At 44.7% G+C, this 72089-nt stretch overlaps 1 protein-coding gene across 1 annotated transcript; it reads right to left on the reverse strand.

The window, feature by feature from the left end:
• Window positions 1-1085: 1085 nt before the first annotated feature.
• Window positions 1086-57149, reverse strand: CAPN13 (calpain 13). Its single transcript, XM_039238434.1, has 20 exons — window positions 56952-57149; window positions 45532-45610; window positions 44639-44754; window positions 37130-37266; window positions 31819-31993; window positions 30803-30877; window positions 26161-26246; window positions 22449-22523; window positions 21253-21413; window positions 19477-19628; window positions 13593-13792; window positions 12557-12593; window positions 12151-12207; window positions 8741-8798; window positions 8572-8630; window positions 6958-7026; window positions 5041-5116; window positions 2736-2864; window positions 1681-1736; window positions 1086-1112 (listed from the first exon to the last, which is right to left on the reverse strand). Exons 1-20 carry the CDS (start codon window positions 57147-57149, stop codon window positions 1086-1088), a joined length of 2022 nt encoding a protein of 673 aa, XP_039094365.1.
• Between the last annotated feature and the right edge of the window lie 14940 nt (window positions 57150-72089).

The raw sequence follows: 72089 nt of genomic DNA on the forward strand, positions 1-72089 counted from the left end.
GATGTGGAGAAAATGGAACACTTGTGCCCTGTTGGTGGGAATATAAATTGGTGCAGCCACTGTGAAAAACAGTATGGAATTTCCCCCCAAAATTGACAGTAGAACTACCATGATCCAGCAACTGCTTTTGGATATTTATCTGAAGGAAACAAAAACACTAACTCAAAAAGATATTTGCACCATATGTTCATTGCAGCATTATTTATAACAGCCAAGACATGGAAACAACCTAAATGGTTAACAATAGATGGACGGATAAAGAAAAGGTGTTTTATATACAAAGGAATATTAGTCACGGAAAAGAAGGAAATCTTGCCATCTGTGACAACATGGATGCGCCTTGAGGGCATTATACTAAGTGAAATAAGTCCGAGAAAGACAAATACTGTATGATCTTACTTATATGTGGAATCTAGAAACAAAACTCAAAGATACAGAGATTAATGGTTGCCAGAAGTGGGGGTGGTAGGCAAAATGGATGAAGGTGACCCAAAGGTAGAAAGTTCCAGTTATAAGACAAAGAAGTCCTGGGGATGTAACACACAGCACTGTGACTACAGTGAACAACACTGTTTGCATATGTACTTGAAAGTTGTTAAGAGAGTAAATCATAAAAGTTTTCATCACAAGGAAGATGAGTTTTAATTATGTGTAGTGATGGATGTTAACTAGTTGTGGTAATCACTTCATAATATATATATATTTCAAATCATTGTATTGCACACCTAAAACTAATATGTTGTTAAATGTCAATTATATCTCAATAAAAAAGAAATGAATAACAAATAAAAATTCTAAATCCCTCACTCATGACTTTCAGGCCACATGCTTTCATGAATGTCCACTACTCATTCCAACCATGGCTTGGATGAAACCTGCAGCATTGGCCTTGAAATTCAGGGGCCCTGTGCATTTGAGCCCTGGCCCACACAGATAAGGGCTCTGTAATCTCTGGGGAGGTTGCTCCCAGGAAGAGAGTCTTGTGTACAGTTCCTGGAGGAAAAGAGGAACTGTGCTCTTAGAAGGAAATGATTCTAAACCTGCCATGTCTTACCTGGACTCTGGAGTCTGCTCTACTTCTTGCTTCAGTTGTACATGACCAGGTTCATCCACTGAGAAATAAGCATCATTATTATGACTTATCTTTACATTTGTCAGCTTAATACAGAACAGGACAAATGGTACCCTCTTCCCTCGAAAGATCTCAGTCTAGTCTCATCAAACCTTTCCAGCTAATTTGAACCCCTCAGGAGGCCTCAACCTGCCCATCACAGTATATCTTTTGCTACTCTCTGAGTAGCTAAGCAGTGAGAGGGATGGCTGAGGTCGACCAGCTGGCTGGGCCAGGAGGCTCTTTCTAAAGCTCAATGGGCGTAACTTTAATGTACAGTGAGCTCAGCAGGTGTTCTTCAGTTCCCTCTTGGATTTATGACTCCCACATAATCCTCTGCTTTATTAAGCTATTGGAAAAAAAATAAAATCTGTCTGCCAAGATCCTAAAGCAGCCTTGGCAGCCGGCAATATATAAAGGGAGTAATTGGAGGCAGGGGGGCAGGGTGCAGCTTGGCTGGTCTTTGACAAACTATCCAATATCCTCAGGGAGAAAAATGCCCCCTGGAATCAGGAGAGGAGGGGTGACCTGGGGCTGTGTCCTGTGTCTAGGAGGAGAAGGTACCTCACCTCCATTTTTGTCAGGTAGAGTCCTTTTCCATCATTGGAGAGGTTCTGGAAAGTCTCTAAAAAGGAGGAGAGGAATCAATACAGGCCAAGGGAGATAAAAGCAAATATGGTGATTCCAAGTATTCTTTCACTCTCTGCAGTATGCCTAGCCTCCCTCCTGGTCTCTTCCCAGGAAACCTCACACTGTGGGTCAGCCCAGAGCTCACCTCCTCAGAAGAGCTATCACTGCTCTGGCCCACACTCACCTCTTGCTCTTACAGTGCCCTTTCACCTTGCACTCTTCTACACATGGCCAAGGGGATGTGTGGGCCCATCTTATAAAATATTACACAGGCATAGTTTGTGGAACTTCTCTTGTCCAACTGAGAATTCTCTGGAGGTTTATGCCTCAGCCTTATTTTCTGTGCTCCCAGAGCTCTATTCCCTCAGTCTTTATTAACCACCTAGCTCAGAGCTGGGGGGTTAGAGGGATGCCTCATGCCAGGGATGGGGTAAGGATTAAGATGAGGCCAGACCCCACAAGTCTTGAGCTATAGTATGGCTTGGGATTTCACATAGGATTATATTATGAAAAAGGAGTAGTCTGCTAAAGTGTCCAAATGTCTGACCTACACAGTCAAATTTCTAGAGCCTTGGGAATGCCCTCCTGCCCCCACTTATTCACCTGTGTGTGAATACTTTCAGCAGAGACCCCAGTCATTCACTGCAAGATTATAGAGTAGGTTTAATTACTCTCATGGAGAAGGGACACAGTGAGTTAAATGAACCTGGTTCCTGAAAAAGGCACTAAATAGGGAATTGAGGAAATGAGAGACCTAAGATGGAGGAATGTCCTGGACAGAAAGGGTACAGGATGTAGGCACCCAAGCCGATTACACCATTCCACAGACTAATGTTGTTTCTGCCTCTGGGAGCACAGGGTCCTCACGCAAGACACCAGCCCATCCTGCTCCTGAGGCCTTCCCTGAACCTGGGACAAGAGTGCATTCCTGGTCCTCTCCTGTGTTTTTTGGTCGTTGTGAAGGTTTACAGGATATCCCCCAGGTGACACTTACTTGCCATGGCTTCAAGTCGCAACAGGAAGCAGACCAGGCTGGGGAAGCTGACCCTGCCACTGTGGTCACTGTACCGGAGGGTCATGAGATCCAGCAGCTCATTGCTAATGGAGGTTCCTGCAAGGAAGTCTGGGCCATGGGATGAGCTAGTGAGTGGGAGGAGGCTGAAGTAGGTCTGGTCCTCTCATGTGCAAAGTCTGAGAAACCTGCTCAGAGTGGTGGCCTTCCACCACTGTTTCCTACTAAGCCTGGCTCAGGGGTCATTTCATTCCACTTTGTATTTTCTTAAATTTTTTTTTTTTTTTGTGAAAGAGAGACAGAGGCAGAGTGCAAGTGGGGGAGGAGCAGAGAGAGAGACACACACAGAATCTGAAGCAGGTTCCTGGGTCCAAGCTATCAAAACAGAGCCTGACACAGGGCTTGAACTCCTGAATCATGAGACCATGACCTGAGCCTAAGTCAGACACTCAACCAACTGAGCCACCTAGATGCTTCATTCCACTTTGTGTTTTTATGGTTCTCTAGTTGCTGCCTTCTTGCTGGCTGCTGGGCCCCAATGACATTGTTACAGAGTTTGGCCAGATATCAACTAAAGATACTCAAGACACGAACTGGGCTGGGGACAATTATCTGATAATTCCGGTGTGAGATGGGAGCTTCCAGAACACCTGGGATTTACTTCTAAGCCCTGCTTCTGCCATCCATCTCTCTGTTGGTGACCATGTAATACAATCTTGTTCCCCAACCCTATGACTGTGTGTGGATCTTACAGTGTGAGCAAGTGTGGTTCCTGGAAGTGAGAGGTTCAGTCCCAAGTTGCTTGACCAGGAAAGAGGCTGGTCCTCAGAGGGGAGAACACAGTCAGAAGACAGCCATGGGTGGGCACGACAGAGGTGCCTTGCTCTCTTTGGGCCTTCTTGTCCTGCATGTTTAGTTATGAGCTCTGGAAGGTGTCAACTGCATAGCAAACAGCAGACTAGCAAATGGCCATGTCTGCAAGCTTCGGTGGACCAACAGAACCTTGCAAGCCCAACTATCCATCAGGGGAATGAGCCTGGTGGCCTGTGGGCCCCATGCACCAGAGACATTTGGTTTCTCCAGCAGAATTTAAAAAATGTGAATTTGAATGCCTTTAGATAGGATATGTAATCTCCACCTTGCCACATTCAGAATCGCCCTCTTTTCTTGGGGTTAGCTCCATTAACCTTTTCAGTTATCTGCTTGGTCCTTGAAGACTTTTTAGTTGGATTCCAACTATTCTCTATCTTTCTCCCTTTTATTATTCTGGAGTTGTTAGTGTGATTTCATTTTTCTGTAGCTATTCAAGGATTCTTGAAGTGTGGTCCCCAGATCAAGAGCATCAGTCTCACCTAGGAACCTCCCAGAAATATAAATTCTTCAGCCCCACCCAAGCTCTCCTGAATCAGAAACTTTGGGTGAGGGATAAGGCTAATCCATCTGTGCTTTAACAAGCTTCCAGAAGCTTCCAGGTTTGAGAAGCTCTCTACCATCTGTGGACAGATGCTAAGGCAAAAAGATGCTTCTCCCTGTCTCCAGGCTGGGAGCCACCAGGGAAAGAACCACAGAGCCCCTCTTTCCCCAGAATTTACCTGGGGGGAATCTGATCTTACATTTTCCCAAGGAAGGTGGCAGTTTCTGGACTTAACTTTTGGTGATCCATTTCCCCCACTGGTACAAGGCAGATAATGACTCCTGATCACAGAATAGTTGAGACAATCAAATGTGATGACAGGAGTACAGGTTCTCCCTGAACTCTGAAGTTCTTAGGTGCCCTAGGGTATGCTTATCATCATCCCAGGACTTGCATTCTTGAAGCAGACAGATGTCATTTGATTTCATTTAGCTCCAAACTCTCTGTGAGGACAGTACATCCACCTGCTCATGAGTGATTAACCCTGACAGCCAGATGTTGACATAGAAGTGTCTCTAAGGCAACCTTGAATTCTGGTAGGGTATCAATCACGTGGGGTTATTTTCCCACAGTTAGAGCTGTTCAGGGACAAAAGGCAGTTGGGAAAGTTGACTGGCACATGGAAACTCAGGTTGGGGAGGATGGAGACTAAGTCCTGAGCCTGGAGGCCCACAGATACCGGTGTAAACCAGGACATGGAAGTTGCCACTCTGTTTTCTCCTGACTGGGCACTGCTGCACCAGCCTTGCCTACAGCAGGCTAGGAGTGTGCATCTCTCTCTCTCTCTCTCTCTCTCTCCCACACACACACAAGCGTACCCCCCCCTCATCACCTGCCTCAGTCATGACAGCCCCCAAGGGGTCCCTGCTTTACCTGTATCCTTTATAGCCTTCCACAAATCCAAACTCAGGAAAACCCCAGAGCACTTCTGGATGTTCTGGAAAACACTCTGATTTGGGAAAAGAAGCAAGAAGTCCATGTGAGTGCCACTGCCCACCTTAAAGAGGATGTCCTGGGCAGAGAGAGTTCTCAGAAACCCCTTTTGCATCCCTGCTTCCATAAACCTTGAGTAGATCCAGCTCAGAGGTGGCTCAGATAAGGTGGGGGAGAGGCAGGAGTGGGCTCTGCTCAGTGATGCCGATCACCCTGGCCGCCAGCTGTGGGGCCATGGGTTTCCCTACCAGGCCTGTGCCTTCCTCTCTTCTGACCTCCTGTCTTTCCTTCCTCACCTCCTAGACTAGCCTCCTGACACATGGCAGCTTGCTGCATTTGGGAGGCATAGAGCTCTCTAAAGACTTTGCATAGGGTGGTGGTTAAGAGCGCAGACTTGGCAACCAAACATCTGGGTTTAAATCCTATTTGACTTGACTATTTACCAGCTGTGTAACCCTGGGCAAGTTACTTAATCTTTCCAGGCCTGTTTCCCCACCTGGAGCACAGTGATAATAACAGCACCAGCCTCCTAGGACTGTTGCTCAGGGTCAGTAAACAAGTCTGTATAGAGTTCCTAGGAGAGCGCCTTGCACAGTAGTGAGCGCTATGTGGCCGGCAGGCAAGGACTCTAGTTTGTATCCTAGTGCAGCTGCAGGAGGGAGTGACTCTAACAGCTCAGCTTTGTAGGGGCGGCTCTCCATGCACCTGGGACTCTTCTGCCTCTCTCTAATTCTCCCAGAGCCCTGAGCAGCACTGCACTTCCCAGGTGAGGAAACAGGCACTTGGGCGGGTGACTTTCTGGGAGTCGGCATGCAAGTGCCACGCGACTAAACTTGAGCTCCCTGTCTGGGCCTGTGCCCAGCTGCCCCACAGCAGCTGACCTGAGGCAAAATACCCCCAGCCCGTGTGCGTCCTCCAGGCGACTGGAGGAAGAATTACTGTGAAATAGCAGCCCTTCTTTGACTTTTGGGGAGTATAAAAAAACTCTCAGTTGGGATTCACTTGCTCATTTGGTCATTAGTCTGGTCATTGGTTCAGCAGTTTTGAGAGCCTATGGTGGACTAGACACTAAGAAAGGCATTGATGGAAGCAGATGACAATGAGGAAGTCCTAGCCTGCAATCTAATTGGGGGACATATCAGCCATTCCAGTGCCCTGAGGGAAACCAAATGAACCCAAGCCAGGGATGAGGTGACACACCCCGGTATAGCCACATGAGAGTGCTTCACCTTATTATTCTGGATTCAGGTGTTAGGACCTAAGGGAGAAGCACCCAGGCCTAGAGGTGGCAGTCAAGGCCTCACAGGGAAGTGTTTCTTGCAGCTGGACAATCAGTGGGGTAAGCACTGGCCAGGCTCTATGTCACACAGCCAGGGTTTGAAAAAAGTGAGTGGGATGAGTACGAGGGCTTCTCCTGGGCCTCAAAATAGGGTCTCAGCTCAAAAGGCTTGTATACAGCTCTGATGAGTTCAGACCTCATCCTGAGAATGACGGTGAGGCCGCAGGCCATATCTGTGATTTTGTCATATCTGGCAGGTAGACGGAAAGGGAATGAGATGAACTAGCATACTGGGGGAATGTCTCTGGGGCCCAGGGAGGACTGAGAAGGGCAAAGCGGGCTGGTGGCTTTCCTATAGTCCACGGTGACCCTTCTTTCCTCCAACCTCCTAGAACATTCTTCACCCCACCACTTGCTCGCTCATTGCCTTGTGTCTTCTAGTGGTGCGTGTACGTCTCCCTGAAATGTGGCTCCTTGAGGGCAGGCCTGGTGGGTTCCTCTTTCCTGCCCCTCAATCCCGTGCAGTTCAGGCCTCAAACATATTTGCTAAACTGGACAAAAAGAGAACATGTCGGTACCTGGCACTGGGCAAGACGGCTCCACAGCCTTGAAAACTCCTCTTGCTCAAGCCTCCCATTTGCTTTCAGCTGGTGGGGAGTTAAGAGTTAACCATGCAGCGTGCAGGGAGCAGAGGCCCTGCCGACAGAGCCAGGAGCTGTTCCATCCATCAACCAGTCTAGTGTCACCTGGACATGGCCCCACAGCAGCGGGCTACCACTGTGTCTGAAAGGGACCTGGCTTAGCTTTAATTTACAAAGGAAAATGGACAATTAGAGGGAGAAAGAAGCCCTGAGAAAAGGAGGCCAACATCACTTGCATCCAGGGGAAGAGAGAGCCCCAAACACAGCCTGCACCGGGAGGGGTGAGGCCCCTGGCAGGGGGGAATGAGGAGGAGCATGAGCGGTCATTGCAGTCCCCACAGCAGCATGAAAGACGAGTGTGCACAGGCATGAATGGCATCAGAGCCAGCCCTGATCACCCCGTAAGATGGGTTTAGTGAGGAAAAGAATCTATCTCTGAGGGGAGTGGTGGGTGGGTAGAAGGAAGAGTAGAACAGATGTGTCTGCTTTGCAGGGGTAAGGCAGACCCAATCTCCCCCAGGGCCACCTGCCCCAGTCTGTGAGGTGCTATGGGCCACTTTTATTCATCGGTGGGGGGTTGGGCAGTGTCTCCAAGTAAGTCCAAACCACAGCCAGCAGAGACAGGGCCTGATTTATGACTTCATCAAGAAGCTCTCTTGTTCGACAATGGCCAGCCTCCCATTCCCAATCGGGCCTTGTTAACAGTGAAGGAACAGAGGTCTGTCTCACTCCAGAGAGGCTGCATACACAGAGGGACAAGCCTCAGAGCAGCAGCTGGGGTGCATGGCAGTCTCTCCTACCCGTTCAGAGATGGGACGGCAGGGGAGAAATGGCTCATCAGAGGAAGAAGTCAGGGCAGGAATCAGGAGACCTGGATGTTAGTCCCAACCCAGCCACTGGTGTCTGTGGAGCCCGGGCATGTCACTGGACTACTCTAGCCCCAGCCTCCACAGCTGCAGTCTGGTAGCAATCATGGAGCACGGCTGCTGTGTAAAGCATTTTCTCCAAGTTTCAGTGGTTGTTATCTTTACTTAATGGGGGCTTGGTGAATAAGGAACTTAATGAAGACTCAACCAATGGCAAAGGGAGGGGTAGAAGAAAAATATCGCCCACTGGTGCTACAAGGAGGTAGTGTAGAATGATGTAGGACATGGACTGTGGAGGTTGAAAAGTCTTCAAACCCAGGCACAGACGGGCTGTGTGATTACTTAACAAATTACTTAACCTCTCTGAACTCCTTCTCTTTACTTCGTATATCATGGGGGTTTTTGCAATAACTACAAGGAAAAGTCTATATGCCTGTACTATTCTTGGTATGCCATAGATACTTGATAGATGGTAACTATTGTCACTGTTGCAGTGGTTGTTCCGGAGGGTCTGGAATCCACAGGCACCCAGGCTCTCTGGTGAGCCCTTAGAACTGAAGAAGAGAGAACACTGAAAGTAAAAAGAGTTCCTAACATCCTAGTTAGACCCTTGGGGAAGCCCACAGAGCAGATGGGCTCTTATGGCTGCAAGAGGAGTCAGGGTGTGGGGGACTGCAAAAGATACATCCATCAGGGCCACGATGCTCCGGCACTCATCCAGAGAGAACATGTCCCCTGGCGTTCCTGGGGGCAGAGAACAGGAAGGATGGAAATGTCAGGGATGGGGGTGACACTAGACTGGCTCAGCAGTGGGGATGAGGTTGGGGCCAGTAATCATGTGGGTCTGACCTTACCTCTCAGGAGCTCTTGGTTGAGAAGGCTCTGAAGCTGAGTGGCATCAATGTCCAGCCCCTGATACAAATAAGAGAGGAACGTAGGAATCCTATCAGTGCTCAGGAGCCAAAGGGCATACTGCCTTACTCTGTAAAAGCACTCAGACTTCTAAGCCCTTGCTTCCTACCCAGGCCCCATCTAGCCTTTGCCACGAAGCCTTTCTCAATGGTCCCAAACATGGTGATACCCCTCCCCTGAACATCTGTAATTCTCATCACTCCAGACACTGGATACCATGTGTGGGTCACCTTGCATTTATCTCTTCATTTATTATGGGGCTGACAGCAGTAGTTCCTTCCTCCCCACCTTACCTGGCATTTAGGAGCCCCTCAGGAGAAGTGTTGTTGAATGAATCAACTCAGCCCTGTAGGTGTGTTTCCCCATCTGCTTCCCAGAAGGTATATAGAGAAAACGTAACTATTGAATGTGTAAGCATGAGTGTAAGTGTGTGTGTGTGTGTGTGTGTGTGTGTGTGTGTGTGTGTGTGGCAAGAAGAGATGAAAGTGCCAAGAATCTAGGCTAAGGAAAGCCTTAGCCTAATTGAGCACATTACTTAGCATTAGTCTTCCTAGCTACTGAAGCAAAAAGGAAGACATGGTTTTTCTTGGATTAAAAACAGGAAACAGTGGAGGTTGAGGGGAGGGAAACTTTTCCCAGGCTGAACTTCTGAAGTTGTTAACTGTATTCGATTTTCTCCTAGGGACATTAAGCAGCTTTATGGGCGGTGTCTTCCATGATGATTCTATAGAGAAGCAGAGCTGTGCTGTTCATGGCCATTTCTTAAATGTAGGCTGGTAAAAGCTGAAGGGGTGATGTCATATCACAACAGCACCCTGGGAAAGCTTTACATGGGGAAGGGAGCCAGAGTGAGGTCCCTCATCAGGTGGCGTTGCAGAGTGTTACTGTGTCAGGTAGTAGAAGGTGTCTCATTGGGTTCTTCCAAGGACGAGAATCCCATAGGTGACAGGCACGTTGTCTCCAGGGATGGCCTCACCACTCAACTGAAGGCAAAAGCATCCCCATAGTCTGTCCTCATGGGAGAATCCCTCATCATGCCCCCAAGGAAAACATCCTAACAGTGTTTGAAACTGGCTCTCAGGTCATCCCTCCAACATCTCATTGACTGGGTTATATTAGGAAAATCAGAATTGTGTGCCCACTAGCAACAGAGATTTTTTTCCTTAAAAGAATCGTGGCACCCAACTTGCAGAGCAATTGGTAAAGAACTCTAACTTACAGGGAAAATAAGTTACCAACTAGAATATAAGTGGCTTTGGGACATGGACAGTGTTTCCTCCCTCCTCCATGTCTCTCTATCCTAGGACAGCTGCTGACTTGAACCCTGCACCCATGAACCACCAAAATGTTTGAGGAGATGAGGAATAGAGATGAAGGCTGCCTTAAACAAATTCCAAAATAATTGCACATTTGTCTCTACCACCCCAATGTAGGATTCCTAAAGGAACTGATGCCAAAACTTTGTGTGGTACTTGGAATGTCCTAGGTATTTTGTGTATGTTTGCCAGCTGAATATATGGTGGACAGATGGACATGACCTGACTCAGAGGCTGAGTAGGTCATTCCTTTCTGCCAGGCAGACTCAGGTTACACTACCATCACCACTATCATGGCTGATGAAGGTAGCTCATGGTAGTGGTAGTGGTAGTAGGAATCACTGTGTTCGCTTGAGGCTAGTTAAACAGATACAAGAGATCAGGAGGGAAAGTTGCTTTCAACTTTCCTTTGAGGATACAGCCTCTGAGGACTGTTTACAAGCTATGCAGAATTATCCCAGGCTGGCCCTGTTCAGGGGTAGCCAGCCAAGGTCTGAAAAGGGGCTGCAGTCCCATTTGTTTCACTTCCAAGCTGTGCACCTTGGCACAAAGCTGCATGTGTCTTTTACTTTAATTCTTACAAAGGCCCCATATGGGCTTCCAGTTATCCTGTGAGGAGACATTTGGTTGTTATTTGGAAAAACCCTGATTAGGGAATCTGTACCATTTGTCATGTGACAAATTACATTTTTTATTTCAGATGTGCAGGTGCATGAACCATGTTGAGGATTTTGCCATCTGCCCCTGAAGGAAGATAGGTCTCAGGTCTCCTAATTAGGTCCTGTTTGTTGCCTTGGGGCGGTAAACTTAGTTTGGACATCTGCTCTGGAGAAGCTAATCTGTCTTAATTCAATGTAGATTGACTGAGCACCTTCTCTGTGCCAAGGACAGTGATAGGTACTGGGGACAAAGAATGCATATGATGCCATCCCTTCCTCCAAGAGCTCGCAGACTGAGGATTATCATCTGGGCAAACCCTGTCTTGCATCAAGTGAAGCGCCTTCTAAATCAGCCAGATGTGGACCTAAATCCTGGGCCATCATTGATTTTAAGGAGGTCCATATTGAGCGGCTCCTCGTAACACTTTCCCCTCATGACAGCCACATTCTTCATCTCTCCTTGTTTTTTCCTCTGGGCCCAGGATGCCTGAATAATTTCCCTTTCAGCAGCCTCCTAGTTACCCCATTAGCCCTCTGAATACCTGGCATCTTTCCTGTCCTTGGCCTCTGCCTGGCCTAAGGCCAACACGGGACACATGATATCTATCCATCACTTTGTACTTCCCAAACCAACATGACTATTAATGGCAAAAAGCCCATTGTACAGAGCCGTTGGCAGATGTTTTTATCCTGGCAAGTCAAGGAGTTCTTTATAACGGTTTATTAAACCATTAAGAAAATCCTCTGTGCACCTATGTGGCTTGGCAGGAAAAACATCATTGGTGCCTTCAATGAAGCTGGCTAGCTCCCGTGAAGAATGATGTCAAGGTGGGAGTGGGAGGCAGAGGAGGAGAAGGAAAGATTTCAGGGGGCATTGCCAATTATTGTTTAAAGATTTAACCTCAGGGCGCCTGGGTGGCTTAGTGGGTTAAGCGTCCGACTTTCGCTTAGGTCATGATCTCGCGGTTCGTGGGTTCAAGCCCCGTGTTGGGCTCTGTGCTGACTGCCAGCCCAGAGCCTGGAGCCTGTTTCAGAGTCTGTGACTCCCTCTCTCTCTGACCCCCGCCCTGCTCACGCTCTCTCTCTCCTAGAAATAAATAAAACATTAAAAAAAATTAATAAAAAAAATAAAAAATAAAAAAAATAAAGATTTAACCTCATCCCATAATTAGCCCCATCCTTACCAAGCTGCACATTCCATCTCAGATGTTACCTAGCTCCAGTTTGGTATTCTATCAGTTCTGGAGACATACAGGGAGAGAGGCTGATAAAATGACCAACTAACTCACTTTTTTTCTCTGTATCTTGATAAGGGCCTGGGAGAGGTTTCCTTTCCTCTAGTCCCACCATCACTCGTCCCCGTGCTAAAGACTGTACCTGGTGAGCATATTTGTGGAAGATGCTTTCTTGGGAGTCATTTTCCAGAAGACTTGCCTGGATCAAAGGGAAAATAGCCAACATCAAATTTCTGGGGAAGGAGGCTACCTGTCTGGTACAGCGAAGGCACAAGAACCACTCCCTACACCTAGATCTGAGACAGAGGTTTTATCTAACAATTGAATAAAATGTGTAGGGGAATGAAGTTTGTGGAGGAGGACTGGTTCCAGTATGACCATGCAGACTTGGTCTTTCCCCACTGCCCTGCCCCTCTGAGCCATCACTGGCCCATTATGGTGTCTCTGTTCTCACTGGTCAGTGCTTTAAGGGAAGAGAGGAGACAGAAGCTCTTGGGGATGGGATGTGTCCAAGGAAGCTTGCCAATCAAACCTTGCCACATACCTACCTCTAGTGTTGTAAGGCTGAAATTGCTGCTCAGGTTCCTAGAAAACCAGGGAAACAGTGTGACAAAGGATGAACAGCTCACTATTTAAAGGAGGCTTGCACATGGAGGACAACAAGGTGGCATTGGACATTTAAACCAAGGATCTGAGTGGAGAGGCCTCAGCACAGTAGGATGTGAAGTGGGCAGCCTTGCCAGTCAGCAGACAGATAAGCACCATAACCATCTGTCTCATCTTTTGATTGGGCATCATCTGGTCTTCAAATTATTTAGCAATTTGTTCCATTCACAACCAGATACACATGCACACTGACCCCCATTGCCAAGATGGCAGATAAGCTTTCTCTTACATTCCAACTCTGGTGGTACAGTGGCTATCTGGCATACTGGACTGAGGTCTCATCCAAGCTCGACTGTAAAGATGGCCATGATGATAGCAATGCCTGCCTTGCGTTCAACCTGGGATAAGGTGCCCAACAGGGGTATGTACTTGCTGATCCCAGTTTTGACCACTGACTTAGCACTAAAGACACTCCATGATTGGACTCTGTCTCTCAGACCCATATTTCACTGTCTCCCTGATGTACCCCACCTTCTGGTCACATTTCAGATAACTGCTTGCCATGCCATGAGCCACCTTCCTGTGCATATGGCTGACATCACTTATATTTCAGTAGGCTCTATGCTCACCCACTTCCCTAATTCTGCTCATCCTTCTTTATTTAACCTGCACCACCTTTTCCTTTAAACATTAGATTATGTTTCCCATCAACAAATAGCAAAATGCCTTCCTCAATCCCTCTTGCCAGAGGTAGGTCCTGTTACCCTGTCCTCACATGTTACTCTGCACTTCCACTGAGCAATGGCCACATCCTGCTCAATAATCTACTTATTGGTACACATTCTCTTGCCATCCTTTGTAGTGGGCTTCTTGCAAGTAAGCCCATGTCCCAACACAGTACATGATGCACAGGATGACACACTGTGTTCTTATAAATTTAAGTGAAATAAAACATTTCGAAACCCGGAGTTTCTGTACCTGTCACCATCTGGCATTTTCAGGAAGATCCGGAGCAAAAACTCAACTTCTCTGTATGCGGAGATGACCACCACGTAGGTCCCAGGGCTCAGACTAAAGTACTTTGTGAGGTTACACTTGGTTTTAGAAACTATGCCCTTGACGGCATTTCTGAACTGAGAAAAGAAGGTGGGTGGCAAGCTCTTCCAAAAGGACTGGAACTGGAGGAAACATGAAGATGGTCAGAAAGCCCCTTGCGTGCACGGGCCCAGAAGAGCCCACCACCTTCCAGACGCTGCACTGTTCACCAAAACAGCATTACAGGCTACGAAAAGGGAGGCAGTGCTTATCTGGACTTTCAAAATGCAACAGAGTTCAGATTGTCATTTAATAGAGAAACTGACACCACAGTGAACATTAAAAAATTACAGCACACAGTTTCACCTCATTAAACCCACAGTAGCCTGGATTTTGGCATTTATGCCTCTGCTTATATATAAAGACTAGTGAAGCTGGTCCAACACTGAATGACTTTTGGAGCCCCTGAAGCCCCTTCCCTCCAGAACCTTCTGCAACACACTTTGGATTGTATATAGCACAGGAGACTTGGACTCCTTTATTCTCTCCATTTCATTCCCAGCAGAGCCCTAGAATTCCTTCTCATTGGAGAATAATAGGCCCTGATCATTTTCCTTTTATTTCAATATTTTCTTAGAGATAAAACAATAAATATAATGCAGTTCCCATTACCAGATGTCACATACATATTACATAATAAAAACCCCTTACTAAGTAAATTTTCCCCCATACAGTCAAGCATGGGGATTCCATCTAGAATGGTTATGTGGCGTGAAATGATTATTTGTGAGCTCTGCCTTGGGGAAAAACAGGGAGAAAGGGAGAGTTTCTTTTCAAGGGGTGGGGACAGGGCTGAGATCTCTCGTAAGACGAGATGGGGGATAGGTCACTGTCCCAGGTGGGCAGAAAGAGCTGTGTGAAACCTCTAGTGACTTTGCTTACACTTAACAGTGGCCCCAGCAGGTTTGGAGCCTCACTTGCTTGAGCCTTTCTGGAAAAAGCAATGGTGAGAACCATTCTTCTCCAGAAAGCCAGTACTGTCTTGTGGCTCTGGGTGTGTGTGTGTGTGTGTGTGAGTGCATGTGTTTGTACAGAAGTGGGTATGCCTCCTGTAGTCCAAAATTTCCCTGCTTCCCTGCTCTCCTTCCTAGACCGGACTCTTGCAGTCTTTTCCAGGCTGTCTATATTTCAGAGCAGATATGCTCAGTGGCAGCAAGAAGCGTGAGTATGTGGCAAGATGGTCTAGCTCTCAGAGAACCCAGCATCAAATTAACACAGGCCTAACCCTGTAGTTCTAGGGGTGGAGCTTATGCATTTTCCTGGGTTGAGTCCCCATTCCTTTCTCCATTTCTGGGAATTAAAACACTGATCTGTTCCTTGTACCCGAGTGCTTCCCTTTGAAGCCCTTCCAGAAGCTCCACTTCCGCGAACATGGTGGCTGAAAACAAAATCGGATCCTAAACCCAGCTCTGGGGCTGGACCACTGGTGTCAGGGGCCTCCTTGCTGCCCACTTTCTGCCTGGCCTTCTGACTATCGCCTGCTTGGAGACACCCTGTCCTGGCCTCTGTTTACCTATTGGGGAGCTCCTGGAAGGCCTGAGGAGCTTCCCTGGACCTACCAGCATGCTACAGGGACTACCCATTGGCTGTGACTTTATCCTGCTCCTTCTCTGCCATTCTTGGTCCCGTATCTGCCCCGGCAGCAATAGTCCCACAGAGCCCACATCCGTTTCAGAAGTCTGAATGCCTATAACTCCAGCTGTCCTTCTCCATCCTTACTCTTAACTCACCCTGCACTAGCACTAAGCCTGCTTAGGAGAGAGCGCAAATTTGGCTGTAAAAGGAGCTAGATAAGTCCCCGAAGGTGAATTTGCAGAGTGGGCATCCTGTTTGTGGTGGATTTGGGGGCTGACAAAGACTCTGAGGCTAAAGTTCCCCTAAGGTGCCCTTAGTTCTATTTCTTGTCTTAAATGGGAAAGAAAGGGCTGCATCAGTCTTATCTATCGGAGGTTGCAGCCCCTCTTTGATGTCAAACCAGAGAATAGCTCAAGGGGTCCAACCTTCAAACAGGACACATGCCCTGCACTGTTGACCTGTTTGGAGATTCTAAGTTTGTCTCTGTCAGAAGATATAACAAGACTGAATTTGCAGCCACTGAAAAGCAAGAGATGTGCCAAAGTTACGGTGTTGGAAGAGGTGTGATGCTTTACCGATGCACAGCAACAGAGGCAGGAGAAGGGGCTGAACCGTACCTGAGGGCCAATCTGTGGGGGAGAAAAAAAAGAAAGCACGTTCAGGGATGTAAACCAAAACTCAGAGGCAATCAGATCCTAGCAGCCCAGCTCAGGGCCCTGTGTTCCTTCTTCCTGGGCAGCCAGCCTGTTTCCTGTACCCCCCAGGGGACAGGACCATTACTCATTCCCTGTGCGGAGATGTGAAAGGAAACCTGACCCACTGTAGGTTGTAGGGAGCTTGAGGGGGAAGGAAACCGAGGAGGAGATTCCAATCTTTGCCTCCTCTACTCTTCACAGCAAGGATGATAAAACCAAGGGAAGAGGGAGATGTTGACAGGGTCAGAGGTGAGACAGAACCTAGATCAGATGTCAGTTTCTCAACATCAGGAGTTCCAGTGTGAAGAAACTTCTCTTATTTCATCATACCACTGTAAGATATGGTGGGAATTTGTTCTAGGCCCCCCAGTGTTTATAAGGAATGTCTGTGTGCATCTGAATTGGGAAATACCTACCTTTAATCTTGAACTGAATGTTGCACTGAGGACATAGCCCTATTTTTAAGTCACTCTGTTCTCTGCAAGGTACTTCTGTGTAATGTGTTGGATTGTCACAGTGACCCTGAAAGCAGACACTGGGACCCTGTTTTATGGATGTGGAAATAGTCCCAGCAGTCTAAGTAGCAGAGATGGGAATAAAACAAGCTACTTTGCTTCCTTGGTGATTAAGACTCACCACCCGGAACTGTCTTCTACAGTTGGTGTGGGTTTCAGTTCTTTACCCTTGTTGATCCTGCCCCCCACGCCAACCATGTGTACAGACCACGAGATTTACCCAGGCAGACTTTTCTGGAGCCGAGGAATGAACTGGAAGTTCCCAGCGTGAGAGAGGAGCTGTGGGGTGAAGATAAAATGACCTGTCCACCCTTGTCCTTTTTCTCTGTTCTGTCATCTATTTCCATACCACCTGTGTTTGTTCTGATGGAAGGCAGAGCAGTGCTTCCATAGGAGTTGGGAGTCATGGACCACACCAGGGTGGGAGCACCATATACAGCAGTCATGCAAGCAGCACTACCTGCAAACACGGTCAGAGCCCTGCAGACTTCTGGAGGTCTGCTTACTGGCATGCACATAGCTGGTTTCTCAGCTGAACCATGAAAGGAACTCAAGTGTCTTGAGCTGCCAAAATCTAGATGGTTCTTGGTGTTCAACTCAATCAGGATCCTGCAGGATCCACTGGGACCTCTAGGGAGCCTGAGGAGACCTCAGGTTTGAGTGCCTTTTAAGCAAAGTATACAGCTGAGAAATGCATCTCTGGCTGAAAAGTAGATAAATGGGCTCGGCAGTGCTTAAAACCAGATAGGATTATGATCTTGCCAGGGCTCCTGAACTATAAACTTTGGGCTGCTGTGATGCCTGGTTCTGGGGCACCAGGCTCACAGATGGCAATGTGAACAGCATCTCCAGTTGTGCACTGAGGCAGCCCTGTTTCCCTCTCTGGGCTTCTGTCGCTTATCAGGAGAGGGTTGTAGTCCTGTCTAGGGCTCTGAACTACCAATCATGGCTAGGTAGGCCAGATGTCTCAATTCCTTCCCCACCCCTTTTTTTGTTCTTCTCAGAAATAAGAGTTGGGGGGACTCTGAGGATGAGAGTCCTCTCATAAGGCACCTGAATCACTTGGGAATCTTGGCTAGAAGCAAGAGATACCAACCAGGGTGGGGTGAGCAGAAAGCCATTTACGGGAAATCTAGAGGATGTAGTTGAGAAAGTGGGTGGGAAGGAGGTGAGACAGCTATGCAGCTGGACACCAGCTCAAGATCTGCCTACACTGCTTCTGCTGGGCCCCAGCATTTGCTGTACATAATCCCTCAGCTGGCCCTATTTCTTTTAATGATTTTCTCAAGAGTCTAAACCCAGAGTGACCAAAAGTGTGTGGGGGTGGGTGGGTGGGGACAGGCATGAGAAGAGCATCTAATTGGACAAGTCTGGCTCATACACCTATACCACTGCAGTCAGGGGCTGAGGAGACGGAGTATTTGGTCTCTTTGGTTGCTGCAGTGGGGAATTAGGCCCTGCCTTCTACCAAATGAAAGAGCGTTCAGGTATCTGGTGATGAGGAAGATGACAATTGTCCATTATTACATCCTTAGATGTTCTCTGCCAGCCTCAACAGGTTTCAGGCACCTCAGAAATACTATGCCAAACCCCAACAATTTCTTTTCCATTGATTTCATACAACTGGGAAGCAGAAATGGGCTCAGAACAGGAATCTAAAGTGCTCTCCTCCTCCTAGAGCCAGGATCATTGTTTTCCTCCAAGATGTGAGCATCACCCAGAAAGCAAGTGCCTATGCCTCACTAAGAGACCCAGACCTGGGACCAGGAGCTCTGGTATCAAGTACCTTCCCATCACCTCCTAGCTGGACCTCGGGCAGCTCACTCCTGCTCTCTCAGCTTTGGCTTTCACAGCTATCTAAGTGGTTTTTGAAGTAATAAATGTGAATACACTTTGAGCTCTGAAGTACACTATCTCTATGAAGCCTTCTCATTAGAGTGAACTACAGCCAGGACTCAGGACAGCCCCACCATGAGCAGAGTACCCAGGAGCCCTCCCTGTCTACATGGGTTGATCCATGGTTCTGACTATTGCCTTAGTCTCAGTGAAGAGGAATGAAGATTATTCCTAGGGATGCTATAATCAGAGACCCAGTCACAGAGGTGATGGGTATGTTTAACTGAAGGCTTGGGGGACATCTGGTGCCCAATCCCCAGCTCTGCCATTGACTCTGACCATGTCACTTCACCTTGCTGGGCCTCAGTTCCTTCAACTCCACTATAAGGACAGGGGATCCCAGCATTTGATGGGTGTGGTATCTTATCCAAGTCAGTGCATAGGGTGTGGAGTATATGATTTAAGAACCATACACTCTATCTTTGGGATGCATTAATTTGGTGGGGTACCTGGGTGGCTCAGTCGGTTAAGCAACCAACTTCAGTTCAGGTCATGATCTCACAGTTTGTGAGTTTGGGCCCTGCATCAGGCTCTGCACTGACAGCTCAGATCCTGGAGCCTGCTTCAGATTCTGTCTCCCTCTGTCTGCCCCTCCCCTGTATGTGCTCTCTCTTTCTCAATAATAAATAAGTAAACAATAAAAATTAAAATTATTTGGTAAAGGGGGGTGGGAGCAGATGTATCAGATTTTCTTTAGTAACAATTTTAAGTAGTATTAAAAAAACTGAATTCATTGATTAGCTCCTCCCAGTGTGGTGTGTGAGGGCTGGTGGGTGGAAGGATGGTCCCTCAGGAGCTGCAAAGCTAGTTGGGAGGGCCATAGGGGCGGGGAGAGGAGTCTGGGTAGAGAGGAAAACCTGGCCTTGGATGAGTGGCCAAGCAGATGCTTGCAAGCTGACCACCAAGACTGGATTTTAGTCTAAATATAAGAGAAAAACATACCTCCTGGTTTTAGATCCAGGATTGTTTTTCCCCTTAAACTCCTCCCAAAGTTTAGCCAATTGTAGTTCAGTGAAATCTCCCAGCCTGGTCAGCTTCTCTCTCTGAAAGGAATATACAAATATCTGAAAGGGAAAGCCCTGAAGCAGGCTGCCTTACCTTGAAAACCTTGAAGTTTAGCGGAAATTTATTGTCTTTTGCCTTTAAGTTTTGTGGCATGATGTTGAAGGACATGATGACACTGTTGTCTTCCATGCTCTCCGGCACAGAGAAGATATACTGCGTGTCCCTCAGAAGTCCTTCTGCACAAGAAAGAGCTGTCACTAGAGCTCAGCTCAGTTCCTACAACTCCCAGATGGGGCCATGTTGGTTCAGAAAGCTCTGGTGGGTTGTACTAGACACTCTGGATCTGGAGACTAAGGCGCAGGCACCAGGCCTCACAGTTACTACTTATAGCACAATCTTCTTTGTTTTGTGAGCCTCTGTCTCTTCCTCTTAAAAATAAGAAGGGGAAGAATATTCCCCACTTGGTGAAAATGCTTCTTAAACTATAAAGTTGGGGGCTATTTTTAATAACGATAAGTGGAATTTCAGCATCCTCAGGTATGTATGAGCTTATACATTGGTTATAACCATCAGAGCCTAGAAATGATGTCAGTCTGCAAGCACCAGTGGAGACAGAGGAAAATAGGCAGAGAGATAGCAAGTCCTAACACTGCACCACCCAAGTGTGCTCCTCAGAGCCAGGCCAGGACACAGAAGGACGGTGAGAACCTTTAGATTCAGATACATGGAAGAATGAGAAGTGAAGATAGAGGTGAATAAATACACATCAGCAGATTCGGGTCACAACCGGGAAGCTCTGAGATGAGAACGTGGAGATACAGAGGCTTCCTGTGAGGGTTGGACAACATGACACATTCAAGTGTACTTAGCAGTGCAGGGCAGGTGCTCATGCCCTGGCTCCCTTCTCTCTTTCCCTTGCAAAGAGTCACTAAGAATAGTCCCAATATATTACTTTGGCTAGTTCATTGCACTACATGCAGGGAAGGAGACTTTGGCCCCACAGTCAGATAGATGAGGCTCTAGAGGTGAATGAGTAAATTTGCTGCCCAAGTATGACTTCAGAATTTCTTAGAGTCCATCCATGACCACCAGAAGTGTGAAGATCCTGGAGGCTGAAAAGAGGGGCACTCTGGGGTCATTCAAGCAAACCAGTCTCAACAGGTAGGTGCCTGGGAGAGGGAATGCCTCTTATGTAGGTGCAAACACACCGACATGCACACTCACATACATGCAGACTTGTATATGGAGATTCTCGTATCGAGGATGTGTAAGCATGCTCATGTTCAGGTTTAGAAGAAGCTATTTCACTCATCTGTGCTGCAAATGGGGAGCAGGAGGTGGGCAGCGAGAATATGTGATCCTCCCAAGGTCACACTCAACAAGACTCATCTCAGTGGAGCCCAAAGACAGGTTCTGAGGTGCCCACCTCTGGGATCTCAGTACGCTGCTGCAGGATGAACCAACCAACATGGGGCAGGATTATTCTCCCTTATGTTTGGATGGTGCTTCATGGGGCAAAGTGATGGTTTAACCCAGGCCCTGACTTTTGCCCAGTGTTGTTTCTATAGCTTCCCACCACCTTGGGTAGTAACTAAAGAGCAGTCAGTCTGTTTTCCTGGAAGGCAGGTGAGAGTCAGTAGAACAGTGGGAGAGCCTGAGAGGGCAGGGGAGGCACACCTGAGATTCTCCCACCCAGACTACCAGCAATTGTTTCCCTTAGAAAAGCACAGCTGTTCCTTTAGGATGACAGATTCCTTTCCTTTCAAGTTCAGGCTGATGGTCCAGAATCAAAAGCCACTGAGACATGAAGCTAGCACAGGGCTAGGGCTGGCAGCTTCCATCTGGCAGAATCATTACCAATGTCATCATTACCTGTGGTGTTTCCTGGAACTGCACGATTCCTAAACATCATTTGGGACCATCTTTCAGGAGGCAAGTTTCCACGGTTTAGACTGACTGGAAATTGGTTACATATGTACAGGCAGGAAAAGTTGTCTTGGAAATCTCGACGTGACATCCTGTTATAAACAGATACACATCATTTCACTGGTTTTGTCTCTAGGGTGGGGGTTCTCATCTCCCCACTGTACCATTGTCAGTTCTAATCTCCATGGACTTAACACTGTCCTATCCAAAGACCAGAGCCTCATTCTGGCTCATTCACTGTCAAGTACCCTTCTGTTCCCTCCAGGGGTTGAGAAGATAGGACAGAATAAAATTCTGAGTCCTGCATGTCCCTCTCATGGCCAGAAGGATGGCTCTTTTCTCTCTGTGCTCTGGGTCCTACACATTAAGAAAATTGCCTTTCCCTTGGTTCCTTTGCCAAATTCATTAAGTCAAAATAAAATGGGTTCAACACCTAAACACACCACCCCATACTGTGATTACAGTGGAGATATTGGAAATATTTTTTCCTTTCTAATTAACATTTGTCTCTCTGCTTCTTAATTACTTAGACTCAGCCTCCTCTTCACAAATGCTAAATTTCATTTAAATATGTTATTAAGTAAACCACACAATCTCTCAGGAAAATGTCCATATTATCCTTTAAGATGTGAACACGTGGTAGAGAATAGGTTCTTAAAATACCTAGTCCTACATAGGTGCTGGGTGAGGACATGGATGTCTCACTCAGAACTCTAGAGTCAGGGCTTGGAGATTAATACTGAATTGCTCTTTTGGAAGACTCTGGAGCTCCAGGGTGAGACTGTAGGTCCTAATGACATGGCACAGAAGAAGCAGACATGATAACCAGGCATCCTGGTTTTCAGGAAACTGTGGATTTCAAAGGTTTGGTGTCAATATTCCCTTTTACCATCAATATTTCCTGAAAGTTCCAATATTTCAGAACTGAAATACCTTTCACCCAAAGAGAAAGCACACAAATAATTTCCCATCCAAAGCTTTCATGTCTTTGTGGAAAAAACAGTCTCCTTCTACATAGGTCTCTGCAAAGCTAATCTCTAGTCTCACAAAAGTGTAGGGAAAGGGGGAGGGATTGAGGGTGTGGCCAAGAGTCAAAGATTTAAACTATAACTTTAAACAAAAAATACCAAAACTCGCCATCGTCCTTATTCTCATACAGCAGTCTTTTCCATTGGCCATGGATTTCTTGCCATTCTGGCGACCTGCGCACACGGAGACAGACCACAGAGTGACATCCTCCAAAGCATTTCATCTCAGCAAAACATGCTCCAGCAGAAGCCCTGTCTTCCATTCATTCTGGGCATGCAGGTGGAGGGGTCATTCTACCTAGTGACAGGATTCAGTCATTCTCTGTATGCTGGTGGCTTCCAAATTGTCCCCAAGCATGATCCTTTTTCCTGTGTGTTAGATAGATACATGCTATGGGCCAAGGCACATCTCCACCAGAGCCCACAGTGATCTGGAAACCAAACTATCCCAAAACACACTGGACCTCTGTCTCCTCCCAATGCCCAAGTGGGAACTCGAGAAGCCATTTCCTCGTGCCCTCCACATCCGAGCAATCACCAGATAGTGACAATTTATGATTGTACTTCTGAAACCCCACTCAAACCCATCCACTTACTTCCCTCCCTCCTGCTGCCTTCCTAGTTTAGAAGCCCTCATCTCCTTGTTGGACTTTCCACCTCCCTCTCCATTCTGCCATTAAAATGATCTTTCTAGAACAGAAGTCAGATTCTGCCATCTTCTTGCTTAAAACACCTTTTCCTCTCAGGATGAGGTTCAAGCTCTCAGATCAGAACCTTGGCCTCTGCCTACTTCTTCAGCTCTACCTGAGCAGCTCCCTACTTCCCTACAGACCCCACCCTTGCATTTTATACCCAAAACATGTTCTCATCCCTTTAGAAATAACTGTCCTGCCCCCACCCTGGCCTTCACTATGAGGCTCCCTCTGCCTGGGAGACTCCTCATTTGTTCAGTCCTTTAACCCAAGGCCACTCCTCTGTCCTCCTAAAAGGCAGCTCTGCTGGGAACCCTAATTGTCCCCTTGTGGTGTCTCCGCTTCACCTCCAGGGTCAGTGTCCCTCCTTGGAACCCACACAGCAGCCTTTACCACTCCTGTCTCAGGACTTAGTGCTCTGTGTTTCCAGTGCTTGTGTATTTCTCACTGTCCCTCACTGGACTCTGAGTTCCAGGACCCCAATGAGCCACTGTCACTATTACCTGATCACAAGGGTTGGCAAAGGCCTTGGCCCACAGGCATGTAGTTTTCTGCTTGCTTAATATAGTTGTCCTGTTCACTGGGATCATGTATTCCAGAAGCTAGTCCTAGGGTCTGTGGGGAAGGAGGAGGCCCTCACAGGCAGAAGGGAGCAGCTGTCCCTTCCTTAGGCCCCTCCTTGTGGTAGAGACATGCACATAAGCAACAGGCCCCAGAGACACAAACATATAATGTATTTATCTCTAGGAGTGGCTTGCACCGAGGGTCAGCTCTGTGCTGGGAAAGCAAGGCAGGGACCACTACTCAGGCTTTGGGCTTTTGGGCCGAGCCAGTCAGATGTGTTATTGTAAAATAGCAATTTTATAATTAAGTGATGATTTCATTTTCTGCAGTGTGTAAGGGAAAATAAATGTAGTATAAATCAATATACTATCGATTCACGCAAGTTTGCCTTCAAGTGTGTGCGTCTGAAATTTCAATTATGGCGGAGATTAGACCATCCGGCTCTTTCTATCCATCTCCACTCCTTAAAAAGTAGGGGGGAAATCAACCACCTGCATGGAGACGTGGTGATGCGGTCCTGTTGCCTTTCTCCCGCCCTGTTTCTGGTGGGAGATGGTGAGCCTAAGCATAGCCTGGTGTGTGATCCTTGTTAGTGTGGCCAGGTGCACTTCCCGTTCCCTGCTCTGTACACGTCTCTCTTGCGGAAAGGCCTTTACAAATCCTGTGCCCGTAGCGCATAAATCCAAATTTCTAAGGTGGCATTGGGCTCTCTGGCCCCAGCCCCCAGTACTTCTTTTCCAGGTTCCTCTGCCACAGGCCAGTTTGTCGGCCCCAAACACACTGTAAGTGATCCCGGCTTGGCACAGAGATCTATATTCCCTTCCTTCCTGGTGATCTCTTCCCAGGTGAGTTATACTTTTTTTTTTTCCTGCTTGAGCTCAAGTTCGACTCTATCTGTGAAGATTGCCCAGAACATACCAGCCCAGGGGAAGCTTCTATTCCCTAATCTCTGGTGCCTTTGCTGCTTTCGCCACTCATGTGATATTTAGCATAAGGGATGTGGGCAAATTATCAACTCAGTTACATCTGTTGCCTCTTCTCCTACACAAGGCACATGTGTTATTGGGAGGGGGGTCTTCCTTCACTTCAACCCCAACAGACAACGCAGAATCAGGAATTCTACTAATCACAACACCCCTGGGCCATATTGGCAGCTTGGGTTAATGACTGAGAAGAACTGGCAAAGGCCAGAGGTTAAGATTTACTTTGGGAGGGGCAAAGGATACCAGAGGGAAAGAGGCAGGAATAGAGGCAAGATCAAAGGAGAAAGGGGAACAGGGAATAAAAACACAACACTCCCCAGTGATTCCTGCTGAAGTTCACCCCCTTCTGTGGAGGGGGTTCAGCGGCCCTGTCCTCTCTCCAGGAGGCATCAGAAACCCACCAGGTTCATTCTGTCAATCCATGTTGCTTATTTCCTCCCTCTCTCCTGCCCCTGCTTTACTACCCTCCACCCCAATGGACATTCATCTTATGTTTGCCTTGTGCCCACGTGAGCAAGCACATGCCAGCTGTTGGGGCTCAAGGAGGATCAGAGTGGCCCCTGCCATAGCCAGCCTGTGGCATCATGCCTGGCTCTGGGCAGCCGAGAAGCAGGGAAGGGACAGTAGCCAACCCTGTGTTTGCCTTCCAGAACACACTTCTCACTGTATTGATTTTTACTGCTCATTAGGTCCTGTTCTCCTGTTTGTCTGAATGCTTTCCATTTCCTTTTAAGTCTCCCTCTCTTTCCCACCATCTCCCTTCCCCTTGCCCCTTGTCGGCTGCCAGGGGAGCAGGTAAACTGTCACTGGGTAACCGATCACTGGCCCTCCCGGCACTGCCATCTTATTCTTAATCAGCAAGGAGGTGGGGACCAGGGATCGGTCTTCCTGGCAGCTGGGAAATGCTAGCCTAGCTCCAGGGAACAACTGGCCACAGAGCTGGTCCCCACTGGCCAGCCAGGTCAAGAGAGAAGCTGCCTGGGACAGAGCCAACAGGCATCTGACACCTATTTCCATTCACTTCTATGAGCAAGGTGTGAGTCCAGACACCACGTGGGAGTCCAGGTCAGTAGGGAGGATGACAGCCCAGGTGGCATATCTTCAGCTCTCCAACTACCCTCAAAATGAAGTCTTTTCCTGATGGTGTCATCAGGATCAGAATTCCAGGAGATTCCTTTATGGGATGAGACTTTTCCTCTCTATCTCTCTCTGCCAAGTAGAACTTGGCTTCTTTCCTACTCCCTCTTCAACCCTTAAAAAAAAACCCACCTTAATTCTGGGTATGTGGGTTCACAGCACTGAAATGTAGCCTTCTAGGGGATAGATACTGGGTCTTATCATCTGTACATTTCCCACAGTACCACCTAACACAGTGCACTTAGTGCAGAGAACATACAGTCAGTGTCTAATAGATGCCTGGTGAATGGCATCATGGGAACATGAGTTGGGCTAACGGCCGCACACAGGTGTGAGATCCACAGCAGGTGAGATAGAGGCCACCCTTCAGGGGCAGGGTGTTCTCTGCACACCAGGTCTTCTGAAAGGGTAGAAAGAGGTTTTCAGAAGCCATACCCATCCCCCCAGCGCCCTCTCCATTCTGTTTTGCCCCAGGGGTTCCACAGGCGGATAAGATCCTCCCAGCTCCTCCGGTACTGAATCTGCGAAGAACAGAAAAAGAAACTGTCAGTGCTCTCCAGCAAAAGTCAGCAGAAAGAGGGGATATGAATGCAGCTGCTTTTTACCTCCAAGAACTAATTTAACTTCTGACCTCATTTGGCTGCAGCCAGAAAAAAAAATTGAAAGGAAAAAACAAATCAATGTGTCTCTGCTGCCTGCATGGGGTTGGAATGAGGGAGGGGAAAATGGCCCGCTCTCTGCTCAGCACCACCTCGAAGGGTGGGCACAACCTCATCATTCCGTGCTAGTGCCTCCCGGAATGTGGGCTGAGACATCACAGCAGGTAAACAGTGTGTGGTGTTCCTGTGGGCTGCCAAGGGGACATCTTGACAAGTCCCCGGCCTCCTGCAAGCCCTGTCCCCACCGGCATCTCCATTCTACAGACATGGCTGCCTTCCCTTCCCACAGCTATGGGGAGCTGTGCCGGGGTCCCCATGGTGCAGCCCTTAGCAAGGACATGGAGGCTGAATTGAACAGGAGTGGGATGGCCTGGGGGTCAGGAGAGCCCCTCATAGCCCTTCTCAACCTGCACCCCAGCACTGCCCCACACTCCCATCACCTAGCCTCTGCCCACAAGCAGACACCTCAAAAGGCTGGATTTCTCTTCCTCCCCCAGGCACCTCATCACCAGCTCCCAGAATCAGAGGCTGGCACATTTGCTCCTTTGAGGCCACAGAGGCCAGAAGGAAGGACCGTTGACAAGTTACAACAGAACCAGAGCAATCACAACCCTTTGACCCTCCATTCCCAGATCCAGAAGCCCTCGGCCTGGTGGGAGGAATTGAAGCATTCTTGTGCTGTGGCTGTGACACTGATCTGTGCTAAGGTCATTTGTGGAGGCCAAGGCCTACAGGGGCGAGGGGAGGACCTCACTGCTCAGTGGCTGCAGGTCAGAGGCGACGGAGAAAACCTGAGTGCAATATCACCATATAGAAAAGAAACCTGTGTGTGGAGACAGGCTGGGAGCCAGGCACCGGCTGGGCGCATCACATCCTTTATCCCCCACCCTCACCTCTGCAGTAGATGTTTATAGAACCCTTGTCTTGCATGGGAGGAAACTGAACACCAGAGAGGTTAAGCAACTTTCTCCAGGCCACAGATTAAGTAGCAGAAGAATTCTCATCCCAGCCACTGTCAGTCTCCTAAGCTCAGGCTCTTGATTTGGGGATGGGAGTGGATAAGGGCTTAAGCTCTCCAGGGACAGCCTACTCTCTGGTGTGGCCACAACCCTGACCTCGCATCTCAGCCCTAGGCCACCTGGCCACAGCCCACGTCAGTCATCACCAGCAGGGCAGTGCCATGAAGGAACAGCACAGTGAGACAAGGGCCAAAGAACTTGGCATGGAGAAGGTTCTTTTCCATCTACTTCTATCTGGCTGGCACTCTAGGGGAAGGTGCTTTGGCTTTTAATGCTACATGTGAGAGGGGAGGCTCCCGGCACATGCCTGGGTTTCCCACCCCTATCTGCCCCACCCCTGGGCACTCCGGGCCTTGCACACAGTAGATATATTAACTGACAGTGCCTGATGGAGCAAGAGCATGAGAAATGGTTGCCTGGTGGTCCAGAAATCTTAATGAGCCACCCTCAGTGCCTAACATAGTCAGAGCTCAGTTGGGCACAGGGGAGACGAACGGCCAGCAAGTGGAAGGTGCCGCAAGCAGGGCTAAATGAGGCATGCAGATAAACACTCACCCCCTTGCCCAGGGGAGGCAGCGCTGAGCTAGGTGCATAATAAAATATGCCAATTTCATTTATCTTCCTGTCTGTGTCCCGCCCGGAGGAGGATGAATAGATTAAAAAACATGTTGCATTTATGGGCTGGTTTAATCTTAGCACTCGTGGTCAGTTATAACCTCCTCTTTCTGGAGGAGAAATCTTTAACCAAGTCAAGTTCCTGGGTCTTGGCAGGGAGGCTCAGGAGTCACACTCAAGGCCAAGGTCACAATCGCCTCTGAGAATGAACACTTGTTTCACTCTCATGGCTACTCACTATACCCATGGTCCTGGTTAGCTCCCTCAGAAAGAGTACCCCTGAGCAAGAGGTGACCCACATTATCTAGTCTCATATGTATTCTCTTAAATGCTAGTTCTGCAGGCTGTTAATAATTCTTCTAAGAAGTGGTTTCATGATTAGTGGAAGATTAAGACCAAGCTGTACCTGTATCGTCAGTACTGGCCTTTTCAGAGGCTTTAACATGCTAATGTCCACTGTGAATCTCCAAGAAGGGATTATAGTGAGCAGCATTTTCCAAGTGTATTTGGAAAGCTGCTTTAATGGAGGATCTCACCAGGCAGGACTCCTTATAGCACATGCTGGGAAGTGTCAGCAGGCCCCAAGTGGCAGGAGAGGCAGGAAGTGACCACCTATGACATGCAGTTTTGACAGCCAACATTATAGGAAAGGTGTCCTATTTAGACCACTCACCGTGTTATAAGAACAACTCATAGTGTGTGCTGTGGGGGAAGCAAACATTCAGACAATGAGTAGATTCATCAGGAGCCCAAACCCTGACTCCTGTATTCACCTGTATGGCCTTGACCCTAGGTGTTCACATGATCGCTCTATAACCTGGTAGTCACTGTTATCCCCATGCCCAGCCTCTGTGGGGATGCACATTCCACAGCCATCTGGACCTCCTAATTCACAAGCCCCTTCTCCCCTGTGTTGAGAGGAGAGGCAAAGATCATCTCTATGTATAAAGAGCCTTTTCCAGGAGCGGCAGAGACAGCAGGCAGGTCCCATGGCCCCTTCATTCCATGCCCAGCACAGACATCATTCTTCGATCACAGCCTTTTCACCAAATCTGGAAGTGGCACCAAAGTCTTGCTCACACATAATCCAAGCAGCATTGCCAATGGATCAAGGTTGGCCCACAAGAAGACGGATTTGCTATCCCTAGCCTAGACTTTCCACACCTGGGGCTAGGAGTCATGGCAAGCAGAGTATCTGTATGCAGCCTGGTGTGACGATGGTACTGGGGGCCCCCACTGAGAAATCTGAGATGGGCTTGGGAGAATCCAGGGGAGGAGAACCTGGGGCTGCTGCGTCTAGGATCTCTCCTGGCCGAGGTTAATCAAGACAACCTCCTCTTTGCTGGTGGGAAATGTATTTTGAGCTCCTCGTATAAGTTCTATGACAGAGGTGGAGGCTCAGTTATGTCATCTTCACAGACCAAAGACATGCATTCACTCACTCATGCAAGTGTACTGATCCATTAATCCAACGAGCATTTATTAGGTACCTACCGTCTCCCAGGTGCTGTGCAGTGGGAGCATTTCGCTATGGATCTCCTTAAGGAGAAGAGAGTAAGGCAGAAGATACTATTTATTTTGTGGAACATTTATGAAAACACAAAATGATGGAGCGACTGGCCTTAGGTCATGGGACAGGAGGCGGATTGATACAAGGAGAAAGAAAGCAACTGTTAGAAAGAATGCCAGAAACAGGACCTGACACCTTACCTTTTGTGGCTCATAAATACCTGTGAAAAATGTACCCTGGAGCTTGGAAAACGTTATTAGGCTTCACGAGGTGCGGGAAATACAGAGATGGGGAACGTGTGTGGGAAATCAGCACGAGGCCAGAAAGCACTGTGACCACACAGCTGTGTGATAAGCACAGAGGAACTGAGGGGACATGGTGTCTAGGCCCAGCCATTTCAAGTAGCTGTGTTAACCCTGACCTTCTCCTCTCAGACCTCAGCTTCTCAATTATAAATGGAGGAAGCTGGACTTGAGTAGTGTTTTTCAGACCAAATGATTCTGCACACAGCAATCACATACACTTTTGTCCACCCCTGTATCAATTGTCCACCCCAGTTCCTGCATCAATGGGCAGCACTGTCCTCCTATAGCTGCCACGCCCCCCTTCCTTGGGAATAAAGTCTAGCTGGGCATATGGCAGCCTCACTAGAGGGTATGTTTCCCAGACTCCCTTGGGTCTTGGTGTAGAACTTGGTTGAGTTCGGACTAATGGGATCTGAGAGGAAATGGTGTGTGTGTGTTCTCTGATGCGTGTCTTCTATATGGATATATGTGTCCCCTGGCCTTTCTTTCTTTCCCTGGCTGGGAGATGAGGGACTTGGAGCAGCTGCCCTGGGCTCACAGGTAGAGGCCCCATGTTGCAGGTGACAGAGCCACCTATCAGCTCTGGATTTGCCCACTTACCTGAGAGAGAAATGAACTGTATCTTGTTTGAGCCCCTGTATTTTGGAGTGTCTTTGCAGTAGACATTTAGTCGGTACATAACAAATAAAACCCTTTCAGGGCAAAACTTGCCACAGTCAATTGGGTGGCTCATTCTGCTTTCTTTTGAGGCTAATCCCACAGTCCAGCTAGACACTCAGCCTGCCTGAGATCAGTTCAAGAATGGCAAGATCATAGGTAGGCATCTGGGGATGAAGATACTGGGTACCAAAATTTCTGGATGAATGGAAGGAATATTGAGGCCGTCCATGTTGAGCTTGCTGAAGGCATGTGATGCTGACCCTTGTTTAGAGGAGCAAGAAAACTGGGCTCAGCCCACGGTACCCTTACCCGCTCAGCTCCAGTCACTGTGTAGGCATGCTGACTCACCAGCCCGTTCTCCATTCTCCTGGCCTCACCTGTCGGCTTCAAAGGAGGAAAGCAGACCAAGCGTTAAGCATTCACAGGCTCTTCAGAAAAACAGAAAAGCACAATTCAATCAGCAGCTAAGCTGTGCCGGGATGAAAAGCATCCCATTGACTCACACTAGAATGGCATATGTTCTTGGAACTCTTTTCTAGAGAGTCAGAGTTTGAAGGCTGCTGGGTGGTTGAGGCCTCAGGCATTTCATACCTTAGGAGACTGCCCCATTACTGATAGAACCCCACTGAGTCCTGAGGCTGACCCGGATTGCCTGCCTCTCCAATCACTGGTCATCAATGACACAGAGCACAAAACATGTCTATGGGGCATTTTGTGGGAACCAGGAATACCCACCAGCCCCATGCTATGGATAATTGGAGTGTAAAGTGCATATTAGTTTTGAGGTAGCATTTCAGATTAGGTGTGCTGGACTAAAAGCTCACGTGTTTACAAGGCAAAGGAAACATCCTCATGGATAGGGGGCTGGCTGTCTCAGAATAGACTTCAAAATAATTTGGAGGGTCATCCACGCTTTTCATAAATGAGACACACTGACCTTGGAATACTGCCTTTGGAACCAGTGTGAATCAAAAGAGTGGCCAGTCACTCCAGACCCTGCTATCCCTGGTCACATTAAAGTACTAGATAAAGGCTTTGGAGTCAGGCAGCAGTATCTGAATGCTGCTCAGCCACTTGCTGGCTATGTGATGGTGAGCATTTTACTTAGTTTCTCTGAGGCCATTTTACTCTTCTGTAAGTGAATTCTGCAACCTTTCTCTCAGAGGGAGGGCCTGCTGTGAGGATTCAATCAAGCAACCCCAGTGAAACATGGCCTCCTTGCTCTGTGACATCTGCCTGGCCATGCCCCTGACTGGCTGAATGGGTTGGTGGCTAGACATCCCTGGGTGAGGAAAGGCTCTACCCAGTCTAAGGAGTCTACTCACTGAGGCCGGGGTGCCACAGGTCATCAGGGAGCCTGTCTTGGCTGCTGTCTTCACCATCATTACCAGGTCAGAAGGAAAGGAGTGCAGGTCGATGCCAGTGACCACCCCTCCTGTGAGGTCCACCAGGGCATCAGGAAGGAAGCCGTAGTGCAAGTTGAGATAGGATCCATGAAACCTAGGAGGAGGACAGTCACAACCACCCCTGTAGTGCCTTTGGTGAGATGCCCCAGACAGAGAGATTGCCCACCTGACATATGCATATTGCCCAGAGGACTACCTGATCTGTGCCTGGACTATAGCCACTTGCCTTCCATTTACCAAGATGGCATTTCCAGCAAAGCGCCGCTGTCCTTCCCCTGCTTGGCCAGGGTTGGGCAGCCTCACAAGCAGCAGTGTTGTGCAGAGGTCAGAAGTGCAAGGCTGGAGCCACAGGGGAGAGGCTGAATCCCAACGTTTCCATATATTTAGCTGCTTAATCTTGGACAAGTTACTTAACCTGGTACATGGCAAGCCCTCAGTAAACACTGGATATTCTGGTGATAAATGTCCACTGTTTCCTATTCAGTTTAATGATAGTGCTAAGTACTCATGTGAGGGGTAACCATGCTAAGCATGGGCTGTTCAAAGATGGGCAACCCCCTGTCCCTGCCCTCTAAGAGCTCAACCAATGACCCCAATGCCTGCTGTGGCCACATGCAGTCTCTGTTCTCATGCAGTACAAAGCATGGTACAGAATTCCTACTCTTAGGACTAACCCACTTGTTTCAGGATCATCAGGGATGTTAGTCGACTTGAGTGAAGGTAACACAGGTGAGGATGCGTCCTACATCACATGACCTCAAAGCAAGGCATGTGGAAGCCTCATATGTATTCTCTAAAACACTTCTTTCCACTATTATGTGGGATTTCTGCCATTGCCTGGGCCTATCACCCCATTTCACCTCCTCCTCATTCTCCTCCAAACCTGCGCAGCACCAGTCACTCACTAGAGAGGCTGATAGATTCCAGATTCAAGAGCCAAACCACTGAGGTTCAACTCCCAGCTTCTCCCTCTCATGAGCTCCCAATCCTGGGCAGGTAGCTGAAATTTTCCCAGGCTCCCTTTGCTCAGCTGGGGAATGGGTGTGTTAACAGCCCCCACCTCAATGGCCTGTCATGCCCAATCTGCCAGTTCTTGCATGGATGGCATGTAGAAAGCTGGCTTGCAGAGTGTGTACCTGCTGCTGTCACCATCAGCACAGCAAAGGCCACACTCCCTCTGCTTCTACCTCCACACCTGTCACTTCATGCAACAGCCTTCTGCCATAGGGACACTTTCCTTAGAATGTCTACTTTTGGCCCTTGAGGTATCTTTGCTATGAGAACCAGTGGATCATCTTGGAACAGAGAAGAAACACCTGAGGGCCCAAGGCGAGCTCAGGGAGGGGCACACCTCTGAGTTTATCCAGGTAAGGACAGTGGGATGAGCCTTCCAGGGAGGAAGAAGCCCCAGAATCTGAAGAGCATGGAAGGGGGCCAATGATGGTGCCCCTGGGAGACAGTCTGGATTGACCACTGAGGCAGGGCAAGATAAGAGCTGATTTGTTTTGGGAACTCAAGTTCCTGTTAATGGGGTCAACTGGAAAGGCTGCCATAGAACCCTCAAATATAGGCAATGCAAACCCACAAAGGACATGGAGCTGAGGCCAGGCAGGGAGTGGGGTGAGGACCCTGCCTCTTGGCCTCAAAGCTGTTCAGTGGGAGACTTCCTCACCATTGCCCCTGTCACTCAGGCTTCTTACCAGGGACTTTCCCTACTGTCCCTGATGGATAAGCCAAGGCCAAGCCCCTCACAAGCTGGTGGCAGTGTGGGGAATCTCTGACCATGACTTTCTTTCTGGTCCTGTGAATCAGAGATGGGGTTCAGGTCTGAGATCTTCCCTTCTGCCCCTCTAGGGGGCCTGCAGCCCTCCCTTCCTAGTCCTTCACCTGGAAAGAGTGAGGTTGACTGGGTAGGCTTGTGGGGTCCCCCAGACCCTCCTATCTCACTATATCCCCACCTCTGTGACTGGGCATCAACCAGAATTAATGTAAGTTCACTTCAGCAAATATATGTCAAGCAGCCAATCAAAGCAGGACAATGTCCCAGGCACAAATGCCATAGAGGGCTTAAAAGTCTTTTTATAAAAGAAAACTCAGGATACACAGAAGGTCCATTCCAGGGAAACTGCCATGTGACAGACTGATCTCAACTTGTTAAAACTTGTTCTTAATCTTATCTTCCTGTCTCCTTCTCCTTGACCCAGGGTTATGCCTGGTACTAGACTCTTGTCTCTGGAGTATTTACTTAGTCAAATGCAAAGCCTGCTTTTAATAATGGTCATGCCTAGTTGGGGCAGAATGCCCAACTCTTGATTCTCCACATGTATTCTGGCCCATGTCCTAGATTAGGAGGGGCTTTGCTGAGGGTACTGGAAGTTAACAAAGACTGGGGTTCTGGAACCTATTCTAGATCCCACCTGCATGACCTCCCACACTGCAACAGCCCCTTTTTGATGATGTCCTCAAGGGCCCTCTCTGGCTTTAAACAGGGCTGCACCAGAGCCATTCCAGAAAAGCAGCCCGGGCCCTGTCTTGGTACATCGGCCCACTGCTTCAGTGTCTATGAGCCTCCTCTGATGTCTTACACTCACACCACCCTACAGTTGCCACAGAGATACCCAATGCATGGGGAAGGCCAGCCACCCCTCTCTCACTGTCTCTCCACAATGCCCACAGAGCCTGTCTCAGCAGCAGCTGGGTATTTTGATGAGGAGCTATCTCTTTGCTTCACAAACATGAGCTCATGAAGCCTGCTGATGGTTCAGGAACATGGCACTATTCTTAGCCCCCTTTGCTGACAGGAAACAGAAAGGGAAGAAAGATACAGAGAACGGTGTTCACCACACCTGTCACTACACCTTGTCACCTGAGCCCAGGAATTCTGAGCACGTCTTGTTCTCATCTCTGTGCTTCAGCCTCATTTGGGGGAAGTCTCTATCTGCCCAGCAATGCTAGGTGAGAGGGATGAATTCAGACATTTAAATCAGAACCAGAAAGGATGTTGAGATGCTATGACTCTTAATTGCCCAGATTCCATACAGGATGATATGCAGCCTATCAGATCTTGTTCCACAATCACTTATTTTATGACTTCTGGGGAAAAAACTTTGCCAATGTAGATCTGACCGACTCAACTGACTCATTTCCAGACTCCCCAGTTGCAAGAAGAGTTGAGTGTTTGGAGTGCATGTGTTCATTGGCCTACATTCTTGGGGGAAAGGAAGGTCATCTCCACCTGGATCAATGCATTCTCCATGTTTGTGCTGCGGTCACTGTGTGGCAGACACTGAGTCCCAAAGAAGCAAAGAGACAAATCTTTTTTCTATAGAACTGACAGCATCAAGGGATGATGGAAAAGCACATGACCAGGGGAACAGTTGACCTTGGGATGCTCATTTCAGTGTTCTGAGCCTCAATTTCCTCATCCTTCAAAGAAGGAGGTAGGGCTCGAGGCTGACAGAAGTCCCTTCCAGCTCAGATAGCTCAAATTCTATTGTGCTCACTCCTGCATTCTATGATTTCCTTCTTTGGATGGAGAGGAAAGCTTTTAAACAGCTTACTAGTTTGAAACATTTTATCCTCCACTAGATTTCTTTAGGCAGTGGATGTGGATTCTGGGTCCACTTTCCCATTTTCTTTTCAAGCTGAATGATTGCTTTAGGTCGACTGTTAACAAAATGGGGTCAAAGTCATCATTTCATTCCATAAGGTTTCTAATTCTCCAAGTGAACTGGCATGCTCCCCTTTTCACATAAGGGAAAAACAAAACCCTGAAGTGGCAAGGGCTGAATTCATACTGGAAAGAAATGGCAGTGTTTGTTTAAGTCGCTTAGAAGCAAATTAACCTCCCCAAACATATGGATTGGTTCAACAACCTTGGATGTTATCTGGGATTCATTCTCAAATGCTAATGAACAGCTCTTCTTGACACTGGAAATGAGCAACAGCTTTAGTTTTTCACAAGTAGGCTTGACAGAAAGAATGTAAAAAAAAAAAAAAAAAAGCTCTCGAGATTCATGGCTGACAGATTGTAACCTCCAGAAGGACAGGGACTGGGGCAGTCTGTGGGGTTGCTGGCACCCTTGTGGCTCAGGACTGGACTCAGCAGGGTCTTCAGGCTTACTCAATGATATCCCTGGGTCAAATAACTGAAAACCCTAGCAGATTCCAGCTAGTGACTACTATCACAACACTATTTGGAGTCTTGGCTTCCCAATCTGTAAAATGTGGTGGGTCACAATGATCTTTGGGGAACCTGATTCTGTGACACTACACTAATTCATTTGCTCTTGAAAGTGATGGTCCTTTTGTCCTTTAGCATTGATTTCTAGCTCTGATGTGTCCTTCACCTGTGTAGGTCTCTATGACAGTGACCTCTTCCACACAACACACAGTTTTGCTCACACCTATTGAAGCCAGTCTCAGAGTGTTTATCCTGGTTCCAAGCACAGTGCCTAGCCTATGGTTAAATGCTCAATAAAAATTTTCTGAATAGATGCTAGTCAAAGAGGTTAAATAAAACATATGAATTGGGGTGTTTGTAAGTTCTTGAATTTGTTAACACTAGAAGGTAGTCTTCAAATCATGGTTCTTGGGCCGTATCTATGTGTGGGGACACCTGCCCTGTCACCACACATAGATACAATCTCAAAGTAGCCACACCAGGCCCCCAACTGCCCAACCCCTTTGAACTGTCATGCCCCTAGGTCTTTGCTTGAATCCTTCCTACGGTTGGAAATAACTCTCCATCATATCTATATCCCCCTTCTCCTTGCTGAAATTCTACCCATCCTTCAAGACCTCATTCAATGCCATGTCTTCTATACAGCCTAAGCCTGACTCTCTCTGAGTCAGAAAATCAAGATTGTCTTCTTTCTCTGTCCTCCCATCAGACTTTGACCATGATATTATATTTTATTTGAGCTCTTATCCCAGCTCTTGCAGTAATAGTGTTGTTAGTACATATCTCTGTCCAGCCCTGCCCTGCCCACTCCTTGCAATGTGCCTCTGGGTTCCTCCCATGGCTCTAACAGAGCCTTACATACAATGATTGTTTATGAAGGATGCCAAGATAGGTGGCAAAGGCTCTGATGCTCCCAGGACATCACTTGCATTCAGCAGAGCTGCGTAAAGTCCTGGGGCCAGCTGCTGTGGAGAATCCGTCGGGGCAAGAAGCTGAGCAGGCAAAGCCAGCATCAAGGCTCTGTGCTGAGGGGTAATCCATCCTTACTTGGCATAAGCTTTCTCCAGCAGGCAGGGCCAAAACTCTTGGTTGTTGTTGCAAGGCTGCACAAAGAGGTATTCCCTGTTCAGGACAGGTAGGCGATCATCAACCACCACTTCAACCCACTGGCCACACTGCCAGAACTGGAAGAGAGATGAGTATATGCCTTAGTAGAGCTGGGAGGAAAGGGAGCTTCTGTAGCCCCAACCCATACCAAACAGTAACCACTGTCACCACATGACCTCCTCTATGTAACAGCAAACTCTATCCAGAACAAAATTCCAGCCCAGGTCAGTGGTCAGGAGTCTGGCATGTCAACTTCACTGGATAGATGAGTCACAGACCAAGTGAGTCAAAGAAAATACACGCTGGGAGGAAAGAGACTTGGGTTTTAGTTTGACTTTGCTACTAACTCTGGCCTCACTTTGGCAGGTCCTTTATGAGCTTCAGACACACAGGAGACTCTCCAGTTATATCTTATGCACAAAAGGGCAATACAGGGAACAGTTGCTGAATAACAAGGAAAATGGTAGATGCAGAGTGTTGTAATGAGGGACAGGAGAGCCTACCAGGGGTTTAAAGGCTTGAAAGAGGAGACAGGGTTTAAACAGGTGGCAAAGGAGGTAAGAAAGGCATCCCAGATGGCAAGGACAGTGTGGGAAAGGCCCAGAGGCCAAATGATGAAGATTTCTCAGGAGGACTCAGCAGTGAGAGCCTCGCTCTGGCCTTCCTCAGCTCACATGAAGCTGGTCCTGCCATCAGAGTAGCAGAAATGAAACTGGCTAGCACTGCTACTGCTAAGGGCACAAATGAACCAGATGTTCTTTTCCAAAACAGACTGCTTTAATCTTCAGTGTTCAACTCTTAATGGTTCACCTGGGGACATGACCAAATGAGGGAAATTCATAACAAAGCCAGCCTTTTGGAGTTTCTTTGTTGATCTCCCTTGTGCTGGATAAACAGCAGGGCTTCCAGCTTCAGGCTTGAGCCCTGATGAAGGCAAGTCTCTGACAGGTGGGCTCAGAGTAAAGCTGGGTGGATGTGATCTATCATCTGCTTGGCAGTGCCACCAAGGAAGCCATCCACATGGCCTTTTCCACAGCTGGATGTCCCAGATGTTGGGCTGTTGCATCCATTTGAGGACACACTTCACAGTAAAGAAGGAGACTGAGACAGAGATGTCAGTGGAGACAAAGCAAAGAAGATGTTTTCATGGTCATTAATAAGCTCAGTGCACTGCAGCTGGTTCTGGCACAGCTGTGGATTTGTGTCCCTACTGCAGTAAAATGTGTAGACAGGTGACGTTAAAGCCAACAGGGGTGTTACTAGGAGGGAGGTCATGAAATATGTTTGGCACACCAAAGAAAGCTAGAAGTGGATTACTGGAAAAAGAGCCTGATCTGGATTTGGAGTTTAACTGGATAGCAAACTATAGTAGACAGTGGTCAGTTAGTGGAACTGTGCTTGAATACTGGTTTTGCCTTTATTTATCTGAGCAGTAGGCATTGGATAAGACACTGATTTCTCTGTCTCAGTTTCCTCATCTGCCAAATTGTGGTAAAGTATTATAGCATCTTTGTTCAGGACCTTGGATAGTACCTGGTGCATCGTGGACTATCTGGAATGAGGGAGTCCTGGCTTGAATGAGCTCTTCTGGTTGGTTCCTCCTTAGAATTCACCTTCACCCCAATAGTCCCACATGAGTAATGCTATCACACTTGCCCTTCTTATACAAGGGGAACACCAGATAAGATCATCATTCCCAGAAAGGATGCAAAGTGACATATCAGATAAAGGGCTAGTATCCAAAATCTATAAGGAACTCACCAAACTCCACACCTGAAACACAAACAACCCAGTGAAGAAATGGGCAGAAGAGGGGCGCCTGGGTGGCTTAGTCGGTTAAGCGTCCGACTTTTGCTTAGGTCATGATCTTGCGGTTCGTGGGTTCGAGCCCTGCGTCGGGCTCTGTGCTGACTGCAAGCTCAGAGCCTGGAGCCTGTTTCAGTCTTTGACTTCCTCTCTCTCTGACCCTCCCCTGCTCACGCTGTCTCTCTCTCTCTCTACTTGAAATAAATAAAACATTAAAAAAAAAAAGAAAGAAAGAAATGGGCAGAAGACATAAACAGACACTTCTCCAAAGAGGACATCCAGATGGCCAACAGACACATGAAACAATGTTCAGCGTCCCTCCTCATCAGGGAAATACAAATCAAAACCACACTGAGATACCACCTCACGCCAGTCATAGTGGCTAAAATTAACAAATCAGGAGACTATAGATGCTGGCGAGGATGTGGAGAAACAGGCACCCTCCTACACTCTTGGTGGGAATGTAAACTGGTGCAGCCCCTCTGGAAAACAGTGTGGAGGTTCCTCAAAAAACTTAACAACAGAACTCCCCTATGACCCAGCAATAGCACTGCTAGGAATTTACCCAAGGAATACAGGAGTGCTGATGCATAGGGGCACATGTGCCCTAATGTTTATAACAGCACTCAACAATAGCCAAAACATGGAAAGAGCTTAAATGTCCATCAACTGACAAATGGATCAGGAAGATGTGATTCATCTATACAATGGAATGCTACATGGCAATGAGAAAGAATGAAATCTGGCTTTGTGTAGCAATATGGATGGACCTTGAGGGTGTTATGCTGAGCGAAATAAGTCAGGCAGAGAAGGACAGCTACCATATGTTTGCACGTATAGGAGGATTAGGAGGAACTTAACGGAGGACCATCGGGGAGAAAAAGGGGAAAAATATTGGGGGAGAGGGAGGGAGGCAAACCATGAGAGACTCTTGAATGCCGAGAACAAACTGAGGGCTGATGGGGGTGGGGGAGAGGGAAAGGGGAATAATGGGCATGGAGGAGGGCACTTGTTGGGATGAGCACTAGGTGTTAAATGGGAAGCAACTTGACAATAAACTATTTTAAAAAAAATAAAAAAGAATGAGACCACTAGCCTGCATTTCCTGGTTCGTCTGTACTTGAGGAAGGCTGGCATCTGAATAGTGTTTGGACCCTCCAAGAAGCATGCTGGTGCTGTTTTGTCAATACCCAAGTGTCTGAGGGAAGTGAGAAGCATTTTGAGCAAAGTAGCCCTGTTGCCTGGGCACTGGGCTCTTTCCAGAAAGTAGTGCCATGCTCAGAGTGATGAGAAGAGAGGTACAGAAGTAAATACCACAGCTGTTTCTGGAGAATTGTGGAATTTTCTCATCATTCAGAAGGGCATAAAGTGTCCTTCCTGTACCTCAGTTTCTCCTAACCACCTGTTACTACCAATACTTGCAGTCTAAGGTGATCTCAGACAGTAAAGCTTCCATCCTCTAGCTCATTCCTTGGTCAGATCCTTGGACCACCAGGATGAGCATCACCTGGGGACTTGTTAGAAGACCTAGTATGCAATTAGTTGGAATTTAGGAAAAGACTACAAAGTAAAGGAGGACACCCAGAAACAAAGGGAAATTTAGCTGAGCAGAAAAAGGAGGAAAGTCTTCAGAATGAAAGGGCTCACTGAATTCCAGCCAAGATGAATTTCAAAAAGGCACATATCTGGACATACTTCAGAGAAATTTCTGAACACCAGAAGAGAGAGAAAGTATCTCTTATAAACTTGAAAGAACATGTTGCACACAAAGCCAAGAGCATAGATTAGCATTGGATTTTTCTTCTGCAACATTAGAAGCTCTAAGACAAAGGAATAATGTTTACAGACTCTTGAGGAAAATAATGTGATCCGGGAATCTCAAACCCAACTGACATATCATTCTTAAGTAAGAGAAAATGAAAAATACTCATGTGATCAGAGGAAATTATTCAAGGAACTACTACCTATTGAGGATGAAATTAGAGGGGGACCTGGGTGGCTCAGTCAGTTATGTATCTGATTTCAGCTCAGGTCATGACCTCGTGGTCAGTGAGTTTGATCTGCAGCCTGCTTTAGATTCTGTGTCTCCCTCTCTCTCTGTTCCTCCCCTGCTCACACACTCTCTCTCTCAAAAATAAAGATTAAAAAAAATAAATTAGAACAAAAATCTTAAGGGGAAAAGAAAGATGAAAGAATGGTGAGCAAGGAGTTTAAAATATGCTTTCATAAGATATGTTTATAGAAATATGGAAGTGAAATTGATAAGGAAAGGGTGAGCAAAGATGTAATAGAAAAATGTAAATAATAGGAAGCCGAATTAGCAATGAGCATCAGATAAAGAAGAATGCAAAGCCCGATACATTAAATACAACAAAGAGGGATATTGTGTGAGCTTTATTCCAACAAGCAGTTAGCAAGGACATAAACCTTTGGACACCACAGAATATAATAGGAAAAGTTTAAAGCTAGAACATCAGAAAACACAAGAACCCTCCAAGGTATAATTCTGGGAAAGAAATTCAATTCATCTCTTTTAGAATTTGAGAAATCAAGCAGACACAAATTAAGTCAAGATAAAAAGCTAATTGGAGATACAACAATCTGCAAATCAGAAATATTGATTCCATATGTAAAACCTCTGACCACTTGATATTCTTCTCATATATCCATGAAGCATTTGCCAAAATTGTTGTAGACTTGGCCATAAATAAAATTTTAATAATTTCCTAAAATGTAAAGATTCAATGAATATATTCTCTGACCATAGTTTAATAAATCTAATACTCTATAACCAAAACTTAATCAAAATTAAAAGTACATTACTTTAAAATTAATAAAAGACATTTTATATAGAAACCTATAAATACAGAAGATCTCAGAGAAAACTTATAGTCTTAAAGCTTTCATTATTAAATAAAAAGACATAAATGTATATAGTTTCAGAAAACAAAAAATAAAATTAACAGAGAAAGTAAGGAATTAATAAAAATAAATTGAAATTATATAGAAAACAAAACTCCAAAAGAAAAATAGAAAGAATAATGAAAATAAAAAGTTGATTTGTTCAAAAGCCAATAAACAGATTGTTTTGATCAAGAAAACTTGGATTAAGAAGAAAGGGAAAAACGAAAACATAGTACAGGGATTGATAAAGTAGATTTAACCATAGATTAGAAGAAATTAAATGAATTTTCAGAGAATCACAGGAGCAACTTTTGGGCAATAAATTTAGTCCTATAGAAGTAAGAGTTGGGGGGCGCCTGGGTGGCTCAGTCGGTTAAGCGTCTGACTTGGGCTCAGGTCATGATCTCACGGTTCGTGGGTTCGAGCCTGCGTCGGGCTCTGTGCTGACTGCCAGCTCAGAACCTAGAGCCTGTTTCGGATTCTGTGTCTCCCTCTCTGACCCTCCCCTGCTCACTCTCTCTCTCTCACTCTCTCTCTCTTTCTCTCTCAGAAATAAATAAAACATTTAAAAAAAAAAAAAAAGAAGAAGAAGAAGTAAGAATTGGTTCCCTTGGCAAAATATAAATTTCAAGAATTAACTCCAGAAGAAATAAGAGACACCACTTTAATAGCTGTTGAACAAATTGGAAGAGTTAAAGAAATCATGTTGAAAAAAGAAGTAGTACCAGATCTTTTAATTATTGTCTATTTTACTTTCAAAGATCAGATAATCCATGATTAATAACCATTGTTCAAATTATTACAGATCAAGATCTGCAAAATTCAACAGGTTCATTTTAAAAAGCCAGCGTAGGGGCGCCTGGGTGGCTTAGTCGGTTAAGCGTCCGACTTTCGCTTAGGTCATGATCTCGCGGTTTGTGGGTTCGAGCCCCGCGTCGGGCTCTGTGCTGACTGCCAGCTCAGAGCTTGGAGCCTGTTTCAGTCTGTGACTCCCTCTCTCTCTGACCCTCCCCTGCTCACGCTGTCTCTCTCTCTCTCTCTCCTAGAAATAAATAAAACATTTAAAAAAAAAAAACAATAACATGTAAATGTAAAATAACCCAATACTTCTATTAGATTTACTTTCATGTTATATTGTAATTTGCATGCTAACACTCCATGTACTGCACACATGACAGATGAAATGTTCCCATATTAGTAAATTATGGGGGGAAATATGTATACATCTGNCAGAGCCTGGAGCCTGTTTCAGTCTGTGACTCCCTCTCTCTCTGACCCTCCCCTGCTCACGCTGTCTCTCTCTCTCTCTCTCTCTCCTAGAAATTTAAAAAAAAAAAAAACATAAAAAAAAAACTGTTTATAAAAAAAATTAAAAAAAAAATAAAAAGCCAGCGTAATTCAAACATGGTAAAAACAATAACTAGAAACTAATTCTACACATGATATAAATGCAAAAATTCTAATAACATTTATAGCAAATTGAATCCCACAGTGCATTAAAAGAATGGCATAGGAAGAGAAAACATCACTAAAATCAGAAGGCAAGACTTTAGTCCTGTCACTCTTATTCAAAAGTCCAAACTTCTAACTAATGTGACAAGGACAAAGTGCAAAGTGAGTTCTATAAATATTAGAAGTAGTGACAAAATTATCTTTATTTGCAGAGAATATTCATTAACTAAACAATCCAGATTCTACTAAAGGAAAAAAATTGGAACTAATCAAGGAATTGGGTAAGATGGCTAGATACAATTTAGTATTTAGTAAGGAGTGGCTTCCCTCTGGTCAGGAACATCTAGATAGAAATGAGAGGGGTGGTACATATGGTGGCTCAGTCGGCTGAGCAGTCCAACTTCTGCTCTGGTCATGATCTCATGGTTTGTGAATTCAAGCCCTGCAGCGAGCTCTGTGCTGACAGCTCAGAGCCTGGAACCTGCTTCAGATTCTGTGTCTCCCTCTCTCTCTGGCCTTCCCCCATTCACACTCTGTCTCTCTCTCTCATAAATGAATAAACATTAAAAGAAATGAAATGAGGGGGAAATCTCCTTCACATTAGGTACAAAATTGTAAAATATTTGAGAATACATTTAACAAGAAGGGTGTCACAGCAATATGGAAGCATAGCTATAACATTTTATTGAGGGGCATAAAACTAGTTCTGAATGAATAGAAAGATATACCATGTTTCTGGAAAGGAATAATTAAAATAATAAAAATGTAACATTTTCAAGTAAATACATAAATTTAATGCTACTCCACTCTGCATCACAGTGCCTTTTCTTTTTAATTAGACACAATGCTTTTAAAATTCTCATTACAAAATAACTGTGCAGGAATTACCAAGATATTTTTGAGGGAAGGATAATGAATAATAAAGGAAAACTTACTCTATGAGATGTTACAACTTATTCTGCAGCTGCTGTAATCAAAATGGCAAGATATGGCATAGGAATCAAAGCAGACAAAAGCTCAATGGTATGCAGCGTTCTTGATTAATGACTTTTTTTTTTTTGCTAAGTGTTTCTGCCATTTCTTTTTATTTTTTTACATGAAAACATTTAACTCCCATCTCTCCCATGCGTTGCCAGACCTTGAGCTCAAACCCTTCCTCAGAGGTACGCAAAGTAATTAACACAGAGGTGACTCTTCCATCTGAGTATTCCATGGGAATATTCAAGACATTTGCCTCCCTGTGCTTACAGTGAACCCAGGTGAGAAGTGTCCCAGAGGTGCACATACCCGGAAACGGAAGATCCCTGCATAATGACGTGAAAAGCTTTGGTCCATCAGGATCTTCTGCAGATGCTGTGGGTTTTGTGTCAAGGAGCCCAGTGCTGCCAGGAACCAGCAATCTCCTGTGAGGAGATGTAAGCCTTGAGAGGTCTATTGAACACATCTGGAAGCCCCACTCCACACATTTTACACCTTTTTCTGAATAATACATTCCTTTTCTGTCTAAGAAAGGGGTACTAGGGAAGGGTTCATGGGGGCCCATTTTAACCAAGACAGAGGAGCTAGTGATGATGTGGGGCAGTGGTGTGTGGGTGATGGGAGTAGTAGTGATGGAGTAGGGGTGATGGGGTGGCTAGGAGAAAGGTAAAGGGGGATGGAGGGTTGGTGATGGTGAGGGAAATCAAGAGACATCCTGTGCCTGGGTGGCTTACTCAGTTAAGTGACTGACTCTTGATTTCAGCCCAAGTCATGATCTCAGGGTTCATGGGTTCAAGCCCCACCTCAAGCTCTGCAAGGACAGAGCTTAGAATTCTCTGTCTCCCACTGTTTGTCCCTCTCCTGCTTACCTGTGCATGCTCTCAAAATAAATAAATAAATAAAAGGGAGTTAAAAAAAAAGGGGGGGGGGGAGCCCCAGCCAGGCCTCAACATGTCTGTTGGGCCAACCTGCCTCTGATTCTTATTTTGCCAGAGGAGCCCAGAGCTGAAGTCACAGGAAATCTTGTTGCCAGTGTCCATCCACACTGCACCAAGTGTGCTGACCTTGCCTCCTCAGAAGCTGGGGTAGAACTCTGTGGGTCTGGGTGGGCACCTCCTTCCATCCCTCCCTCCCTACTTGGAGGCTGACTTCAGGCTGCCTGCCCTGATCCAGGGCCAGGAGGAAAGATGTTGAGTCCTTACCAGCCTTTCCTTGTTGGATGTCAAATCTGCTGGCACCTTCCAGGATGAAGTGAGGTTCTGATTTACCTTCTAATATATCCTTAGGCAAGAGGGAGAAAAGCCATGAGCATCTTTCATTCCTCTATGTCCCTGTGCGGTACCCAAGACATCACTCACTTAGTCTTTGAGGGGTAGAGGTTAATTCTTAAATAGGTGCTTAAAATCTGAGTTAGAAAAGTCCCCTCAATCTTCAGATTTTATTGCTATCAGGAAGGCAGATGTCAAAGGGGTGTATATGTAACTGGCAAGACAGGCAATAAACGTATAAGCAAAATGCAAGGAAAGATAAATATAAATAAAGGCTCAGGATCCTTATGTCAAAAAGTCAGCCATCCTAGTTCCAACTAGCAGTGTTTTAGTAACAGGTTATAAACAAAAAAAAGATACATTTATTAGAAGACACTTTTATAAATATTATAAAGCTTTCCTTGTGAAGGGTTCTCTCTCAGCAGTAGGGTATTCTGGGCTCCAAGTTCAAGTCCAGCCACATGCTCTACAGGATACAAGATGTGCTACTCAGACCTCTGTCCACTCCCAGGCTAACTCACAAACTGATTCTAGAAGACCTCAGGGTCCCCTGTCTTGAGTACTGTTACTTGGAGCCCAGTCCTGCCCCAACCTCAACACACAGAGCACCTGGCAGCCACAGAAAGGGGTTTGCTAGAGAATTCTATAGTGCTGCAATGTCTAGGGAGAATTTAGGGAACTCTCAGCAGACACAGGATTGTGAGAGCTCCCGAAGGGGTTCCCATGGGTCAAGGGTCCCCAGGCAGCCCCACACATTTTCCCTACTGGAAGACTGCAGGATTACCCTCAGCACCCTCTCTCTGCATCTGTCTCCAGATTTCTACTGCATAAATTTGCATTTGCATACTTTGGTCATTTTTCCTGTATCATTTCTCTTCACACTGACAAATAAGTCCCCAGAGAACAGGCCTGCAAAGTGGAAGTGGATTTATTTACTCAACAGCCATGAATATACAGAGTGCTGTGCCTTAGGAGACCTGGCGGCCCTTTCAGAAACTGCCAGTTTCCTGGTGGAGATGCCAAGAGGAAAACAAAGGTGTGCACGTCTGTAAACACCTCGGCCCAGCTTACCTGGGAGGGGTAATCAGCTCACTAAACCTGTTCCCACTGCCTTCTCTACAAATAACTGGCCATCTCACATTCGCAGGAGAGGTGCACTCAGATTCAGACCCTCCTCATGTGGGGGCACCAGGCCCACGTGCCATGTCCCCAAGCTGGGCCCACTGAGTAACAATATCTGGGCAGACATGAGGACCTTCCCCAACACAAGCCAGCAGTGGAGAACTCTGCAGGGCCATGGAGGGAGTGAGTGTCCCAGGTCAAGAAAAACTTGGGGCACTTCAACCAGCTGTCCCCACCCTTTCTACTATTGAAAATGAAGATCTCACCAGCATTTGTTAAGTGAGATGCTTAAGATCTTCCACTCATAAGAATTGAAGGGAGAGGAGGCCAGTGGGCTTGGACTGGGAACAAAGATAGCTTTGCTAGGCCTTTCTGACCAGCCCAGAGCCCCAGCTCTCCTCTGCTCTTTGCTCTTGTCTTCCCTGCGGTGTGACTGCAGAAGGCAGGTGGGTGTGCTGAGAGTCATGGAGACAGACCTGGTGCGGGACTCTGCCCTGCCTTCTCCCTGGGTGACTTGTACTGCTTCCTTGACTTAGCTGAGCCTCTGTTACCTCATGTGTGACATGGAGGCTCTGGTGACAAAGCCATCGAGGCACTGGCTGCCTTGCTAAGGTCCAGGGGCTTCACTCACCCACTGTCACCCACTAGCCTTGCAGAGCAGGAATCTTTCTACCTAACAAATGAGGAAGGATGTGAATCCTTAGCGGGGCATCAGACAAGGTACATGTTCAATAAATATTGATTCTCTTCTGTAACATTTGCAAAATTAAAAAGACCATACTCATAGACAAACCCAGAGTCTCAAATACATTCATTATTAAACATGATAGAATAAAAACATGAATTAAACAGTCAACTCATAGGTGTTAGAAAGACAAAAAGAGTCTCAAATATAGGCAGAAAAAAGTGATAAAAGAGGACAATTAGTGAATTCTAAAATAGAAAAACAGCAAGACCAATAAAGCAAATAACTTGTCCCATTTACGGGAGAAGGAAGGTTTACATAGACCCAACCTTTGGCAAATACAGTAGGGAAACCCAACTAAAATTAGAAATAAAAATGAAGGGACATGCCTGGGTGGCTCAGTAGGCTGAGCATCTGACGTCAGCTCAGGTGATGATCTCATGGTTCATGGGTTTGAGCCCCACATTGGGCTCTGTGCTGATAGCTCAGAGCCTGGAGTCTGCTTCAGATTCTGTGTCTCCCTCTCTCTCTCTGCCCCTCCCCTGCTCATGCTCTGTCTCTCAAAAATAAAAAAAAAAGTTAAAAAAATTTTAGTGAAGTTTTAGCAATGTAAAAACATGATGTAAAATTCTATACTAACCAATTTATTTATTTATTTATTTTTAATATTTTTATTTATTTCTAGGATAGAGAGAGAGACAGCGTGAACAGGGGAGGGTCAGAGAGAGAGGGAGATACAGACTCTGAAATTGGCTCCAGGCTCTGAGCTGGCAGTCAGCACAGGGCTTGAACCCACAAACCGCGAGATCATGACCTAAGCGAAAGTCGGACCCTTAACCAACTAAGCCACCCAGGCGCCCCTATACTAACCAATTTAAAAGTAGTGATTATTATCTGACTAAAATTAACATGCCCCAAAATGATTCAAGTCAGTAAATACTTTCTAAAAATCCATAATTTTGTAGTAGTATTTTCAAATGATAAAAGAACATCTCCCTGACAGCTCTGTAAAGGTTTCTTTAAAAAAAAAAAAAAAAAAAAAGTTTATTGTCAAGTTCGTTTCCATATAACACCCAGTGCACATCCCCACAAATGCCCTCCTCCATGCTCATCACCCCTCCTCCCCCCACCCCCATCAGCCTTCAGTTTGTTCTCAGCATTCATGACTCTCTCATGGTTTGCCTCCCTCCCTCTCCCCCACAATTTTCCCCCTTCTTCTCTCCCATGGTCCTCTGTTGAGTTCCTCCTAATCCTCCTATATGTGTAAACATATGGTATCTGTCCTTTTCTGCCTGACTTATTTCGCTCAGCATAACACCCTCAAGGTCCATCCATGTTGCTACACATGGCCAGATTTCATTCTTTCTCATTGCCATGTAGTATTCCATTGTATAGATGAATCACATCTTCTTGATCCATTTGTCAGTTGATGGACACTTAGGCTCTTTCCATGTTTTGGCTATTGTTGAGAGTGCTTCTATGAACATTGGGGTACATGTGCCCCTATGCATCAGCACTCCTGTATCCCTTGGGTAAATTCCTAGCAGTGCTATTGCTGGGTCATAGGGGAGTTCTGTTAATTTTTTGAGGAACCTCCACACTGTTTTCCAGAGGGGCTGTACCAGTTTACATTCCCACCAACAGTGTGGGAGGGTGCCCATTTCTCCACATCCTCGCCAACATCTAGAGTCCTCTGATTTGCTCATTTTAGTCACTCTGACCAGTGTGTGGTGGTATCTCAGTGTAGTTCTGATTTGTATTTCCCTGATGAGGAGGGACGCTGAGCATCGTTTCATGTGTCTGTTGGCCATCTGGATGTCCTCTTTGGAGAAGTGTCTGTTCATGTCTTCTGCCCATTTCTTCACTGGATCATTTGTTTTTTGGGTGTGGAGTTTGGTGAGTTCCTTACAGACTTTGGATACTAGTCCTTTATCTGATATGTCATTTGCAACTATCTTTTCCCATTCCATCAGTTGCCTATTAGTTTTATGGATTGTTTCCTTTGCCGTGCAAAAGATTTTAATCTTGATGAGGTCCCAATAGTTCATTTTTGCTCTTGATTCCCTTGCCTTTGGGGATGTGTCAAGTAAGAAATTGGTGCAGCTGAGGTCAAGGAGGTTGTTTCCTGCTTTCTCCTCTAGGGTTTTGATGGTTTCCTGTCTCACATTTGGGTCCTTTATCCATTGTAAAGACTTCTAAGTACACATGATTTCCTGTGGAGTTCTCTCACACTTTCAGGGAATAGACAATTCTTGTATCACTTACAGTTTCAGTGAAAAGAATGAAAGGAAAGGATGAAAGGGGAGGAAGGAAGGAAAGGAAGGGCAGGAAGGAAGGAAGGGCAAGAAGGAAGGGAAGGAAAGAAGGGCAGGAAGGAGGGAGGAAGGAAGGCAGGCAGGCAGGCAGGCAGGCCCCACCACCATTTATTTTAAGAAGCCAGTATAGCCTAGACAGTGAAAGCACAAGAGCATACACATTATAGGCTGATTTCACTTATGGAAATATACCAAAATAAAACATACAGAAAATGAATCAACAAGAAATTTTTAAGACTTAACCTACTGTAATCAAACAGGGTTTGCCCTAGAAATGAAGGATGCTAAGATGATTTCATGTCAGGATATATAATAATATAAAATAGCATTTACATGCACCAAAGGAGAAATAATTTATATCCTTCTAATAAATGCCACAAAGGCATTTAATAAATGCCCAACTTTTTCTATTTACCAAAATGTTAAAAATTAAAATAGGAGGAGAAAAATATTTTAATGCTATGAAAATTAAATGACAATTATTGCAAACCAATATTCAACATAAAGTGTATGGGCAAACATTGGAACTGTCTTCATCAATGTTGGGCACAGACCAGCATCTGTATCTCATATCCTCTGAGTTGCCCATTCCCTCCCCACCCTGGGCTTTAGAGAGGTGCTGGATGATGTGAAAAGAGCAGAGGTAGGAAGAGATGGAAATTACACCCAGAAGCATTTTAGTCTGCTAGGTTGGTTTGCTGAGAGAATAAACAAAGATGAATGGATAAAGAAGATGTACTATATATACATATATATACATATTTATATTTATATACACACAAATATAAATATACACAAACAATGGAATATTACTCGACAATAAAAAAGAATGAAATCTTGCCGTTTGCAATGACATTGATGGAGCTAGAGTATATTATGCTAAGCAAAATAAGTCAGTCAGGGAAAGAAGATGCCTTGATTTCATTCAAATTTGGAATCTAAGAAACAAAACAAATTATCATAGCGAATAAAAGAGAGGCAACCCAAGAAACAGACTTTTTAAAAAATTAAAAAAAATTTTTTTTTAATATTTTTAATGAGACAGAGAGAGAGAGAGAGACAGCATGAACAGGGGAGGGTCAGAGAGAGAGGGAGATACAGAATCTGAACCAGGCTCCAGGCTCTGAGCTGTCAGCACAGAGCCCGACACGGGGCTCGGACCCACGAACCGTGAGATCATGACCTGAGACAAAGTCAGACACATAACCGACTGAGCCACACAGGCGCCCCCCCCCCCCCCAAGAAACAGACTCTTAACTGTAAAGAACAAACTGTTCAAAGGGGAGGTGGGCAGGATGGGTTAATCAGGTGATGGGATTAAGGAGTGCACTTGGGATGAGCATCAGGTGTCGTAGGGAAGTGTTGAATAACTAAATTGTACACCTGAAACTAATATTATACTGTGTTAACTAACTGGAATGTAAATTTCCATCTGGGAAGACGACAATGCTCTATAGGTCTCACCAGGTGGAATGGGCACACAGGGCAGTGAGGTGTGACAAGACTGGCAAGTAGCAGTTGGCACCGAGTGTGACTCAGAATCACCTGAGACATTTGCAGCTGCTGGCCACCACTTCCCATAATCTGGATTTAGTAGGTTAATCAGAGGTAACGTTTAGGATTAACACGGTAACACAGAAGATTCTGAGGCTCAGATCTTCCCCCACCAGACCATGCCTGCAGGTAGGGGCTTCTCAGTGTCTGTGTTCTCTGATTCTATGAGATGGGCCCTTTGGAGGGTCTGAAACATTTGTACAGAAGGAGGTTTGTGATGGTTAATTTTATAACTCGATTGGGTAATAGAGTCCCCAGATATTTACTAAACATTAGTTCTAAGTATGTCTGTGTTTCCAGATGAGATTAACATTTATTAGAATCAGAATTCAATAAAGTAGATTCTGATCCCAGTGTGAATAAGCACCATCCAATCCAATGAGGACCTGAATAAAACAAAAGGTAGAGGAAGGGAGAATTTGCCCCTTCTCTTCCTGACTGATATTGGTTATATCCAATAGGATATATAGATACATAATAGATGTATACACACATACACACCCGATTTTTTTTTTTTTGAGAACACAAATACAGAAGCCATCAGCAATAGTCATACTAAGTAATCTTCACAACTTCTGCATTATGAAGTCCTTTCTCGAGGCAAATTTTGGGGCAATCTATGTTATATTTTGCATGCCAGAAGCACGTATAATGCAAGAACCCCTGGAATCTTAGCAAATACCCTTTGTGAACTGGTACCAAGCCAAGCATTCTCCTACAATCAACTCTGGAGGGGTCTCTTCCAATGTGACATCACTTGGTATATTTTGGAGTGATTCTTGCCATCATTTTGAAGGCTGCTCTTAGATGAGGGAACACCAGGTTTAGCATCTTGGCATTCAGATATGGACTAAATATATCATTCAGAGGGTGGCCAGAGTTCAGGCTGGCACAGGTGGCAGTCACTCCTTTACTATTTTTGCTAGAGAGCTTTGTTTTATTGGCATCAAAGTTCTTTGGCTCAATAACATTTGTTTGCTGGCATGTTCACCTTGTCACCTTCTGTCACCTGTTGCCTTCATAACCTACACTCCTGTGTCTACTTTGTTAACACTTTCCTTTCCTGAAGAACTCATCTGGATCCCAAGGTGAACCATTTGTAGCAAACAATCCTTTCAGAAACTCCACTCTGGCTACTTAAAAGATGAAAGTTGTTATCTGGGGAGGTGATACTTCATTTTGGGATGGCCACAGGCCAGGATCCACAGTGGGGCTGGGTTCTGAGCTCTGAGCACCAATCAGAGAGCATGTTTTGGGCTCACAGCCAATTTTCAGTTGAGAAGTGAAATGATTCTTACAAAGTATGGGGTCAGAGATGAAATTGCAATCTCTCAATCTGACACACATTGGTGACCCTGCTATGAAGATCTGAATCTATATTTCTGTGCTGGCCAATATGATAGCCACAAGTCACATGTAGCTACTTTAAATGAGATTAAGGGGCACCTGGGTGGCTCAGGTGGTTAAGCGTCCAACTCTTGGTTTTGGCTTGGGTCATGATTTCCTGATTCATGGATTCCAGCCCTGCATTTGGCTCTGTGCTGACAGCACAGAGTCTGCTTGGGATTCTCGCTATCCCTCTCTCTCTTCCCCTGCTCTGCTCACTGGCATGTTCTCTCTCTCAAAATAAATAAATAAACTTTCAAAAACTTAAAAAAATAAATAAGTTTAAAATTTCGATCCCTCAGTGGCATTGGTTACATTTGAAGTACCCAATAGTCACATATAACTAATGGCTGTTGTACTGAACAATACCAAAAGAATCTTTCTATGATGATAGAAAGGTTCTTTTGGACAGTGATCACTACTGAACAAATAATAGGATCTACCTCACAGGACTATAATTAAATGAAATGTCATATATAAAGTGCTTAGATTCATACTTAATGCATGTACATACTTGATTAATGGGATTTATCATTATTTATGAAATTAAAATTCTAAAAGGAAGTCGCTCTAGCATCAACTTTCATTCAGGGAAATATCAAATAATATTCCATGTACAAGTTTAATTCTCAGCAACGTCTCTTGCTGACATGAGGAGGGGGTTAGGTAGTAGGTGGTGCTGAGGTTCATGGGTCCCATCAGTGCCATTTGGGTCCCATCAGTGCCGTTTGCTCAGTGCAGGGTCACAGGCTGTTGCAGAACCCGACTGGCTGTCACTGGGGGTGGGGGAGGAATGTGAGAGGTGGGGTATAAATTTCTTAAACAAAGAGAAACTGAATGAAGCAGGATATGAAGGAGTTTCTACTTCAAAGTTCCAACAGCAAATGGATTAGGTTGACTGTTACAGGGAGGGAGGACAAGAAGGAGGGAGGGAGGGAAGGGGAGAAAGAAAGGGAGGGAGAGAGAGAGAGGGAGGGAGGGAGCGAGGGAGGGAGGAAGGAAGAGAAGAGACATGAAGACATTATGGGCAAAAAAAAAAAAAAGACATTATGGGACATTAAACAACTTTTCTGTGCCCGGCATAGTTTAGTTTTATGCCCTGACTCTTGGGCTGTTAGTGAATCTACCAAGCCCAGGTGAGGATTCAAAGTGGAATGATATCCATGATGGTTCAGGTGTTGCTTAGTGCATGGAGCTTCCCCATTGTCCTTCCAAGCCTTGAATGTGGAAATTGTCTCAGGAGCCTTGGTGCCACCTCAGCCATTATGCAGGTGAACTTAATATAAGGAGTGTCAGCCAGACCTCTGGACAGTGACTGGGCAAACTCTAGAATGGAAAGCAACCTTCTGAAAGTGGTGACAGGCAGTGGACCATGAGAAGAAATTCTCTCCACACTCCTTGACAGTCTCCCCTAGGATCTCAAATGGTTTCACCTGACCTACATTTCTCCCTAAACGTGTTTGCTGAAATCGGCTGAGGGCTGATGCTGGCTGGACTGTGATAGCCCATGGATCCAAAAGGACAGCTCCTGAGACTGCTACCCTATGCCATCCCTCCCAAATTAATTATAGCAACAATAGCTAGTGTTTTGTAAGTGTTTGCAATGTGCTAGACTCTAAATATTGTCTTCATTTATTCCTTAAAATAATCATGAGGTACAGGTACAACATTTCATTCTTATCCTCATTCTTTTTCTCCTAAAAAATGGAATCAGAACACAACATAGAGATTGATTCCTGGTTATCCAGATGAGCTAGGAGTCTATTGGTGCACAAAATATTATTTGTGGTAAATAGGAACCCAGAACACAACATGAGCTTATGATAAGGTCTTAGGGAGACAATATAGTGTGGTGATAGGAGTACAGGTCTTGGAGATAGACTCCAGGGTTCAAATCCCAGCTCTACCATTTTGGGCATGTTACTTAACTCTGTTTATATTTCTCATCTGTAAAATGGGGCTAATAATAGTCCCTCCTTAGAGCATTACTGAGAGGACTCAATGAGTCAAAGCACCTAAAGTTGGGCCAACCATAGAGTCAGCACCTTCTAAGTGTTGGCCATTCCAACTAGGATTGAGCCACACTGGCCATGGCTCCTCTTCCAAGGCTCTTCTCAGGCACAACTATAAGCTGTGGCAGTTGAGGATGTCACCATGTTGAAGAGGTAAATCCAATGGTCTTCTTGTCTACCATCCTACCTGTTAAACCAGTCAATCTACGGAATCGCAATTGCACATATGGAACTTGAAACCCATGTCAGGGGCTTGTAGATAAAGTTATTCCTTCATCCATCCACTTACTCAGTTGTTCATTCAAATCCTAACAGAGTGCTGTTGGGCACACAATCCCATGTGAAGGAAAGTGCAGCATATGGAGGCTGGACTGTCACCTATGCAAGTCATATCCCCTGTCTGAATCTGTTTTCTTCTATATACAACTGGGAAAGAACAAAGGAGACAAAGTAAAACAGGACACACAGAAAACTCAGGAAAATGTGAACTTGTGATGGGGGACACAAAGACATTTGTCTCGGCTTTTGGCGGAGGAGAAGAATGGGAATAACATGTATCTGCCTCTAGCTGCCTCTATTTCAGGTTCCTGGCAGGATTCTGTGGAAGTATCTTACTTCTGTTTGCCTCAGTTTCTCCTTGCCCCCAAAAGACAAAATTTGAGATGTTGCCAGAATCAGATAATAAGAGACTCTCAACCCTTCCTAAATAGAAATGTTATAAATTCTTCAACACTATAAATATGGCCTCGCATCTATTTCTCAGCACCTTGTAAAAAAATGTTTCTAAAAGAATCTCCGCTTCTAAAAATAATAAGGGAAAAAATATAACCCTTCCAAAATTTAAATAGAGTTCTCTGTTCTGCTCCCATCAGAGGGGAAGGCCAGAAGAAAAGGATCATTTCTGGGGACTTACTGCCTTTGGCTGGTGAGATGGATCCTAGAAGCACCACCATCTGATCCTGAGCCCCACCTGCTCCCTGCTCACCCTTCCCTCTCCAAAACTACAAATCTGCCCCACGTGAGGGCAAGAGTTGGCACCTCCAGAGCTTAATGTCTTATTCTATGTTATCAGAAAATATACTTTTTGTATAACCTAACCTGGCTTTATCGAAAGTGCTCAGTAGAGTGGCATTTAATCAGTGCTTGATAACAGTTGCTGATATCGTAATCATTAGCTTACTAGCCATTATCTGTTTTTTTCTCTTGTTCTAAGTTCTGCTGGTTGCTTTTGGGAGCAAGAACAGGAGGGTTGGGCATCAGGATCCTCAGAGTGGTCCTCACCTAGATTCTTGGCATCAAAGTAGCCCTAAAGAGATTATAAGAATGGTCAGTGGGCTGAGAAGTATTTCTTGGGAGTGAATATAGTTTAGAAAACCCAACGGGGGGGCGCCTGGGTGGCTTAGTCAGTTAAGCGTCCGACTTTCGCTCAGGTCATGATCTCGCGGTTCGTGGGTTCGAGCCCCGCGTCGGGCTCTGTGCTGACTGCCAGCTCAGAGCCTGGAGCCTGTTTCAGAGTCTGTGTGTGTCTCTCTCTCTCTGACCCTCCCTTCCTCACGCTGTCTCTCTCTCTCTCTCTCTCCTAGAAATAAATAAAAATATTAAAAAAAAAAAAGAAAGAAAACCCAACAGGGTTCATCTCACCACAAGGTTGAGTTAGTGACCAACTGCTGGTGTAGGGGAGGGGAGGGTTTGAACGTTGCCCTGAAAGATCTTCTAATTTTGATGGGTAAAATTCTTTTATAAGTAATCAAGCCTTTGCAAGACTGACAATACAAATATAAAGGAGAGAGGTGAGACAATTATTTAAATTCATCCTATTGTATCAGTGACTGACATGATATCTTCCCTTTGACTAAATTCTCACAAACGAAAAGAAAAATAAAGACAGTGATACCTGAAGAGAATAAGGAGTAATGAAGACTGGCAAATGGGATCAATTGTGGAGATGGAAGAGACCTGAGAGACTAACTACTACAATCATCATACCCACAGTTTCCCATTTCTCAGATGAGAACACTGAGGCATGCAATCTAGTGATGTGCTCAATGTTAGAACTGGGTTAGAACTCTGGGATCCTGGTTCCTGGTACACGGCGCTTCCATCCCACTGAAGATAAAACATCATACTTGAGAGACCAGATAAATTTCATTCTCCTTCCTGTTTGGTGTGGGCCATCCTTGAAAAACAGGTCATGGGCCTATCCTTCTTTCAGTGGGAGGTACTATGGCAGGTAGCTGAGAGGGCCCAGAAGCTGGGTGTGTTTCTGAGGGGCTCACTCACCTTTGGCCGTTTCCACCTCAGGCTGGAGAGATCTTTTCCCTGGAGCAGCTGTAGACCTATGGAAAAAGTCTCTGCAGGGAAGGTCTTGTCCTCAAACAGAAGACCTCTGCTTAGGCAATGATCCTGCAAGAAGTTGAAGTCTTGGCCCTTGAACTTGATGACAGGGGTCTTGGCTTGAGTCTCCTGGTTGTGTGCCATGACTCTCCTTAGAAGATACCTAAAGTCTTTTCCTTCTGGTAAGAAAGAGATATTTTTAGGGATAAGCTGTCAAGTCCTTTGCATCATTAGATGTTAGCCTTGGAAAGGTGTCCTTGGAAAGTACACTCAGGTGTCCCTCTCCCCACTTTACAAGCAAGAGGACTGAGACCCCGAAATGTTCAGTCCCCAGTGACACATCTAGTTGGTGGGTGATCCCAGACTAGAATTCCAGCAATCTCTTCCCACTCCAATTTTCAATCCGCTGTACTGAAGAGCTACTCAGTACGCTCTTATGTGCAGGAGAGACTACAGGGGGTGTTTGTACATTAATGAACATTTATTGAGTGCTGACCTGGTGCCAGGCACTTTTCTGCATGCTGGCAATCCAAAGATAAATACGACATGATCTTTCTCCCTTAGGGGCTCATTATCAAGTGAGAAAAATAGATAAGACATTTCAACAACTAGCTATCATTCAACAGAAACTGTCTAATTAAAAATGTGTACAAAATCCTGTGGATATAAAGAGGAGGGGCTATGAACTACTGGAGAAAGTCTGAGATGACTCTCCCATAGGCAGTGACATTTGAATAGGGCCTTGAAGGAAGCAGACTGTGCCAGGTGGAGAACTGTGTGTGTGTGTGTGTGTGTGTGTGTGTGTGTGTGTAAATTATTCTCTATCTAATTTAGAGTAGCAAGTGCACGGAAGCCCAGGAGTTAGGCTGGAAAGGTCATGGGTGTTAGAGAGAATGGAGGGGTGGGCAGTCTGGAGGAGTCAGTGGGGGTAGGGGCTGGGGATAGGGAATGTTGGCAGAGGAGGTCAGGAAAGTAAACTGGAAAGCTGGAGTATGACACGTTTTATGCTCTGCAAGCACTTCGGGGCCATTGAAAAGGTAGGCCATGATCAGATCTCTGTAAAGGACTGGGGAGTGAGTTGCAGGCCACATAGAAGGGATGGATAGGGACTGAGGCAAGGAGGAGGTTAGGAGGCTGCTGCATGTGTTCATGAGAGGGACAGGGTTAGACCATTAGTAGTGAAAATGGTGGAGAAATAGATCCCAGAGTCATTTTATAGGCAGAACAAATAGGATTCCGTGATGAATCGAATACAGAGTTAGAGGAAGGTGATGTGGGGCAGGAGAAAGAAAAGCCAGACTGATGAACAATTAAATGGGTGTTAAAGTTTGCTTTCTGCTTTCACCACCTACCTACCAGTTCCACAATATGGAGTTAGAATTCAAGCCTGCAGACCTATTTCTCCATCTGTACAGATCAATGATACCAATCTCATAGGGTTTGTTGTGGAATTCAATGAGGTTCAAACTAATGTAGGAGCAGAATGGCTGGCATAGAGTAGCCACACAATAAATGTTGGCCTCCCAATTTCCCTAAAGATATGTCAAGGAAATCTGGGATTTCTTATTCAGGAAGCCATAGGGGTGTGACTGATTCCATTGACCAAAATGTGTATCACATCCTTCATTTATGAGGGAAGCTGACATGAATCTCAATTCTGAATACATATCTACTGGCTGTGGGACTTGAAAAACCTCCTTGACCACTGAAGTAGTGCTTTCCAAACTTTTTTGAGCAGGGCACAGAAGACCTCAAGACCACAAGACATATGGACCTATCCATTCCTGCTTCACAGTAGAAAAGGAATCAAGTGATGATAAAGAACTAAAGAGGGAAATAAATAAACAATTCATGAAGAATATGATCTTACATTCAAGATCTTGGATCATACCCCCCCAAAAAAAACCCATACAAACTTAAAATAACTTAGCAATGTTCTTACAGTTAACATATAATAATAACATGTTGTAAATTATTTAGAGAATACAAATTCATAGGCAGAATTCATCTATAAAGTGTCACTGTACATGCATATGCAGAGGGAATTATGCATACAAATGTCTAGCAAATGAAGTAAAAATAATTTATATTTGAACTATTAGGTTAGACAATAGGAAACAGCCATTTTTTAGGTGAAAAATTGTTGAGGGGTGCCTGGGTAGTTCAGTTGGTTAAGCATCCAACACTTGATCTCAGCTCAGGTCATGATCTCAAGGTTTGTGGGTTCATGAGTTGAAGTTCATCCCCATGTTGCGCTGTGTGCTGACAGTGTAGCACTTGCTTGGGATTCTGTCTCTCCCTCTCTATCCCTCTCCCTGCTCTCATGCACACACAGTCTCTCTCTCAAAATAAATAAACAAACTTAAAAAAATTTATTGAATATAGTCCATTTTATATGGTTTCACCTAAGGTAAAAAATGTTTCATTTGGTTTAGCCCAATATGTTACATACTTTTCTTCAATCAAGTTCTTGGAAAATAACAGGTGAAAATAGGTCAATGTGCCTCACCACTCACCACAGGGTTAAGAGGAGAGCCCACCACAGATTATATAAAAAGCTGAAATAACAGTAAGGTATCATTCAAGAGCAAGAAAACAGTAATAGAAATTGATTGCCAATTCAAGACAAAGGCAATGACACCTGATAATGGAGAGTTGTGAAAATTATGGGTCTTTCAGCTTCACACATTCTCGGTGAAAGGAGAACCAAGACAGCATCGCCAGGACACCTACCTCTCAGTAAAATATTGAATGAGATTGTGTCATAAACTCCAGTATTGAGCAGATTTTAGTTTAGGAAACCCAAATAGTAGTTACTCTTAATAACACAATTATGGGACAGACTTTAATTGCATGTAAAAGTGAATCTAAAGAATTTGTCTTGATTTCTTCACCAGAATCTTGCCAAGGCCTTATGTTTAGGGATCAGTTCCCAGGCCATCTGTGGGGCGCCCACTGCTCACTATTGCAAAGTGGACTGGTTGACTTTAGGGATCCCTGTGTAAGCCTCACTTTCCTCATTCATGAAATAATGACAATAATGTGCATGTTATAGAATTAAGACTCAGATGAATCTGTGCTTGTCAAGTACTTAGCACTGTGATTGGTAAACAGAAAGTGATCAATAAATAGTGGTTTTTAGCATGATTATTATGATAATTTCAATTATGAAAGCTCTGTGCAGAGAGCCCCACACCTTTGGAGATGAGGATTGCTCTTATGAATGATAGCTAGTCTCAGAGGAGCCTGCAGGGGTGAGGCATCACATACTTATGCTTAGCTTTGCTACTGCTCTGCCTCCACCAACTGAGAGCCCAGGAAGGAAAAGAAAGATTCTGAGGGACAGGCAACAGGCCTAGGTGTCTGCTGGTGGAGATGGTGGTCCACTGCTCTGGGAGAGAAGAGAACTCTGATGGGGAAGAAGAGAAGGCAGGCAGGCAGAGACTTTACACCTACCAGGTTCACCCTGTTACCCCCTGGGTTGCTTATGGTTTTGCCAGGGAATAGCCTGCAGACTCATTTTCTCAGGCAGGAAGGGTCTATAGAACTTGACGATTCACATTTGTGTGCAGCAGAAAAAGCCATCCAACTCTCTTCTCCTGTCATTTTAGGGAGGAATTTTTTGGGCTTATTTCTTTTATTTTTCCATCTTGCTTCACCATGAACGGTAAACAAAGGCAGGAGAAGACTCAGCTGGCTTAATTTAAAAAAAAAGAGAGAGAGACAGAAGTTCTACCTGCTAGTCAGGACAAAAATTTGTCTTATTTCTGAGTACTCTCTTGAGTCTAGCAAGTAAAATGGCACAAGACGAGCTAGAAAAATGGCAAAGAGTTTATATAAGGTTCTTAATGTGAGAGACGGTGAGCTAATGAAACAAGCTCACAATGAATGAATCTGCTTCTAGGGTGAGAAGCAGGCAAGAAATGCACTTGGTGGCTATAAAACCTGGTCTGCTCCCCTCAGTGTCTATGAAGTAAGTTTCATTCAGTCCTTTCTGTGTTCTCTGCTGAGTTGGGTGACTGTCTTAGGTCTGTCAAGCCTGTAAGAGAATACTGCAGGGTGGGAGCTTGAGCAATAGACATTTATTTCCTCACAGTTGTGGAGGCTGAGAGTCTAAGATCAGGATGCCAACACAGTTAGGTTCTGGTGAGAACTCTCTGCTCTACAGACAACCACCTTTTTGATGTGTCCTCATATGACAGAGAGAGTGCATGCTCTCTCTCCCTTGCCTTATAAGGTCATAGTAACCATGGATTAGGGCTTTCCTCTTATGACCTCATTTAACCTTAATCATCTCCTTAAAGGTCCTACCTCTAGACATAGTCACAGTGGGGGTTAGGGCTTCACTATATGAATTTGGGGGAACACAATTCAGTTCATAGTCATGACTAACCCCAGGCTGTCCCAACAACTCTCTGCCCCTGGGTGCATATTTTAGGCAGTGTGCAATCAATGAGGAAAGGGAGAGCATATCAGGGATTAGGTGAAGGATGGCAGTAAACACAAGTGAAAATGACCCAACAGCACTGAGTATATAAACATTATTCAAATTCATGGAAAGATAAGGGCTCCTGAATGGCAGAAATGTCTTAGGTGATAGTATCTTTGGTCTGCCAGCACCTAGTGCCAGGCTTGGCACAGTGGGTATTCTATAAAATTCTTGTAAGTGTTGGTGGAATGAATGCCACACATCAGCTATTTTCAAGTGTGTTCTGTGGAGCAGAAGTATCCATAAAGAACAGATCAGAAGATGGTTTGGAGAATATTTCATATCAAATAGTCCTTATGGAGATTCACAAAAGCTTCTTCCAAGAAGTCTTCAAAAAACAAACAAGTAAAAACACTTATTTAAGTTTGCTTTCAGGGTTTCATATAAATATGACAATTAAATATTTTTATTGGAACAGTCCTATTAACATATGGGAAAGATGCAAAAAGTTAAATGACTTCAGAAGATCCCAACTCAAGTCCTCATTCTGCCCCTTACTAGCCACATGATCCTGAGTAAGTTTTCTAAGCACTTAGCACCTCATCAAAGGTGAGTTCAAATGCATAGTCTGTATTTAATTGGGTTGATTCCTGCCTTTTTTTTTTAAGTCAATGTTCTCCAGAAAATTATAATAGAGCAAAAAGTCTACACAACATAACATTGACTTTGTCCAGGATATAATCAACTACTCAAATTAAAGAACTATGATAATATAACCATTCTCAAGAGAAAACACAATTGGCAGGTGACAACTTTGCAATGATCTAGATACAGAATCAGAAAAAAAAAATTTAAAGCAGCTATTATAAAATAAAGGAAAGGATACTTGAAATAAATGAGAAGATAGGCAATCTCAAGGGAGAAATGGGAGCTATAAAAAATAAACAAATGGAAACTTTAGAGTTGCAAAATACAAAGTGTGACACAAAAAAATTCACTGGGTAGACTTATGAGCAGAATGAAGACGACAGAAGAAAGAGTAAGTGAAATAAGAGCAAAGAAGATAAAGTATCCAACTGAAGAAAGAAAGAAAGAAAGAAAGAAAGAAAGAAAGAAAGAAAGAAAGAAAGAAAGAAAGAAAGAAAAGACTAAGAACAGAGCCTTAGATGGACATGTGCTACAATACCTATAGGTGTGATTTATGTGTAACTGGAGGCCTGGAAGGAGAGGATCAAGATGGTAGAGCAGAAAAAGTTTTTTGTAGAAATGGTCAAATTCTTCCCAAACTTGGAAACAAACTTTTGAATCAAAGAAGCTTGAAAAGTCAAGAAACCATGCCTAGGCACATCATAATCAAGCTGCTGGAAACCAAAGATAAAGAAAAACTGTTTGAAAGAGCTAGAGAAAAATAACATGTGAAATTGAAGGGAGCCATGATGCAAGGACTACAGATTTGTCACGAGAAGCCATGGAGGATGGAAAACAGTGGAATAACTTTAAAGTTTCTGAAAGAAAGAGATGTTAGCACAGAATTCTGTGTCTAGTGAAAATACATGTCAGCAATAATAGTGAAATAAAGATATTTCAGATGAACAAAAACTAAGGCAATTCATCATTCAAGGACATGCTCCAAAAGAAATGATAAAGTTTTTTCAAATTGATAGGCAATAATAAGAGAGAAAACTGAATTTGCAGGAATGGTATATAGTAAATATATGAGTAAATATGCAAGACTTTTTCCCTCTTAATCTTTAAAATACATGTATGTGTTTAAAGCAAAAATGATAACATTATGTGGAGAAGTTTCAAAGTATGAAGATATCATTCATATGACCACTATAACATAAAGAACAGTAGAAGGGAATTAAAGGGAGCCAAAGGGCTGCAAGTGTTCTGTATGAACCACATGTACCACATGAAGTGGTACAATAGAATCAGGAAGTTTGAGTCAGTGTATTATAATCTCTATGCAACCACTAACAAAATAATAAAAAGAGATATTGCCCCAAAAAGACAATATAGAAGTTAAACTGTGGTACTAAAACATACATATTCAAGTAATCAAAAAAAGTCAATAATGAGGGAGCAATGGATAAACACACAAAAAATAGACATAAATCCAAGTATACCAATAATTACATGTTAAGGGTGGTTTAAAGGCAGAGATTTATAAAGGAGATAAAAAAAGTAAAACTCAACTATATGCTGCCTGTAAGAGACACACTGTAAATAAAAAGACTCAGATAATTTGACAGTATGGATGAAAAGAAATATGCCATGAAAACAGTAAGCATAAGAAGGCTGGGGTGGATATTAATAAATTGGTCAAACCGACTTCATAATAAACAGTATTGCCATGAATGAAGTGGGGCATTTAATATTGGTAAAAATGTATCAGGAAGAAATAAAATCATTAATGGGTATAATACAACCAGAAAATACATGAACCAAAACCTAACAGAATTAAAGTGAGAAATAAATAATTCCGCAATTATAGGAGATTTTAGCACTCATGTTTCAGCAACTAATAGGCCAACTAGACAAAAATTTAAAAAATCAGTGAAAATATAAAAGACCTGGATGATGCTGTCAATCACTTTAATTGGCACATACACCATACTACATCCATAGTCAATACCAAAAAATGGTAAGTCAATACCAATAAGATAGGAAACCCCAAAATACCTGGAATTAAACACACTTTTAAATAATTTGTGAATCCAAGATATCATGAGGGCAGTAAGAAAACCCACAGAAGTAGAAGGAAGTAAATAATACAGACAAGAGCAGAAATTCATAAAAGAGAAATACAGCAGAGAAAATCATCAAAGTGTAACTTTTCCTTTGAGAAGGGCAACAAAGTAGATACATCAAGAATCAAAGAAGTCGAGGACAAAAGAGTGGGAACAGAAATCACCAATATCATCATTGATAAAGGGCTTATCATCACAAATCCAATAAATATTAAAGAGGTCATAAGAGTCTACTATGAAGAAACTAATGTGAAAAAATTTGCTGTGACATGAAATGGATGAATTTCTTGAAAAAGACAATGGATCAAAGTTGACCCAAGAAGGGGCGCCTGGCTGACTTAGTCAGTTGGGCGTCCAACTTCGGCTCAGGTCATGATCTCAGCTTGTGAGTTTGAGCTCCACGTTGGGCTCTGCGCTGACAGCTTGGGGCCTGGAGCCTGCTTCAGATTCTGTGTCTCCCTCTCTCTCCCCTCCCCTGCTCATGCTCATGCTCTGTCTCTCTCTCTCTCAAAAATAAACATGAAAAAAAAAATTTTTTTAAGTTGACCCAAGAAGAAACAAAATTTGAATAACCCTATATCTAATCAAGAAATTGAATTTGTTAGTAAAAGCTTCCCCCAGAGAAACTCCCAGACCCAGGTGATGTCAGTGGTGAATTCTCTTACACTTTCCAGGTCAAAAGAGCAACTATCTTGCACAAAGTTCTTCAGAAATTAGAGGGGAAACACTGCTAAACTTATTTTATCAGGTCAGCAGGAGACTAACAACAAAGTCTTGTGAAAGTATTCACACCACAGAAAAAATTCTGGATGACTATGCCTCATGAACAGAGATGGCAAAGATCCTTCACAAACGCTCATCAAATCAAATCCAACAGTGTAAAAAACAAAAGAGAAAGAATAGTACATCAAGGCTAAGTGGGATTTATTTCAGGAATGTAAGACTGGTTTAACACTAAAAAAAAAAATCAGCAGTGTAATTAACCATATTTAAAAAGCTAAAAAGAGTAGCACCTGGGTGGCTCAGTCAGTTGAGTGTCTGACTTTGGCTCAGGTCATGATCTCACAGTCTGTGGGTTTGAGTCCTGTGTCGGGCTCTGTGCTGACAGCTCAGAGCCTGGAGCCTGCTTCTGATTCTGTGTTTCCCTCTCTCTCTGCTGTTCCTTAATTGTGCTCTGTCTCTCTCTGCTTCTCAAAAATAAATAAACATTAAAACATTTTTTTAAAAAGCTAAAAAAAAACCCAAAATTAAATTATTTGACAAAATTCAACATATATTTATGATAAAAACTCTCAAAGGAGAGTTACCTAGAAAAAATAAAAAACATTCTCAAACTAATGAAGGGCATCTATGAAAATCTACAGCTAAAATCATAGTGATGAAAGAGTATTTTTCCCCATTATGATCATAGTTAAGGCAAGAATGCCCACTCTTACCACTTTTTCTTTCTTTTTTAAAAAAATTCTAAAGTTCGTTTATTTTGAGAGAGAAAGTGCAAGTGGGGGAGGGGCGGAGAGAGAGAGAGAGAGGGAGGGAGGGAGGGAGAGAGAGAGAATTCTAAGCAGGCTCTGCACTGCTAATGCAGAGCCTGATGCGGGGCTTAAATCCACTGTTTGATCATGACCTGAGACAAAACCAGAGGCCCAACCAACTGAGCCACCTATGTGCCCCTGATGCCTCTTTTTTTTGTTTTGTTTTTTGTTTTTTAGCATTCATAATTACCACTTTTATTTAATACTGTATTGGAGCTTCTAGCCAGCTCATTAAGGCACAAAATTCGGAAAGCAGAAAAATGGTCCTTATTTGATATTTTGATTGTAGAAAATGCTAGGAAATCTACAAAATAACTACTAGAATTAATAATTGAATTTAGCAAGATACAAGGTTAATATAAAAATTAGTTATATTATTATATACTAGTAGCAGACAATAGGAAAACAATAGCATTCTATTAAAAACACTTGGGAAAAATATCTAAAGACATCAAGATCTCTGCATCAAAAACTATAAATCATTGCTGAGAAAAATTAAAGAGACCTAAATAAAGGGGAGATGTATCAGGTTCACTAATTGGAAGTCTCAGTATTGCCAAGATGGCATAAAATTTACACTTAAATTCAAAGGACCTAGAATAACCAAATAATTTTTTTTTTTTAAAGAAAATGTTGGAGGACTTAGCCAATCCAACTGCAACTGGCAAAAAGATAGATAATTAGATCAGTGGTACAGAGTGGAGAATCCAGAAACAGACAATATGAATCATCAATTAATTTTTGACAAAGTTTCCAATTTTCCAAAGTTTCCAAAGATCCAATGGAGATAGAAACACCTTTCCAAAAAAATGATGCTGTATCAACTGGATATCCATATGGGAAAAAATACAAAACAAAAAACATGGACCCTTACTTCATACCATATACAGAGATCAAGTCAAAATGATGACAAACATAAAGATACAACTTAAAATTTTAACACTTTTACGGGTGCCTACGTGGTGCAGCTGTTAAGTGCCTGACTCTTGATCTCGGTTAAGGTCATGATCTCACTATATGTGAGTTGGAACCCCACCTTGGGCTCTGCTCTGATGGTGGGGAGCCTGCTTGGGATTCAGGCTCTCCTTCTCTGTGCCCCTCTCCCACGTGTGTGTATGTGTGTGTGTGTGTGTGTGTGTGTGTGTGTGTGTGTGTGTGTGTGTGTGTGTGCGTGGGTGTGGGTGAGCATGCTCTCTCTCTCAAAATGAATAAACATAAACAATTTTTAAAAATTGTATTAGAAGAGGGGCGCCTGGGTGGCTTAGTCGGTTAAGCGTCCGACTTTCGCTTAGGTCATGATCTCGCGGTTCGTGGGTTCGAGCCTCGCGTCGGGCTCTGTGCTGATTGCCAGCTCAGAGCCTGAAGCCTGTTTCAGTCTGTGACTCCCTCTCTCTCTGACCCTCCCCTGCTCACGCTGTCTCTCTCTCTCCTAGAAATAAATAAAACATTAAAAAAAATTATATTAGAAGAGAACAGAATACTTGTATAGAGGAAGATACAGGAAAAATGTTTGCAAACTTAGGGGTTGGAAAATAGTCACTGACAGAACACCAAAAGATGAGACTTACAAGAAAAAAAAATGTATCAGTTAGACTTTATCCAAAGTGTGAAAGACACCATTGAGAAAACAAAAATGCAAATCACAGACTAAGAAAAAATATGTGTTGACATATGTATCAGGCCAATGACTCGTACCCAGAATACACAAAGAACTCTTAAATCAGTAAGAGAAAAAGAACCCTTTAAAAATGGTCAAAATACATGAACACTTTACTAAAAAACAAAAGCGGGCAATTACCAACATGAAAAAATGCTTTACATCTTAAGTCATCAGGGAAATGTAAATTATGACTGCAATGAGAAAGACACCACTCACCCATCAGAAAGGCTAAAATTTCAAATGCTGACCATACTAAGTGTTGGTAGGGAGATAGGACAATGGAAACTTTCAGACACAGTTGGTGCGTATGTGACATGGTATGACCACTGAATGGAATTTCTGGGTTTGTCTATGCATATATTCAACTTCACTAAATATACCATCTTATTTTCTAAGGTTGTACCAATTTACAATCTCACCAGCTATGTAAAAGAGTTCTCATCGCTTAGTCTCCTCACTAGCACTTGGTTATTGGCAAGCTTCTTATTTGTACCCATCTGATTGGAGTAAAATGCCAACTCCTTGCAGACTTAATTTATGTTTCCCTGCTTACTGGTGAGATTGAGCATCTTTCAATATGTTTATTCTTCATTCACATTCCCTCTTATGTGAAATGAATATTCATATCTTATGCCCATTTGTCGATGGTGTTGTCTTTTTCTTATTGATTTGTAGGAATTCTTTATTTACTTTGGATAGTCATCTTTTCTTGGTCCTATGTGTTGCAAACATCTTCTCCCACTTGGTAGCTTGTGTTTTTACTTCCTTTACTGTGTCTTTTGAGGAACACACATATTCTTCACTTTATACAAATAAAAATATGTTATGACTATTTGCTTAGATGTTTAATTTTTATAAATTGAGACAAATGTTAATTCTTATGGGAACTTAATATAAAACCTTTGGGAGAGATTCTCTCTTTAAAACAGGAAGTTTAGGGACACCTAGGTGGCTCAGTCAGTTAAGTCTCCAACCTGGGCTCAGGTCAGGATCTTGGGGTTTGTGAGTTTGAGCTCCGCATTGGGCTCTGTGCTGGCAGCTCAGAGCCTGGAGCCTGTGTCTCCCCCTCTCTCTGTCCTCCCCATGCTTCTGTGCTATCTCTCTCTGTCTTTCAATAATAAATAAACATTAAAATAAATAAATAAAATAAAATAAAACAGAAAGTTTCTTTGAAATTAACACATTAATTCCCCTAAAGCATGGATTTAAATTTTTTAAAATAATTCTATAATAATATGTTTAAAGAGTATGATATTCACAGCAACATTCTGAAATGGACTTGCAAAGAAACACTTCTAATATTTGGGAAGTGTTGCTCAGGTGTCTAGAAGCAAATATCACCTTCTCAAAACCAATTACATAATTTTCCCTCTTTTTCTTTTCTCCCTTCTAAAAATAAAGTTCCTTTCTTTAGAGGAACAGAAGAATGTCACATATATGTGGTCATATGAGTTGATATAGAGAGAGAACACACCTTGATTTTTTATTTTTTTTTCTAAATTTTTTTAATGTTTTATTTATTTCTAGGAGAGAGAGAGACAGCCTGAGCAGGGGAGGGTCAGAGAGAGAGGGAGTCACAGACTGAAACAGGCTCCAGGCTCTGAGCTGGCAGTCAGCACAGAGCCTGATGTGGGGCTCGAACCCACGAACCGCGAGATCATGACCTAAGCGAAAGTCGGACGCTTAACCGACTAAGCCACCCAGGCGCCCCACACCTTGATTTTTTAAAAAGTATTGGATAAAATTTCTCTTTTTTCCCTGTATATAAAGTGGTAAAACCAGACTAGACTGTAGTATCGTATGGTACATAAGTACATGTAGTATATGGCACAAGAGAGTATAAAAAATTTACAATTTGAGCCAGGAGTTATGGATGAATAGTTCTGGATTATCTCAAAATCATTGTACTGTGACAATCACAGAACTGTCCCTTGTCCTATCCTGTTTAACATTTGTATCTTGATCCTGGATGAAGATGTTGACATGAGAAGGAAGGTACTTTTCAACACTTTCATCATTTTTAATGATAGAAAGGAAGAACAGTGATGCAAGCAGATGGCAGATTTAAAATTCTAAAGGACCTCCAAGTCGAGAAGATGGAAGTTACCCAGGGAAACTGCAAATCTGTCTTCTCATTTAAAAGTTAACTGTGCAAGTAAATAGTGAGTGGGATTTGCCTTGGCTCAGTTTCATCTTGAAAAGATTTTGTACGGCTTCCTTGGCTTCCTATTGTAAATGAGGCAACGTGGTGAAGGACGTGCCTGTTCTGAGCTGCTACCACAGCAGGAAGGCGCTGGTGTATACACCACGGGAGCTCCTGGCTCTGGACAAAGCTGCTCTTGACCCTGGTGGACATCCAGTCCACTGTGTTCAGTTCTGGGGGTGGGGGCCACATTTCGAGCAGCACATCAACACCCTCAATTGTAGCCAAAGCAGGGTGTTAGGCTGGCACAGGGCACCCGGCCAGGACAGAGCACTTTGCGTGCAGTAGGGTTTGCTGGTATGCAGTTATATCTGCCTGGGAAAGATAGGGATTTTTTTCTAATGGCATAAAAACACCATCAACTAAACACACAAGGAACCTAGAGATCACCTCCCAGGAAGCTGGAAATCTAGAAATATTCACTGGGAGAAAGACAGACCAAGGGACTTACAGGGACTGTCAGACCAGCCCAGGAGTTCTGCTCCCAGCCCTCCAGAATAATCCTGGTCAAGAGAGCACCAATGGTCCCCTAGACCAAGCTCCCTGTTGCCGTTTGTCTGAATCCCCCTCCCCAGGTTATGTTCCTATTCAGAAAACTGGGTTTGGCCTTGTCCTTTTAAAAAAAAAGAGAGAGAGAGAGACCCCATGGGATGGTGGTCAAGAGCATGTGGAATCAGCCTGAAACTTGAAACTTTAGTCTGACTTCAGATACTGCTTAGTGACTGGGTGATCCTGAGCAATGCTCTTATTGTCTCAGCCTCCTTTACTCACAAATAAAATGGGCTGTAGGTTGTGGTAAAAAAAACCAGCCTCAGAGCACAAGATACGTGTTATATACCATCATCTTATAAAGGGCTTGGTGTGGGAAATAAAAGCTGTGTGGTAGGTCTCCCAATGATCACCCTGTCAGGATCTCCCCAGGTGCCCACTTCCCTATCCATGAACTTGAGCCCAAGGGCCAGGGCCCTATAACAGGCGATGGGCATGCCAGGCATTAGCCAGTTGCCTCCTGGACGTCCAACAGTTTTCTCCAGGTTCCCAGAGTGGTGCCCAATAGTCTAGCACCTGTGGCCATTGAGCACTTGAAATACAGCAAGTGCAACTAAGGAAATCAATTTTAAATTTTATTTTATTTTCATTATCTTACATTAAATTTAAAGATCTACACTTGCTAGTGGCTGCTTTATTGAACAGTGCTGAAGATCTGCTAATGGCATGGATGACCACGTGTGCTCTCCAGTGGCAAGAGTCAAGCTGAGGTTGATAAAGTTAAAAGGGGTGGGGGGGATGGCAGTGAAGAATCCTTGCATGGGACACATCCTTTCAACTTTGACCTGCTGGGGTTCTCTCAACTGCTCTTCCTCAATATCCAAGTTTTGCCACCAAATCATCCAGTCAGTCTCTGCCAGGGAGGGGTAGGACCAGCCAGCAGCTCTGCAGGCTTCACAGTGACAGGTGCAGTGGTCTGCACCTCCAGGAGGAGCTTAGCACGTCTCAGCAACAAAGGGCAATTGGATGATTCTGTTTGCATCTTGTTTTCAATCAGCTAAGGAACTGGAAGCCCCCAGTTCAATTGTTCCCTGCCCGGGAGTGATGCACACAGCTCTCTCCTGGCTGGTGTTTTTCAGAACAATGGAAATAAATCTGATGTAATGTAGCAGAACATGACAAGGGATGGTTTTCCCCTTAACAAATACTCGTTTGAAATGGTGCCCAAACCCTGCACGAGGAGCGATCTATTTCCCACAACAGTGTTCCAGCAAAACCCATTACTAATTCCACAACTCAAATTAAAACTAACAGAGCTTGAAGGCTGGGGCTGACACTCTCTCTGCTGACAAGGAGCAAGAAGCCGGGTGGGGGAAGGGGCCCTGCGCACTCGCGTGTGTATGTGTTTAATTACACTGTTTAACACATTGAGAATAATTTAGCCACCCGAGTGGAGAAAATAAGGCACTTAACTGCTCTCTGGCGGAAAAAAAGCCCCGTGCAAACCACTTTCAGCTCTGTGACACCTAGGCTCACGTCAGGGCTTTGGAGAGAGAGCAGGGGGAAAGGAGAGAGAGGTAGATAGAGTATGTGGGAGAACGAGGGGGAGGGGGAGGAGGAGAGGGAGAGATGGGGCAGGGAGAAACAGAGTGGGGAAGAGGAGGGGGTGAGGGGGTAGAGAGAAAAGGAGAATTTTGAGTGTACGCAAATCCACTGTGAGTTGGGAAGGCCCAGGACTGTTTCTCAAGGAGACTTAGTAGGTGGTAGTGTGAAGGTGAAAATGAACATAAATCGTAGGTTTTAAGAAGACACTTAACACCTACACCAGCGCTTCCCCTGGGTCACCCCCCCCCCACCACTTCAGAATCATTTCAGTGAGTTTCCGTGCCTTTGTGGCCTGAAAGCCAGGAGTGGGGTGCATGGCGCCTAGAAAGGCAGGCCTCAGAGGAAGACTATTTGGGCTCACTATGCAGAAGGAGAAACTGAAGCTTAAGATCAAGGATGGGAAGTTCGGCCAG

Source organism: Hyaena hyaena, unplaced genomic scaffold (assembly GCF_003009895.1).
Source record: "Hyaena hyaena isolate Hyena2069 unplaced genomic scaffold, ASM300989v1 scaffold_140, whole genome shotgun sequence".
Taxonomy (NCBI): Eukaryota; Metazoa; Chordata; class Mammalia; order Carnivora; family Hyaenidae; genus Hyaena; species Hyaena hyaena.

What these genes read in the sequence shown, in the direction of transcription:
- CAPN13 (XM_039238434.1), bottom strand. Translation starts at nt 57,149, where the DNA reads ATGGCACACAACCAGGAGACTCAAGCCAAGACCCCTGTCATCAAGTTC. An exon ending in GAAGGCTATAAAGGATACAG is followed by an intron (nt 2,865 to 5,040) that starts GTAAAGCAGGGA and finishes CCCATGGCCCAG; the next exon opens with ACTTCCTTGCAGGAACCTCC. An exon ending in TCTACCTGACAAAAATGGAG is followed by an intron (nt 1,113 to 1,680) that starts GTGAGGTACCTT and finishes CTTATTTCTCAG; the next exon opens with TGGATGAACCTGGTCATGTA.